The 63,837-nt window shown below is 49.5% G+C and overlaps 2 protein-coding genes, 1 long non-coding RNA gene and 1 pseudogene across 8 annotated transcripts in view; 3 read left to right on the forward strand and 1 right to left on the reverse strand.

Moving 5' to 3' along the window:
- ZNF768 (zinc finger protein 768) overlaps positions 1–2,513 on the forward strand; it is a 2,686-nt gene extending 173 nt beyond the window's left edge. Inside the window, exons 1-2 of the mRNA XM_040463231.1 lie at positions 1–129; positions 421–2,513. The exon at positions 1–129 is cut by the window's left edge and continues 173 nt beyond it. Coding sequence (XP_040319165.1) covers positions 42–129; positions 421–1,997 — 1,665 coding nt within the window. The 5' untranslated portion in view covers positions 1–41 and the 3' untranslated portion in view covers positions 1,998–2,513. The remainder of the gene's footprint in view (positions 130–420) is intronic.
- A 4,582-nt stretch (positions 2,514–7,095) lies between these two features.
- ITGAL (integrin subunit alpha L) lies at positions 7,096–50,275 on the reverse strand. 6 transcript variants are annotated; one of them, XM_040463234.1, is made up of 31 exons: positions 50,026–50,275; positions 48,887–48,989; positions 48,097–48,191; positions 47,918–47,985; positions 46,412–46,529; positions 46,156–46,286; positions 44,838–44,983; positions 38,973–39,108; positions 38,668–38,818; positions 34,551–34,624; positions 34,338–34,470; positions 30,303–30,457; positions 29,843–29,980; positions 29,185–29,382; positions 28,908–29,038; positions 27,222–27,382; positions 26,983–27,134; positions 25,572–25,661; positions 22,278–22,334; positions 22,111–22,184; positions 21,630–21,771; positions 18,965–19,075; positions 18,563–18,642; positions 18,359–18,445; positions 16,752–16,827; positions 11,928–12,068; positions 11,644–11,700; positions 11,449–11,547; positions 10,939–11,034; positions 10,102–10,212; positions 7,096–8,474 (listed from the first exon to the last, which is right to left on the reverse strand). In XM_040463234.1, exons 1-31 carry the CDS (start codon positions 50,273–50,275, stop codon positions 8,301–8,303), a joined length of 3,735 nt encoding a protein of 1,244 aa, XP_040319168.1. In that variant the 3' UTR covers positions 7,096–8,300. The 6 variants fall into 6 exon arrangements, with proteins under 6 accessions (XP_040319168.1, XP_040319169.1, XP_040319171.1 ...); XM_040463235.1 differs by having other exon boundaries at positions 22,278–22,331; positions 50,026–50,196; XM_040463237.1 differs by lacking the exons at positions 47,918–47,985; positions 48,887–48,989; positions 50,026–50,275 and having other exon boundaries at positions 48,097–48,192.
- Positions 35,565–36,950, forward strand: LOC121022237 (40S ribosomal protein S27-like; annotated as a pseudogene).
- LOC121022238 (uncharacterized) lies at positions 49,029–55,393 on the forward strand. The gene is made up of 3 exons (XR_005786864.1): positions 49,029–49,302; positions 49,638–49,698; positions 55,065–55,393. It is a non-coding gene; the product is annotated as an uncharacterized LOC121022238 (long non-coding RNA).
- The last annotated feature ends 8,444 nt before the right edge of the window (positions 55,394–63,837 follow it).

The following is a 63,837-nucleotide window of genomic DNA, read 5'->3' on the forward strand; positions in this document are numbered from 1 at the left end:
GTCCGCCATCGCCGCCGCCGCAGCACTGGGAGCCGGCGGGGATGGAACGGGAGGCGTCGCCGTGGGGCCTCGAGCCCGGGGATGTGCAAAGTCCTGATGAACTGGGGAGCCCTGAAGGGTCCCTCAAAGGTGAGGGAGGGAACGCCTCTCCGGGGAGCGTGCCTGGGAGCGGGAGAGGGGGCTGTGGGCCGTGGGAGGGGTAGAGAGCCGTGGGCTTGGACACTTGGGACTTGGAGGAGGCGGGGGCGGGGACTGGATGTCCTGGGTCGGCTAAGGGGGAGGTGGGAATTTCAGCACTTGCTCAAGGGCCAGCGACCCTGCTGGAGGAGGAGGGAGAGGTTTGTGACAACTAGTGCTGGGACCAAATGACCTTCCAGGCCCCACGCAATATGGGTTTTCTGTAATTCTCTGATCCTGCAGGCAACGTGAGTGAGAATGAGGAAGAAGAAATGTCTCAACAAGAAGGCACTGGGGACTATGAGGTCGAAGAGATACCCTTTGGGCTTGAGCCCCAGAGCCCTGGGTTTGAGCCACAGAGCCCCGAGTTTGAGCCCCAAAGCCCCAGGTTTGAGCCTGAAAGCCCAGGTTTTGAGTCCCGAAGCCCTGGGTGTGTGCCCCCAAGCCCTGAATTTGCACCCAGAAGCCCTGAATCAGATTCTCAGAGCCCTGAGTTTGAGCCCCAAAGCCCTAGGTATGAGCCCCAAAGCCCTGGGTATGAACCCAAGAGCCCTGGATATGAACCCCGGAGCCCTGGGTATGAACCCAAGAGCCCTGGATATGAACCCCAGAGTCCTGGATATGCACCCCAGAGCCCAGGATATGAGCCCCAGAATCCTGAGTTCAAAACCCAAAGCCCTGAATTTGAAGCTCAAAGTTCCAAATTTCAGGAAGGTGCAGAGATGCTTCTGAATCCGGAGGAAAAGAATCCCTTGAGCATCCCCTTGGGAGTCCATCCCTTGGACTCCTTCACCCAGGGGTTTGGGGAGCAGCCCACAGGGGCCCTGCCCCTAGGGCCACCTTTTGAGATGCCCACAGGGGCCCTACTGGCTACACCCCAGTTTGAGATGCTCCAGAATCCCCTGGGCCTAACCGGGACCCTTCGGGGGCCAGGCCGGCGGGGTGGCCGGGCCAGGGGTGGGCAGGGCCCTCGGCCTAACATCTGTGGTATCTGTGGGAAGAGCTTTGGGCGGGGCTCCACCCTGATCCAGCACCAGCGCATCCATACGGGTGAGAAGCCCTATAAATGTGAGGTCTGTAGCAAGGCCTTCTCCCAGAGCTCTGACCTCATCAAACACCAGCGCACCCACACGGGCGAGCGGCCCTACAAGTGTCCCCGTTGCGGCAAGGCCTTCGCTGACAGCTCTTACCTGCTTCGCCACCAGCGCACCCACTCTGGTCAGAAGCCCTACAAGTGCCCGCACTGTGGCAAGGCCTTCGGTGACAGCTCCTACCTCCTGCGGCACCAGCGCACCCACAGCCACGAGCGGCCCTACAGCTGCCCCGAGTGCGGCAAGTGCTACAGCCAGAACTCTTCCCTGCGCAGTCACCAGAGGGTGCACACCGGGCAAAGGCCCTTCAGCTGTGGCATCTGTGGCAAGAGCTTCTCGCAGCGCTCGGCACTTATCCCCCACGCCCGCAGCCACGCTCGTGAGAAGCCCTTCAAGTGCCCTGAGTGCGGCAAGCGCTTCGGCCAGAGCTCTGTGCTGGCCATCCATGCCCGCACCCACCTTCCAGGCCGCACCTACAGCTGCCCCGACTGCGGCAAGACCTTCAACCGCTCCTCCACGCTGATTCAGCACCAGCGCTCCCACACGGGCGAGCGGCCCTACAGGTGCGCCGTGTGCGGCAAGGGCTTCTGCCGCTCTTCCACGCTGCTGCAGCATCACCGGGTCCACAGCGGGGAGCGGCCCTACAAGTGCGATGACTGTGGAAAGGCCTTCTCGCAGAGCTCCGACCTCATCCGCCACCAGCGGACCCACGCAGCTGGCCGCCGCTGACCTGGGACCCCTCCGGGGGTGGGGAGGCAGCGGGCTGAAGAGAAGGAGACGGGAAGCTAGAGAAACCTTTGGAAGGAATAGTGGAAAAGCTGGAGGAGGTTGGAGGAGTGGAGGGCCAGGGTGGAGGAAGTCACGAGCCCTGGAGACTTATGGGAAACGGGCTATGGAGAGGGGTTGGAGAGAGGCCAAGCAGGCGGTGGGAGGCTCTGGGAGAGATCCAGAAAAGAGGTCAGCAGAGATCTGGCCTCGGCAGCAGCATGCCCCTTGGTGGGTGCCTGGCTTGGCGAAGTGCTAGGCGGGGAGGGGGGAGGGGGGAGGGTTACTTAGAGCGGGGTAGCTTAGATTGGTAGCTACTGAGACCCTCGTTGAGTCAGGAAGGGGTGAGGGTAAGTGGGGTGGGGAGTGGGACCCTGGGGTGGGGCCTGGGCCTCGGTGCAAACCCCAGCCTCCCTTGTCTTCCTCAGGCTTTGGAGCCCCTGAATTTGAGTTCAATAAAAACCTTTATGTGGTAAAAGACTTGTCCTTAAAATGTGTGTATGGACAGTGCCCTGGGCAGTGGGAGACACTCGGTGGCAACTATACAGTGAAAGCCATAGGGCCTTGTTTGGGAAGTGCTTTTATGTTCCACGTGTCACGAGAATCTTATAATCCGATGCCCCAGAGACATGACCTTCCCATATCTTCCCAGGTTCATGTCTCCTGCTTTGAATCCTGCACACGGAGGGGGCTCAGTGTGGGAGGTGCGAGAAAGCCTTCAACTTTGTGGGATATCCCTCTTACCAAACAGAGGGTCTGGTCTGTCCTTGGACCAGAGAACAGACCCTGTTCTCGTATCCAGGCCTAGAGCCTGGGTTCCATCTCCATCGCTCTCTCCTCTCCCCAGCGGGAACCTCTAACCATCACTTTGGGCGGACCCTGAATCACCAGAACTGCAGGGAGTGTGTGCAGTTCCGACCCCACCTGTAGGGGGCACGTGTGGGACCAAGCGTGAGGATTGGACAAGTCTAGCCTTTAAAACCCACCCACCTGGGGCACCTGGCTGGCTCAGTTAAGTATAGGACTCTTGATTTGGCTCAGTTCGTGATCTCGCCGTTTGTGAGATAGAGTGTCGGGCTCTGAGCTGGCAGTGTGGAGCCTGCTTGTGATTCTCTCCCTCTTTCTCACTCTGCCACTCCCCTGCCCTCTCTCTCTCAAAATAAATAAACTGAAAAAAAAAAAAAAAAAAAAGACCCACTCCCCAAGCTGTGCCTGATTTGCTACAACTCTGCCTGTTTTGGGGAACCCCTAGACCGATTGGGGTCACCTTGCTCCCACCCCACCTTTAGCCTACTTTTCTTTCCTAAGCCTCAGCCCTCCTAACACTTGGCTCTTAGGAAAGGATGAGGAGTTGGTGCTGTGGGTGAGCCTGGGAGCTCCTGGGGCGTACGTAGCCTGCCTTTACCTTAGTTGAGTAGGACAGGCTCTTTCATTCTTTTTTCACGCATGAGGAAAATGAGTTTGCAGAGCTGCTCAAAGTCACTGCATGGATAAGAGGCAGTGAGACTTTCAGACCACGTCTGCCTGGCTCCATCGGTCCCCGGTGGCTCGGCCACGTAGGCAGGTGAGGAATCCTCGCTCTATGAGGGCTCTCGGGCCTCAGAATCCTCACCTCACCCCCAGCCCCACGCCCGTCTATAGGGCCTTATAACTTGTCAGAAGCAAATAACTTCTCTAAGCACATTTCAGTTCAGCGTCTCATGTTCTCCAAGGTTTAGAAGGAGACTTAGAGATTATGCGGTTCAATGCAGTTTGGTTGTATTTAGCGTTTTTTTTTAAAGTTTTAGTTTTGGAAGTGGGACATTATTTTTCAAGTAACATCTCTTGGTCTTTTAAAGACCTTTGTAAACTTTATGCACATTCTTGTACAGACATCCTACCACACAGAACTTCAAATATTAAATGAAATATTCCACCTCCCCCATTTGATAGACTTCATATATGTACCTATACGTGTTAAATAGAACTGCATTTGACCACCTGACATAATACATTTATAGACATTTGTTTTAACATTTATTCCAGTTATACAATTTAATTTTCATATTTCGGAGTTGATTTTCTTTTTCAACTCCCAAACGTGTTTGTGGGCCACTGAAAGCTGGGAGGCCCCGGGCACGGTTCATTGATAAAGTAGCCTATATGCGATTTCCAGAACTTTAATATATTAAAGCAGATCAAATGACAGGGGGAGACTCAGCTGCTCCGCCCCTACCCCTCTCTTCCCCGTGAGAGCTCCTGAGGTACCTTCAGATCCCAGGTGGGACAGGCCAAGCCCAGAAAGGGCACGCATCGTTCCCAAGGTCACGGTGGAGAACTAGGACTCCAATACTAGGTCGTTTGGCCTGCAGTCCAGTGAGCCGCTTTCACCACATCATCCTGTACAACTAAACTATATTTTAATGTTTGTTTATTTATTTTGAGAGAGAGAGCGAGCATGCATGAGCAGGGGAGGAGCACAGAGAGCGGGAGAGAGAGAGAATCCCAAGCAGGCTCAGCACTGTCAGGGCAGAGCCCAAAGCGGGGCTTGATCCAATGAACTGAATGGTGAGATCGTGACCTGGAGCTGAAATCAAGAGTCGGATGCTTAACCGACTGAGCCAGCCAGGCGCCCCTAAACCATGTTTTAAAAAGTAATCTCGGGGCGCCTGGCTGGCTCAGTCGGTTAAGCGTCCGACTTCCGCTCAGGTCATGATCTCACAGTTCGTGAGTTCAAGCCCCGCGTCGGGCTCTGGGCTGACGGCTCAGAGCCTGGAGCCTGTTTCAGATTCTGTGTCTCCCTCTCTCTCTGCCCCTCTCCCGTTCATGCTCTGTCTCTCTCTGTCTCAAAAATAAATAAACGTTAAAAAAAATTTTTTTTTAAAAGTAATCTCTACGTCCAGTATGGAGCTTGAACTCACAACTCCAAGATCAAGAGCCGCGCGCCCCACCAACGGAGCCAGCCAGGCGCCCCGCAACGAAACCATTCGTATCTACCACCTTTATCAAGCACTTAGGTGCTAGCAACAGCTTGCCAGTATTATTTCGCGTTCACAACAGCTCTGAGGTCTATGCAGCTATGATTCCCATTTTACAGATGAAGAAATGAGTCCCAGAGAGGTTAGGTACTTGCCCTGCGCGGCTTAGTTACAAAGCAGCAGCGCCTGGACTCCAACCTAGGTCTGACTAGGTTTTGACTCTTTTCCCAAGGAGACCAAGATGCTACTTTCTCACTTTGTGCCATGAGTACAGTGTTTTCTAGAGGCGGCATGACACGTGATAACATGTGTCATCATTCTGACAGCTTGCGGGGAACGTGGGCTGGGGTGTCCTTATGTTTTTACATTTTTCTCCCTTTTAATTTCTTTAAAAAAATTTTTTTTTAACATTTATTTTTGAGAGAGAGAGAGAGAGACAGAGAGACAGAGAGACAGAGCATGAGTGGGGGAGGGGCAGAGAGAGAGGGAGACACAGAGTCCGAAGCAGGCTCCAGGCTCTGAGCTGTCAGCACAGAGCCCGACGCGGGGCTCGAACTCACAGACCGTGAGATCATGACCTGAGGTCGGACGCTTAACCGACTAAGCCACCCAGACGCCCCTCTCCATTTTAACTTCTAATCGGATAAACACTGATAGATATAACCCATATAAACAAAAGCTCTTTGGGGATCTTTAATTTTTAAGAGTATAAAAGTGGGGCGCCTGGGTGGCTCAGTCGGTTGAGCATCTGACTTCGGCTCAGGTCACGATCTCGCGGTCCGTGAGTTCGAGCCCCACGTCGGGCTCTGTGCTGACAGCTCAGAGCCTGGAGCCTGCTTCGGATTCTGTGTCTCCCCCTCTCTCTCTGCCCCTCCCCTGTTCATGCTCTGTCTCTCTCTGTCTCAAAAACAAAACATTAAAAAAAAAAAGAGTATAAAAGGGTTCTGAGACCAAAACATGTGAGGACCACTGAATCAAACGCTTACTTGTGCCTGCCTTGGTGAGGGGTCAGTGTTGGTCACACATGTGAGTGAAGACTGAATCCTGCCTTTTAGAACCTCCTGGTCTTGAGAGAGGAGCCCACACAATCAGCGTTATGTGTTCCAATGAGGTATGCAAAGTGGAGATTAAATGGGTCATTTTGTCCAGGAGCTGAGGGGATGAAAAAAGCTGTGAAGTGCTTCGAAGTAGGAAGATTTTGTTTTATTTTTTACTTTTTAAAAACATTTTATTTTATTTTTAATTTTTTAAACATTTATTCATTTTTTGATAGAGACAGAGCACGAGTGGGGGAGGGGAAGAGAGAGAGAGGGAGACACAGAATCCGAAGCAGGCCCCAGGCTCCGAGCTGTCAGCTGAGAGCCCGACGCGGGGCTTGAACCCACAAACCGTGAGATCATGACCTGAGGTCAGACGCCCAACCGACTGAGCCACCCAGGCGCCCCACATTTCTACCTTATAACTGTTTTCCCAGTGGGGTGATGCTTCCTGAGGGCAGGGACTTCTCCCTGGTTTTCATCACCAGGCCCTCAGGGCACAGAACAGAGCCTGACGCAAAGCTCTCAAGAATCAGTAGAAGCGGGTAGGCTTCTCGAGACCTAGAGATAATCTCATGTCTTTTTAGCAGTTTTGCCTTCCCTGGGACACGGGCCTCACTTCTTCCTTTCTCAGGTCTTCCCTATGAGGAACCATGGGGCTGGACCAGAAGAGTGCTGACGAAGCTGAAGAGGCAGGCAGGCTTTGAAAGACTGCACTGGGCTTTGTGGGCTCAAGAATATTCGCTTACTCTCCTGCAGGCAGAAGGGAGCCATCAAAGGTCACTGCTTGGAAGGCCAAATGTTGCTTCTCAGCTCCCATTGTTGGACCCAGAGCTGGCTTCAGAATTACTCCGTATTCCGCCCCACCCCACCCCCGCGCCCCCATCCTACTGACCACAAGAGGGCAGCAGTGATGAGCCCCCATCCCTCCAAATGCTGTGGGCCTCGGGGTCAGGCTCTACCAATTGTTGCTTAAAAAAAAACAAAACAAAACCAGGGAGGGCCTATTCTCACACCTAAATGAATTGTCAGGGCCAGAATGTGCACCGGCATGAAAACATTGCACAATTGGACAGATTTTCACATTTATTGGGTACACATATGCAGGCACCGTGAGCCAGGTGGACAGCCGTGGCCTGCTCCCTTGAGCTCACAGCCTCCCAGTGGGGGACGCAGCGGGGTGGGATGGAGTCCTGGTGGGGGCTGGGAGCAAGGAGGCAGGAGCCTGGGGAAGACCTTGAAGGGTGGAGACGCCAGGGGCCCATCCGAAACGCTTTCTCGATCTTTTCACAGGCGCTAGGTTCAGTGAAATTGTGCAAGCGCCTACTGGGTCTGGCTCTGTGATGTCACCAAGGGATCCCAAGGTGAACATGACAGGTATGGTCCCTACCCTCTCGGAGTTCGATGTTTAATTTGAGAGACAAATATTAAGTAACAGTGTGATCTGTACTGTGAGGGGCAAATGTAACACGGGAACCCACCTGGGTAGGGGTTGGGGGCGGCCCTGAGGCAGTTGTACGCGAGCTGAGATCTGAAGGCTGAGAGAGTCAGCCAGGAAAAGGGCTGCGGAGGAATGTTCCAGGCAGAGGGAGCAGTCTGGGTGAAGGCGGTGAGACAGGAAGGAGCCTGGCTAGCGAGAAAGGCTGGTGTAATCGGAGCTTAGAAAGGGAGGCGGGGAGTCTCTGGAGGAGGCCAGGAAGGCAACAGGGGCCCAATTCTGCACGGGCATGTTAAGGCTATTTCGCAGATCGTGGAAGGCGTATTAAGGAACTTGGTCTGTAGCCAAAGAGCAGGGGGTTTGCAGCGGCCATGTAGTGACACAGATCGGATTTGCTCTCTGGCGGCAGACTGGAAAGCTGACTGGACTCCAGGCAGGGGAGAGTGAAGGACGAGGTTCTGGGAGTCTGAGGCCTCTGGGGACGTCCAAGGGCAGGTGGGTGTGAGGGCCGGGAGGGTCACTAGGTCCTGAGATGACAGTTTTTCCAAATTTAGATCAGACAGTCTCTTCCAGGGGAGGATACTAAGAAGGGCTGGGGGAAGCCAGGACCAGCCGAGAATTACAAGGCCTCGCCTCCGTAGCCTTCCTGGCCCATCCCTCACCATGAACCTGCAAAGCAGGCCGGCAGGAGTGAGCTCCACGTGCAAGACAGCGAAACTGGGGCCTAGGTGGGAGCAGTGATTTGCCTGAAGACACGCAGTGAAACACAGGTAGAGGCAGAGTGGTACCAGGCCTCCCGGGTCCAGTCCTGGGCCCTCTGCATCGGGCCTGGACCTCAGTCTTTGTCATTTCCATCCTGGGTCTCCTCCTCCTGGAGGGGCTCCAGGCAGCCCGGATCCCCACCCTCTTCCTTGGGCTCTGGTTGTCCAGAGTCTTCTCTAGGGATTCCATTCGAAGCTTCTACGGTAGCCTCCATCTTCTCCTTCAGGTTCCGTTTGAAGAAGCCGAGCTGTAGGAAGACAAAAATTGAGTGAGCCACGGTCCATGGAACACTCTGGATGAGTCAGCCTCGGCAAAACATGAAAGCACCCTTAATGTTAATGAGTCACACATGCCACGGACGCGTGGTATCTGCCCCAGGGACAGGACGAGGGTCTCTGCCACACCCAGCTCCTGGCAATATGTTAAAAAGCTGTACGTTTAATAGTGCGTTCTTTAGGCTCATCAAAATGTCATGGAGCAATATTTTAGGTGGGCGATTTGACCATATCCAGTGATACTATTAGCGAGAGCCTGCTCTCTGTTGAAAGGTCAAAACATATATGTTCTTTGGCTCAGCCATTCCAGCTCCAGGAATTAATTTTTTTTTTTAATGTTTGTTTATTTTGAGACAGAGAGAGAGAGAAAGCATGAGTGGGGTGGGGGAGGAGCAGAGAGAGGGGAGAGAGAGAGAATCCCAAGCAGGCTCTGTGCCATCAGTGCAAAGCCCGACGCGGGGCTCCATCATATGAATCATGAGATCACGACCTGAGCCGAAATCAAGAGTCAGACATTTGGGGCACCCAGGTGGCTCAGTCGGTTAAGCGGCTGACTTCGGCTCAGGTCATGATCTCACAGCTTGTGAGTTCGAGCCCCGCGTCGGGCTCCGTGCTGACAGCTCGGAGTCTGGAGCCTGCTTCGGATTCTGTGTGTGTGTGTGTGTCTCTCTCTCTCTCTCTGCCCCTCCCCCGCTCATGCTCTGTCTCTCTTACTCTCAAAAATAAATAAACGTTTAAAAAATTAAAAAAGTAATAATAATAAACATTAAAAAATTAAACAAAAAAAAAGGTGGGGCATCCAGACAGCAGCAAACCAGCCAAGTGAAAAAGCAAGAGGCAGATCTGATTGTGCAACACACACAGAGACATCAGTATATAATATCCAGTGGGAAATATAAGCTCCCAAGCAGTATATATGGTATTATTCCATTTGTGTTTTCTACACATACACATAGACACTGACTTCTCTCTTTTTCTCTTTCATGCTCATACATATACGTATGTTTAAACAACAAAATTAGACCCTGGAAGAATAGAAACAAAATGGTTGCTAATGACAGCCCTCTGCGGGGTGCAACAGGGAGAAATTGATTTTCTGTGTTGTTTTCTGGAGTATTTGAGGTTTTCATGTGGAACAGCTGCCCTCCGGCACTATTCACCTGCCTGCTCCTTCTTCAAATCCCAACTCAAATGCCTCCTCTCCTGGGAGGGCTTCCCGGACTCCCCCAGCCTAAGTGAAGCTCCAGCACCCAGGCCCCTGAGTGGGGCCCTTAGCAGGTGTGTTCCTGTCTGCCTCCCCCGTTAGACTGTGAGCTCCCTGAAGGCAATGTCTGTGGTACGTGCCCCTGTGTCCCACTGCTTGGCCCGTGATACGTGGGAAAACCCTCCTTCCCTAGGTACCCAGTCCTGGCTCTGCCAGTGCTTAGTGGAGGCTGGGGGAAAGTCTCACTTGCTCTTTGGGACTCAGGAGTCCTAACTACAGAAGGAGGGAGTAGGCTGAGGACGCTTTTAGCTTTAACGCTCCCTGATCTTGGTATTTTCTGCCCTTTCCCTAGCCTGGCTGTCTCAGCCATGCCCATTACTCCCAGAAGCTCCCACCTTGTAGAGTACCCCGAGAATCACCAGGAACAACAATAGTCCCCCAGTGCTGCTCAGCACGTAGATGTAGAGCATGTCCTTCTCATATACGATGTCCACCTTCATGATGACCTGGAGGAGGGGGGGAAAGGGGACCGTAGGAAGAAGGCTTTTCCACCTTTAATATTCTTGTGAAGGGCTAGGCCTTAGCAACTTCTGGTCAGCGTTGCTTCCTGACACTACCAGGCTCTGGTCCAGACACTTCCCTCCAGCGTGCACCCCCGTGCGGCCACCGGAGTGAACTGGTGAACTTGCACATGACCCACCTTCAGTCCTTAAATGGCTTCCCTTCGTCCCAGGATAAAATGCCAGAATCTCAGCTCAGCGTGCAAAGCCTCCAGAATCCGGCTTACGCTCACCTTGTTAGGCGCAGCGTCCCTTCTGCTGCTCTGAGCTTCCTGCTCTTCAACCTGTCTCACCCACCGGCTCAACTGGGTGGCCTGGGCCCCGCGCTCACCACCCACGCTGCTCGGAGAGCTTTCCCATCATGCGCAGAGTGGGTATGGGGTGGGTACCCTGGCTGAGCTGCCCGCAAGTTGACCTCCGCCCGACACATCTCAGACAGGTGACCTCAGGGGCTGCTTGGCCACCAGTGGTGGTGGGGAGCCCCGGGCATCCACCAAGGCCCTCGCCAAGGCTGACGGCTCTGATGGCCGGGAAGCTCTTCCCTGTGCCGAGCCCGGACCTCCCATGTGGCTGTCCCCCTTCTGGCTCTAGCTCTTCTAGCTCGACCCTGGGGCTCCTCAGATGCCCCTGCTGACCTCTGCTGCCGGGGCTTCTGAGGAGGCAGAGACATACCTGGGCCAGGGAGGCACTGTCGTCATACAGGTGGAAGTGCTTGCTGCTGTTGAAGGAGATGGAGAGAGAGCTACAGAGGCTGAGCATGGAGGAGGCCTGTGGGAGGGTGGGGGAGGGGTCAGGCCAGGGAGAACAAGGGCCGGGACCCACCGACGTCCGCACCCCACCTCGACTCAGTGTGGAGAAGCTGAGGAGCACGGGACCCAGTGGGGTGCGCCACGGCCACCGTGCTCTCTACCGTATTGTCCTCACGGACCGCTCCCCGCAGCTGGAAGGAAAGTTTTCCTACGGAGAACCCAGAAGAACCATCCGCAGGCCCGTGAACACAGCCCGGCGAGTTTCAAACAAATCATGGTTCTCTTTCATCCGCCACTATGTAAATATCAGGGCTTTTCATCAAGGTAGTAAAGAAAAAGGCAGGAAGACCAGGTGGTGAGGAAGCCCACCCTCGAGCCGTCGAGGTCCCCCCACACCCCCTGGACCATGGCGTCTGCGGCCAGTGGGTGCTACCTTGATCTCCTCCACCAGCTCCATTGTCCCGATCACTTGGACGAGGATCTCCTGCTTGAACGTAAGTGGGCAGCGGAACTTGGCTTCGGGCAAACAAGGCTGCCAGGAATACAGAGAGCAGCGGTCAGAGAGGCCCGTCTTCCCACCTACACTCTGCCGGCCCCGGCCCCAACCTCTGAGCCCATGCCCCTGTACCTCAGCCACAGTGGGCAGCGTCTCCGGATCCTCATGGTGGCAGGTCACAGAAGGATCCTAGGAATGGTCTTCCGTTAGTCCAGAGCAGAGAGAGGACGCTGGCCCCTTAAGAACCTGGCTCCCTCCTCCCCCCCCCTCCCTCCCCCAGCCTCCTGGGGTGTGGCATCTCCCACAGTTCAGTCCCACTGGCTCTTGGTGGATTCAGAACTCACTGAGCCCAATGGGATTCATCCACCCTCACACCCTACACATCTGTCCCCCTTTAGGAGCTCCCCGCCACAGACCTGGGTGTGTTGCCCTCCTCTGGGCAGGATCTGCACAGTCCACTCGTGTTTGATGGGCCCCTTGCTGTGTGACTCTGGTACCCCGACCAAGGCTTCCAGGGGGGGCACGTTGTGGTCATAGGCAGAAGGCTGAATCCTCACCTAGGACAGAGGACGAGGGGCTGCAGAGCCCTAAATGCCAGCCGCCCCCCAACTGCCACTCCAGATGCCATTCTCACGGGCTGAGCCCTGAGAAGCCATGCTCTGTCAGGCTTCACCCGGCCCCTGTCCTCAAAGCCTTACAGCGTGGGCTACGGGTGCCTCCGTGCTTTCTCCCGCGGGGCAGACCCTTGCACATCCAGCAACGTACTGCTCCAATATCATTTTTGAAGGTCTGGCTGATCCCCTCAGCGGCAGGGCGGCTCCCCCCTGTGTGTATCTCCACTAGACTGCGTGCTTCCTGAGGGCAGCAGCTGTGGCTTATTTCGCTTGCAATTCCCTGCTGCTTGACACCCTACCTAGCATAGCAGGCCTCCAAAAAAGTCATTTTTTGAATGAATGACATTTAACAAGGATAGATGGAAAAATTATTCGCACGATGCAGGTTGGAAAGCCTCCTTTTGCCAAGGGCCTTGGTTTAAGAAACATTTCCTGAGTACCTTTTATATGAAAGAGCCGGGGTGCCTGGGTGGTTCAGGCGGTTAAGCGTCTGACTCTTGGTTTTGGCTCAGGTCGTATTCTGTGGCTCATGGGATCGAGCCCCACGTCAGGCTCCACTGCACAGTACAGAGTCTGCTTGGGATTCTCTCCCCTCTCTCTCTGCCCCTCCCCAACTCGTGCTCTCTCTCTCTCTCTCAAAATCAATAGACAAACTTAAAAAAAAAAAAAGAAAGAGCTATCTGTGCTAAGGCTGGAAGACCCAGATATGGACAAGAAAGTGACACAGAAATAGCACCAGTGAACGTCCCAGGGAGGTCAAGCAGGGAATCAGATGTCCAGTTTGAGAGGTTCTATCATTTATTCACTCAACAAACATTTGTGGACACTTGAAAAATATCAGTCAAATTAAATTGAAAAGGCCTAATGTCAGAGGCAGCGTTTGAATTTAACTGTGAAAGGTAGAGAGGAGTCAAACGGATAAAGACAGAGAAGGGCATCCAAAGAGAGAAAATGTAGCAGTTAGGGCAGCACCAGGGGAGTATGATGCGGCTGGAGGTGCGGTGCCTGGGGACAGAGATAGGAGGTACGTCTGGAAAGGAGACTCGGGATGAGACAGTGTGCCCGGAAAGCCTAAGGGCGAGAGATCAGGGGACCCTCGGCTAGGCAATGGGGAGTCATGGCAGGCAGCCGAGGGGGGGCGGGTGGCTCCAGGGAGACTCACTCACTGCAGGCCCAGAATGGAAAGGAGTGGGAAAGGCAGGTTGAGGTCCACGCTGGGAGCCTGTGCCAACAGTCCAGTTGCAAGAAGACGAGGATCTGAGTCCGAGCAGTAGCGGGGGCAAAAGAGAGAAGAGAATACAGAACGGAAGCTGAAGAGGCAGGGGCCCCAGGCACAGAGGAGGGAGAAATTCCCCCAGGCTTGGAAGTTTTGCTTGAGGAAAAGGGTGCCTTCGAGGGATTCTCAGCAAACCGGAGGTGATGCTGGCTTAGGAGAAAATGACACATTTGGTTTAGAACATGTTAAGACAAAGCATCAAGAGGAACCACTGCTCTCCTAGGTGTATATCCAAGAGTTTATGAAACATGTGTGCATCAAAACTTGTACAGGAACGTTCAAGCAGCGTTGTCTGTAATAGCCAAAAAGTGGAAGCCACCCAGATATCCACCGGTTGATATGTGGATAAATCAAACGCGGCCTACCTTGCCATGGAATATTATCTGGCAATAAAAATGAATGAAATACTGACACACGCTCCAATGTGGATGAACCTCGAAAACACTCTGCTAACTGAAAGAAGCCAGTCACCAAAGACCACATAATGGGGGCGCCTGGGTGGCTCAATCGGTTAAGCAACTGACTTCAGCTCAGGTCATGATCTCACGGTTCGTGGGTTCGAGCCCCGTGTCGGGCTCTGTGCTGACAGCTCAGAGCATGAAGCCTGTTTCAGATTCTGTATCTCCCTCTCTCTCTGTCCCTCCCCTGCTCGTGCTCTGTCTCTCAAAAATAAACAAACGTTAAGAAAAATTAAAAAAAAAAAAAAAAAAGACCACATACTGTATGATTCCTCCTCCACATAATACCCAGAACAGGCCAATCTATGGACAGAGACTAAAGTTGTGGTTGCCGGGAGCTGGGGGAGCGTGGGGGGAAGAGTGACTGCAAAAGGGGACAGGGCATCTTTCTGGAAAAAGGAAAATCTTCTAAAATTATACAGTGGTGTTAATAGTAGAGCTGGCATTTTAGCCTAGGCTGGGACTCCAGAGGCTGGAACTGGCGCGCTCTATCGCCTTCCTTGGATGACGGTGATGACGACAATGCCGACAGCAACCACGGTTGACTGGTCCCTCGTGGGTCAAGGGCTACGCAGGACACTTAACAAGCCTTTTCTTATTTGCTCCTTATAACGACCCCATACAGTAGATGCTATTAGCGTCCCCATTTTACAGATTGAAAACCTGACACTCAGAGAGGTTAAGTAAACTGCCCAAGGCCGCACAGCTTTACATGGCAGAGCTTCAGAAAGACTTCAGGTCTGGCTGAGGCCTATGCTCCTAACCAGCCAGGGGAGAGGGAGACCATGAGGAAGAAGATCCCGTGGCCCAGCTGTCAAGCTCTCACTGGATTACCATGCCTGTCCAGTTTACTATAAACCTGAGCTGATCTCCTGGTGGCAAAAAGGGCCTAATGGGACAGCTTCAGGCAAGAGAGAATGATCCCCGGGGTGCCTGGGTGGTTCAAACGATTAAGCCTCTGACTTTGGCTCAGGTCACGATCTCATAGTTTGTGAGTTTGAGCCCACATCGGGCTCTCTGCTGTCAGTGCAGTCTGCCTGGGATTCTCTCTCTCTCCGCCCCTCTCCCACACTCTCTCCTCTCTCAAAAATAAACAAACAGTAAGAAAAAAAGAGGGAGTGATCACCAACGTCCCATGTCATGTTGGGTTGTAGTTAAAACAGAGACCGTTAGGGGCTTTGGCAAGAGTGCCAAGAGGGGCTGCGTGGTGGGTCAGGTGTCAGGGAGCCAAATGCAGAGTTTAAGATGCTGAGGGTGGTGAGGTGGACAGAGGCATCTAGCCCCGACAGAGAGATAAATGGGGTGTGTGTGTGTGTGAGGGGAGCTCAAAGGGCTTGAGATGGCTCCCTGTGGAATGGCACAAGAATGGAAGCAGGCTTCCACAGTAGCTTGGGAATGTCAAGGCCACAGCCCAACACCTGCCTCAGCTATTAACAACCTCCACTTCCTGGGCATCACGCCAAGCACTCCATGAGGAGTAAGCAACCCACTTAAACCTCACGACACCTGGAAGTTCTCGTTCCAAACGCCATTTGTCACAGCGGGGAACAGAGGAATGGATAGGCAAGCCCTTGGCCCAAGGTCACACAGAGCTCGAGTGGTAGAGTTGGGGTTTGGATCCAAGCCTGTCCAAGTCTTTCCCACTATTCTGGTGGTAAAAGGACTGGTCTGCCCACCTCCGTAGGGAACCCAGAGCCATCCCGCTGAGCAGCACTAGAAACCAACTCAATTGGCCATTCTCAATGCAAACGGGCATCTGACCTCCCTGAGGGCCACTCTCCTCCGTTGTCATATCCGGGTGACATGACTGCAGCCTCTGTTCTAAGGGGGCTACCTGCCTGGGGTCCCTTTCCTGCTGGGTTCCTGCTCCAGCCTGCCCTGATACCAGTGCGGCCTTGGGTGAGACAGTTTCTCTTTGGGGCCTCAGTTTCCTCCCCAGAAAAACAAGAATGCTCTTGGCTTGGTCAATGCCTATTCCTCCTTAGAGTCCTTGAGCTTTAGACTCAGCGGCTGGGGGCGCCTGGGTGGCGCAGTCGGTTGAGCGTCCGACTTCGGCCAGGTCCGTGAGTTCGAGCCCCGCGTCGGGCTCTGGGCTGATGGCTCAGAGCCTGGAGCCTGTTTCTGATTCTGTGTCTCCCTCCCTCTCTCTCTGCCCCTCCCCCGTTCATGCTCTGTCTCTCTCTGTCCCAAAAATAAATAAACGTTGAAAAAAAAAATTAAAAAAAAAAGACTCAGCGGCTGGCCTCCCTCTTCTTTGTTACCACAACAAAGATGTTATCACGGCACCAAGCATATGGCGTGAGAAGCGACACATCGTTAATTTAGAGGTTAAACACATGGATTTGGGCATTCAAACATGTGCTCGAATCTGACCTTTCCTCCTTATGAGCTGTGTAACCTGGCAAGTTACTTGACCTCTCTGTGCTGTGGATTTCTCATCCGTAAAATGCGAGTGGCAACGCCTCTACCTCACGGGTTGGTGGAAGATCACAGGGGGGTCGCACATATAAAGTACCAGGCCCAGAACTTGGGTTGGGTGAGCGGTCAGGGGCTCCGATTTACTTATGGCTGCCCCAGCACCTAGCAAAGTATCTAAACTAGAACAGTGGCTCATTAAACGGGGGAATGAAAAACTAGGTTCTCTCTCAGAGCGCTTCTCCCAAGTGCTGCGATCCCACAGACCATCCGTCCGGGTGGTGGCGGAAAGGAGCTGCTGAGTGTGTCGCTACCGGAAGTGTGTGAGGCTCTACCGGAAGGATCATGGGATGAGGTGGAGGGCGCTGGGTTTGCTGAGGATGGGGCCGTGTCCCGCTGGTCTCTGCAGCCTCGGTCCCCAGGGCGGGGCTGACAAATGTGTGGCCCAGAAGGGCCTTTTCACACGGGGGCTCCTACCTCGTAGATGTGTTTGGCATGGCGGATCTTGGGACCCTTGGGGGTGAAGTTGACATACAGCGTGGAGTTTTCCTGGCTGTGGAGAGAGAAGAGCAGAAGTAGAAAGTGGAGATGTCGACAGCCCCGTTTCCAGAAAAGCAGGGGCCCCGGGCCAGGGGAAGCCTCTGCGCTACCAGGCCCTGGGCTAGCGCTCTCATAGGCATGACCCCCCGTGACCCTTCCAGCATTCTGCTGTTTCCCTTGGGAAAGTAAGGCTGGTGGGAGGGGTCAGTCTGTTGCCCCGCGTCCTGAGGCAGCAGGACGGGGCCGGAACCCAGGTGGATGTGCCTTTGGAGCTGCATTCTCCCTGCTCCATGGGGTTCCCCACCCCCCTTGAGGGTCTCCACTGTCCTCTGGGTTCTTCATCTCCTGCATAACAGCACAGCCTTTGGCTTCTTCTCCACCCCATCCTTCCAGGGACCTTCTTATGTCACTGTCTGATCCTGCCACCCACCTACTCAGAATCTGCCACTGGCTCCCTGCTGCCCACGAGGGTCGGGTCCAAAGCCTCCCATGTCCAGGCCTGCCCACTTCCCAGCCTGCCTGCTCACCAGGCCCCACGCAGACCTGCCGTCCCCTGAGCCTGCACACTCCCTACTCCTCAAATCCACCCCACTGCTTGCTGCTTCCTTTGCCTGGGCTCTTCTTCCTGCTGGAGCATCCTTTCTCCTCCTTGGCCCTTATCTGATCCCCTCATTCTCCAGACTCCAGTTCAAGCCCCTACCTCCTCCACGAACCCTTCCATCTCTCCTCAACCCACATCATCTTTCCTGGCTCTAATTTCACACGACACTTCAGACAGTATCATTGTGTTTGGCATTTATGTTTTAAGCACCAGAGACGTTGGCTCGGTCGCTGTCCCTGTCCTTCTCACTGAGCCAACCTGAGAAAGTTCCTCTGCTTTTCTGGCTTCGTCCTCTTTTCTGTAAATGAGAAAATCCAACTAGTGATCCCCATGGGTCACTCCTGTTATATATAACCTCCTGAGACTCACTGACTCTGTGTGCATACGAGCTTGGCCTCTCCTACTGGACTAGGAGTTCTCTGTGGGCAAGAGCCACTGTGAACACCTTGTCCTAATCTCTTCCAGCATGTCTGACCCCCCAGGATGGGAGGGCATCCAGCACAGGGTTTTGGAGTTGGACAGGCCCAAGTTCAGAGGGTTCATCAGTGCTTCCTAGCTGTACGCCTCTGGATGAGCTCCTCCCTTCTCTGATGATCCTGTTTGTTCATCAGTAAAGTGGAGAGAGGCGTGGCTGCCTCATGACACGTTGAAAGTGTTGAAAGCTTGGTGGGGGGGGAGCCCCAGCTACACAGCGCAGCCGGCACAGCATCTGACATAAGGTCAGCACTCGCTGTGCCTTTTCTCCCATCAGTAAACTGCTGATCTGACTCAGAACTCTTAAAGGGCCTCCACTCTTGTGGGTGTTGAAAACCGTCAGGGTTGTGGCTGGAATCAGTTCTAATTACTCCTGGTGGGGGGGCCCTAGAGAAGGAGGGGGCTTTGAGGGAGGGCCCTGGGAGGCTGAGGCGGGGAGGACAGAGCTGGCCGGCTGCTCAGGACTTACTCCTTGGTGAGGATGTTGATGGGGTACAGGACTGGGATGCTGGTGGTGGCAGAGTTGTCCTCCAAGAGGTCTGAGTCCTCATTGTCACTGTGTTGGGGCGAGGCAGAGGGCAGTGTTAGGAAAGGGGCTTGGCCAGGGCCAGGCGGCAGTCTGAGAGCGAGCGGGGCAGGTACGCTGGCGGGGGTCCGGCGGGGGCCTGCTCACCAGTTCACACTGGCGTGCAGCTCGACAAAGTCCCCCCAGGAGCTGTTCAGCAGCTTGTGGAACATCACCTGGATGGCAACCTGGCAGGGGAGGAGAGGGGAATGAAGCACCTCACGGCCCCCACGCCTAACTGCTGTAATAATAGAGACCACTGTTACCCCTGAAAATGGTGCTTTATCCCCATTGCACAGATGAGGATACAAAGTTCCAAATGGTTAAATCACGTGTGTAAGGTCATTCGTAACCCAACCCCAGGTTTGTCTGATTCCAAAGTCCAGGCTGTTATTCCCGTTGGGGTCGGACCTGGGGTGAGTCCGTCTTTACCATCACCTGCACCCTTCCCTCCCCACATGAGCTCACAGCCCCTTGGTGGCTTGGTTCCTGGGGGCCTGAAGCACTCACCAAGGTGCCCGCTTTAAAGATCGGAGAGCTCACGTTGCAAGAGAGGGTCCTGGTCAGAAGCTTGGATTCCTGAGGAAGCTCCTCGCAGCTCACAGGTATCTGGCTGTGGGGCTGCATGTGAGAAAAGAAAGAACAAACTGAGTAGGCCAGGCCACCAACCCTTAGTGGGCCACCAACCCTCTGGGGCCACGGTCCCCAGCGGGGTCCCTACCAGGGCACATTCTCAGAGAGGTGGGGCCAAAGTTTAGTTCAAAGATGTTCACTGCACCAGTATTTATAATCATGAAAATCGAGAAGTGATCAAATAGTTCAAAGAGATAGGAATGGTTCCGTGTGTTGCACAATCACAGGAGAGGATACAGTGAGATTGTTAAAACGCTACTACATCCACACAGTCAGCAACCATTTTTATTTATTTATTTTTTAAATGTTTATTTATTTTGAGAGAGAGAGAGAGAGAGAGAGAGATAGAGAGAAAGGAAGGGGCAGAGAGAGAGGCAGAGAGAATCTTCACACTGGCGGCACAGAGTCCGACACGGGGCTCCAACTCACGAACTGTGGGATCACGACCCGAGCGGAAATCGAGAGTCAGACACTTAACCAACCGAGCCCCCCAGATGCCCTGTCGGCAACCTTTTTAAAAATGAGCTTGTTGGGGCGCCTGGGTGGCGCAGTTGGTTAAGCGTCCGACTTCAGCCAGGTCACGATCTCGCGGTCCGTGAGTTCGAGCCCCGCATCAGGCTCTGGGCTGATGGCTCAGAGCCTGGAGCCTGTTTCCGATTCTGTGTCTCCCTCTCTCTCTGCCCCTCCCCCATTCATGCTCTGTCTCTCTCTGTCCCAAAAATAAATAAACGTTTAAAAAAAAAATGAGCTTGATCCTGGGCTAAGCAGCGTAAAACCAGTCATCTTCATCATCTGTGAGGACAGATTTCAGCCTCAGATTGGGAATGGAATTAGACAGGGAAATAGAGACTTGGGGAAGTTCAGTGACTTCCCCAAGTCCCACCACAGGGCAGAGATCTAGAAGAAATCTGAACACAGGTCTGTCTGACTCCAGATCTCAAGTTCTTAATCACTCTACTAGATGACCCTTCCAGAAGCATTTAATGTGTCTATATAAAGAATAATTCAAATGTCCAACAGATGACCGGATAAACAAAATATGGTCTATCCATACAATGGAATATTGTTCAGTCTTAAAAAGAAAGGAAATTCACCCATGTTTTCACATGGATGAAACTCACAAGCACTATGCTAAGCGAAGAAGACAGACACAAAAGGACAACACCATATGATTCCACTTCCGTGAAAAATGAGAACAGGCAAATTCATAGAAACGGAAAGTAGATTAAAGGTTACCAGGGACAGGGAGTGGGAAGGGGGAATTATTGCTTAACAGGTCTACAGCTTCTGTTTGAGATGATAGAAAGGTTCTGCAAACAAATGATGGTTGCACAACATTGTGAATGTGCCTAATGCCACTGACTCGTATGCTTAAAAAGGCTTAAGATGGTACATTTTCTATTACATATATTTTACCACAGTAATTTTTTTTAAACATGGAGGAAAAATAACCATATGGAAAACAAAATGCCAATTAGTTAAAACAAATATAGAGTGAATAAATATACAATGTAATTTGTACGTACGTGTATAGATACATGGAAGAATAAACATCGAAATATTAAAAGTAGTAAGTGCTGAGTTATAGGAGAATAGGTGATTGTTTTCTCTAAACTGCTGTGTGGTTTCCAACCTTCTGTGGTGATCATGTATTATTTCTATGATAATAATTTAAAAAATAAAATTGTGCTTAAAACAAGTTAAAAAAATTTTTAAGTTTATTTATTTATTTTGAGAGAGACAGAGACAGTGCGAGTGGGGGAGGGGCAGAGAAAAAGGGAGAGAGAGAATCCCAAGCAGGCTCCAAGCTGCCAGCACAGAGTGTGTCACGGGGTTTGAACTCACGAACCTGTGAGGTCATGCCCTGAGCCAAAACCAAGAGTCAGGTGCTTAACCACTGAGCCACCCAGATGCCCCTAAAACAACTTTTAAATACAGGCCAAGAGGTGCCTGGGTGGCTCAGTCGGTTAAGTTCCTGACTCTTGGTTTCAGCTGAGGTCATGACATCATGGTTCATAAGATCGAGCCCCGCGTCAGGCTCTGTGCTGACAGTGTGGAACCTGCTTGGGATTCCCTCTCTCCCTCTCTCTGCCACTCCCCCGCTGTGTTTTCTCTCTTAAAATAAATAATAAACATTAAAATAAAATAAAATAAAATAAAATAAAATAAAAATAAAATGATCCAGGCCATCCTGCAAAAACACTTCGGTCACCTTTAGGAGGGAAGGACTTTGAGTTTACTGTATCTATGCACACCTTCTTGGTCACCAGATCCACAAGCCTGTGTCACAGTCTCCATTCCATGTGACCCCCTCACTAACCCTGCGGATGCCCCAGCCTCACTGATGGTGGAATCTGAGGCCCACAGAGGGTGAACCTTGTGTCACAGGCACACAGCTGGAGGGTGGTCATCAGGCTGAAAAGTTGGATGTGTCCCTAAACCTTCTGCAGGCCAGCTTTGGCCTCTCTTTAGGCTGTCTTGTCTGCCCGCCTGAGGCTCCTTGAGGGGAGCAGAAGCTGCAGGGACCAGTGTGGGTGCTCACCTCGAGTATCTCTACTTTGCGGAAGGAGAGTCCCTGGGGGAAGCTCAGGTTGAGCTGGACCCAGTAGGCATCTTCTCTCAAGTTACTCAGCATCAGCTCTACGGAGAGGCTGGCAGAGGGCGTCAGACGTAGGGCTCTGGATCTTGGGGCAAGACCAGAGAAAAGTTACAGGGGCCAAGGTGAAGGAAGCAGGGTCACAGGCAGGGGCTTTCAGAACGCAGGGATCTGCTAGGCTAGAAAAAACAAATACACAAAAACCAGCTCTTGTGCACAAGCTTTAAGTGGTGTGACCTTGTCTAATCCTGCCAGGAGTGCACAAGGCACGTGAATTTCTCAGACAGGGGGCTAAGCCCCAGAGGACAGATCTAGTGAGTACAGATGGGGGTCTTCTGACTCGGAGCCCCCTATCCTTTCTGGCACACGAGCTGCCTCAGGAAAACACCAGGTGGAACAGGAGGGTCCAAGGGGTTGGAAGCCTCACCTCGCAGGGGAGAAGGACAGCTTCAGGTTCGCCTCACACTCCTTGTCCTCCCCGCAGTTCTTCTCAAAAGGGATCTGAAAGGCCAAGAAGAAAGACTAGGAGGCTCAGGCCCCAGACCCATTGGGGAGGGACCCTGGCCTCTCCGGCTGCCCCTTGTCCCTGCTTACCTCCTTGGTCTCTGCATGCGGTAAGGGTCTCAGGATGGGCTGAATGTCCTGGCCCTGCTGAGCATGGAGTGGTGGGAGGGCCGGGAGATAAGACAGGTTAGTTGAGGCAGCAGAACTCTTGGAGGAGGGCTGGAAGGAGGGCTCAGGGCTTGGGGCTCAGCTGGGTTGGCTTGGCTGGCCCCTCCTAGGAGCCAACGCCTGCCCAGGGGGACCTCACCCTTCTGACTCGGCCCAAGGCCACCCTGTGCAGCCCTCGGGCAGCAGCTCCTCGAGGAAAGCTGAGGCTCAGGGTGTCCGTTCTCCTGAACAGGAGATCTTGGCCTTGACACAGCAGCTCCAAAGCTCCTCCCAGCCCATCTCCTTCCCTGGGCTCGCCTGCCTATGACTAACTCTTACTGTGCTTCTCCTCTGCGAACCCCATCTCCCTGCTGAAAAGGTCCATCTCTTCTCAGATCAAGGCCAGTTTTCCCCAACATTTCCAGGGCTTCTGCTCTGGGCCAGGCCCTGTTATGGGCACCAGGTATACACCAGAGGACAAAACAGACACACTGCACTGCTGTGCCCCCAGTCTGGTGGGAGAAATGACGTGGTATCTTCAAGTGTTTGATGGGACAGATACAGGTATATTCAGAGCATGTAGAAGCGAATCCTACCCCCGACATGGGGATTGGGGAAGTTTCCTGAAGAAACAGATCTCAACTGAAATCTAAAGGATGGGCAGGAGAGAGCCAGATGAAGAGAATGGAGAGGGGCAAGAATGGACGGCCCCACACAAAGGCACAAGGCAGGAGGTTGAGCCTGCGCACGTGACAAGAAGATGCTCAGACGAGCCGCTGTGCTGTGTGTCGGGGGCAGGAGATGGAAGCAGGGTCTAGGTTCCCCTGGGCCTTGCAAGCCACGATTGAAAGTTGGGACTTTATCCTGAGGGTAATGGGGTCATAGAAGTGTTTATGAGTTATAAGCTGAATGCTCTAGAAGGACTCCAGCCTCCACTTGCAGGCCACCCGCCAAATAACCACCAGACTCCTGAGTCCCGGCAGCCTCTGCTGACTGCTCCCACCCACGCTCAACACAGATTCCTGCTACCCACTAGACTGCAGCCAGTCCCCAAATGGGCATTCTGGGTCTCTGTCTTGCTCAGTTGTCCTTCTACCAGAAGATAAGCCCACCTCCGCATTTCCCTTGAACGTACCACTGCACCTTTCCTTATGCTGTTCCTTTTGCCTCTCCTCAATCCACCTACCCAAAAAGCTACTCATTCTGAAAGATCCAGAAACAATGACGCTCCCCCCAGGAAGCCTTTCTTGTCAACTCTGGGCTCAGGTCTCTTTTTTACCCTGAGTTCCTACTCCACACAGCTTGGCTTAAAAAAAAAAATTGGGGCGCCTGGGTGGTGCAGTTGGTTAAGCGTCAGGCTCTTGATCTCGGCTCGGGTCATGATCTCATAGTTCATGAGTTCAAGCCCCGCATCAACTCTGGGCTGATGGTGTGAAATCTGCTCGGCATTCTGTCTCTCCTTCTCTCTGCTTGTGCTCGAGTTCTCGCGCTTGCTCTCTCAAAATATATAACTTAAAAAAAATTAGTGTCAACGGCAGAGATTGCTGGCTGTCTCCTTACATCCTTCCTCACTATCTGCCCTTAAAATAGAGCCTCCACTTTTTATCTGGTCATATGGCCACCTGGACAGGAGACTCTGTTTCTCCGTCTCCCTTGCAGTTAGGTGTGGCCATATGACCAATTTCTGACCAATGAGATGTAAATGAAAGAATCATGTGGATTTCCAGGAACTGGTCTTTTTTTGTTTATTTATTTTTGAGGGAGAGAGAGAGAGAGAGAGAGCGAGCATGAGTGGGGGAGGAACAGAGAGAGAGAGGGAGACAAAGAATCTGAAATAGGCTCCAGGCTCCGAGCTGTCAGCACAGAGCCTGATGTGGGGCTCGAACCCACGAACCACGAGGTTATGAACTGAGTTGAAGTCAGACACTTAACCAACTGAGCCACCCAGGCGCCCCTCAGGAACTAGACTTAAAGGGAAGGGGTGTGCTCTTCTACCCTTTCTAGTGAGCCGTGCTCCCAAAACCCACAAGCTCAGGCATCTTTACTGCCTGTGCTCACACTACACCATCTTGCTGAATGCCCACCCCCCTTCTCTAGCTGGGGACGTTAAGGATCCCGTCTTGTGGGAAGACTTTCCTTATCCCCCAAACATGTGGCGTGAGATTGTACCGCCACCCTGTATCTAACTTTACCACAGCCTTATCACAGCATGTTGTAACTGTCTGTTGACTCGTCTGGCCTCCAGAGCAGACTGTGAACCCCTTCCGGGGAGGGACCATGTTTTGTCTACTCCAGTGGAGCTAGTGCCCCGAATAGGGCTTAGCACAGGCAGGTGCTCAAGCAACTTCCCTTAAGTGCATGATGAGCGTCTGGGGGGGGTGAGCACGTCACCGTCCTCATCAGATCTCAGGAGAGTGAGCGCGCGTGGGGGAGCGCTCGGTGCATGCTGCCAAAAGCCACGAGAAAGAGTGCACTTAGCAGCCACCGCGCTCCAGCTCTGAAGAGGCCTCATGAGGTCGGAACTTCTTTTACAGATGGGGACACAGTCCCAGAGAGGGATGGAACCTGCTCATATGTGCTCATGCCAGGAAAAACCAATCCACATCTTCAGGCTGGGGCGCCCAGGCTCTTTCCACCAGACCCTGCTGCCTTCAGACAGAAGCTAAACCACTGAGTGTCAAGGATTTGAGGACATGAGATCTGGCTTTGGCCCCGGGTAGGGAGTATGCGGTCCGGCAGATGAGGGTAGATACTGTTTTCCTCTTCTTTGACACCATGACGAACACCCCAATTTGGCTTTGAGGGAACTACCTGCTCTCAACTGGATATGCTTGGGTGGGAAGGCGGATCAGGGCGCCCTGTCTTCCCACGAGTAAGGCTAGGCAGGGTGCCGTGTCCCCCCTCGAGTGTACACTTTGAGCAGCGCTAGGGGCCTGGTGAGGTGGAAAGCTGACGCTTGGCAGGGACCTGGAGCAGGTTCACCGAAGGGGCCGTGCCCTGAAGAGTCCATCCATTATCCCTTCCCCTCAAGAGCCCCTGGCGCCTCCACCCTGGCTCCCTTTCTTCCCAGTCTTGAATGGCCAAATACAAGCTCCCATACGTTCCCTTCCTGCTGAAGTGAGCTGTATTTGGTTTCTATTACTCAAAACCAAAGACTCCTCTATGATACAGTCTTGCTAAACTGAAATTCTCCTCTCCTCAGTTTCCTATCAATTCCCCTAGGTGATCTCTTCTTACCAGCCATTGGTCCCTTGGTGTCCCTTCTTCTTCCCGGAGAGAGAAATTTAGGGAGACGTTGATGGGAGAGATGAGGTCTTGAATGCACACCTGAGGGTGATGAGAATACCACCTGTGTTGTGAGTTTAACCTTCCAGTTAAATGCTCACCTTGCCTATACTTTACAAATGATGAGATTCTAGTATCTGGTGTTTATAATGTCCGGGGTCACTTCTCAGCACGAGTGTCACCCTCAGCCCCAATTCCCATGGCAGACACCACTAACCAACCACCCCACTTTTCCCACTGAGTCCTGACCAAAGCCCCTGAATCTCTGCCAGGCCGCTCTAGGCAGCCATTATCGAAGTATGCACTAGAAAAGAATATTCTAGAATAACTAGAATATCCTAGTTCCTCAAGAACAGAGCTGGGGATTGGCCTTTTATGTTATTACTGGTCCCTCACAGTGGCACTTTGTAGGCACTCAAATCATCTTCACCTGAATTCCTACCAACCCGAAGATGTAGGCATTATTATTCCCACATTAGAGATGAGGAGAATGAGTTCAAAAGAGATGACCCAAGTTTCCTAAGGACTAGCACTAGGAAGTGAGCCCCAGTCCATCCAATTCCCAAGCCTAAGGTCTTCCCATCATAACATACTACTTCTTCTCTGGAAGATTTATGTTGAAAATTTCCAAATCTTTGGGTGGGTGGGGGGTGCAAGGAAGCAGAAGAGAACTGAGTGGAGCTATGAACGAGCTGAGAAAGTGAGCTCAGAATTGTTGACACTGGGCGATGGGTATTTGGGGGTTCATTAAGCTATTTTTTTCCTGCTTTTATAGATTTGAAACTTCCCACAACAAAAAATTGAAAACAAATTTCAAAATCTTATACACCAATCCCACACTCTGTCTCTTATGAAATATTTAAAAGACTGGAAGAATTTACCACCATCCCTACTTCACACAGGACTGTTAGAAGCAAACAGAATTTGGGTATTATGGCAGTTGTTCAAATGGTATTAAAAAAAACCAAACTTTTTCTGTGATGGATGTTAGCAATAAATGACCATGTACCTGGGAAATAAGGATGCACACGTGACTGAATATTCTGCAGCTATTAAAATAATTATGAAAAGCCAGGTAGCAGCATTGATATATGATGGGTGGAAAAAGGGGAAAAAATGGGAAGTATTTTACAATGGTAATTATGTTGAAAACACTGACGTACATAGATTAAGGACTAGAGAAAATATGCAACGGTATTATTACCACTATTACACAGTAGAGGAAATGATAGTATAGAGAGATCCAAGAGACCTGCGACCCCATGGGACGTGACCGAGCTGTGCCTTGCACCCAGTGTCTCCTGTCACTGCAGTCAGTTCTGCCGCCCCCTCACTTCGCATAGCAGCTCTATGGCTCCCTTACCGGGAAGTGGAACCAGAACTTGATGCAGGACTCGTCTTGGGTGACCTCTGTGTTCCTGCTGAGTTCACGTCTACCTCCTGGGAACAGCCCCCGGCTTCTGGTCCGATGGCCATCCAGCTGCAGAGTGTAAGTGAGGGTGGCAACCAGGTGCCCTGGGCAGGGTGAAAAGGCAGGAGTTGGATGGTGGCAGATCCTGGGGCCATAAGCCTGCATCTGGGGAGCAGGAGAATGGCACTGACCTTGAAATTGGGGGGTAATAGGCTTAACCTGGAAACAGACTGTGATGTTAACTCCTTCTTTCTTCTTGTTACTGGCTGAATAGGAGCATTCCACTTCATGCACTGGGATCTCAGCCGGGGAGAAGGACATCAGAGTGAGGACATCTACTACAGGCCGGGAGCTGCAGGGCAGAAAACCACCAGCTCTCTCACTCTCGGCCTCAACTGCAGTCCCCAGTCAGACCTGGGACTCCAACCACCAGAGTCCAGAGGACTCTCCTTCCTGAAAGCAGCCCTCAACGTCCCTGTCTCCTTGAAATGGTAATAATAATTATAATTCACTAGGGCTTCCCGGTTTCTTCTAGCAACCTTCTGATCTGCTTTCCACACGGAAGGATGAGCTTTCAGAAAGAGAAAACACAGGCAGCTACTTCCATGCTTATAACCCTTCACTGATGCTACATGATATTCAGAATAAAATCCAAACTTGTTACTATCCATGCCACACTGGCTGCCTCTCCACTCTTATTTCCTCCCACCCTCTCCCTTGGTTGACGTTCCCGCCAAGTCAAACGTTTGCCTGCCTTATGGCCTCAGCACATCCTGCGCTTTCTACCTAGAAAGCTCTCATCCCAGATTTCTGCAAGCCTGGCTCCTTCTCATCTTTCAAGTCCCAGCTCAAATATCACCTCCTCAGAGAAGCCTTTCTTGGCCACCCGATCTAGAATAAGTCTCCCCTAGTCTTCTGTCTCACAGAACGCTGTTCACTTCCCCCATGGCACTTACCACAATTTGCAATCACCTACTTGTGTGTTTAATCTTGTATTATATATTTCCCCACCTACAAGGTCTGTACCCAATGGCTGGTTCAGTATTAAGACACAGCAGGTGCTAGGGTGCCTAGGCAGCTCAGTCGGTTGAGTGTCCGACCTCAGCTCAGCTCATGATCTAGTGGCTAGTGGGTTAGGGCCCCACATCGGGCTCGTTGCTGTCAGCCTGTCAGCACAGAGCTCACTTTGGATCTCTGTCCCCCTCTCTCTGCACCTCTCCCGCTTGCGCTCTCCCGGCCCTCCACAGCAGGTGCTCAGTAAATGTCTATTCACTATATGATGTTACATGATGCCTCCAGTAACTCTAAGATATGGTCAAGACAGGAAATGTCTTCACCAGTTCAAAGATGAGGAAATTGAGGTCCTGAGAAGCTAAGTGACTGGGGTGCGATCATCCAAGAAGTAAATGGCAGAGCTTCAGCCTGAATCCAGGTGACCAGGTTCTAAAGCCATCACAGGATCTTTAATGTCAGACAGGCCTGGGTTCAAATCCCAGTCTGTCACTGAATTGTAGCTGTTTAAACTGGAGTAAGACAGGGGCGCCTGGGTGGCTCGGTGGGCTAAGCGTCTGACTTCGGCTCAGGTCGTGATCTCACGGTTTGTGAGTTTGAGCCCCACGTCGGGCTCTGTGCCGACAGCTCGGAGCTTGGGTCCTGCTTCAGATTCTGTGTCTCCCTCTCTCTCTGCCCCTCCTAGCTTGTGCTCTGTGTCTCTCTCTCTCAAAAATAAATAAACATTAAAAATAAATAAATAAATAAACTGGAGTAAGACATGAAGCCTGTATAGGAAGGGTACCTATGTGACAGGGTTGGGGGAGGACCAAAAGAGTCCTGCTACATAGTAACTGCTCCAAGGATGATTAGCAGTCCCGTCTTACCTGAGTATGATCACCTGCCCTTCCGCTCCCACAGCCACATCTGTCAGGCCATCTCCTCCAAGGTCTTTCACCCCATGAATGGAGCGTCCAAACCACCGAATTCCTGAGAACACCTGGGCCCCTTCTATCCGCTGAGACCAAGAGAAAAATTCATGCTAAGCTAGGGAGAGGACAGGCCAGGGTGGGAGGAAGAGTTGGGCTGGGGAGTGGGGTCTGGGCTTGGAGGCTTCTGGGTGCCTGGGAAGAGATTTTGGTTGGCGGGCAGGGTGCCTCTCACCTGGCTTGGCTGGGGGCTCAGCCCACCATGCTGCCCGTTGAAGATGTACACAGCCCCCTGCCCCTCCAGAGGGGCCCCCACAGCCACGTCCGCCAGCTCATCCCCATTGATGTCGGTCAGGGCTGTGATCGCTGCTCCAAATCTCCCGAGAGGGTAGCCAGGATCCCCCTGCAGTTCTGAGACCACTTCGAACCCCAGCTGGGAAGGAGCAAAGTGACAGGTCACTCAGTCACTCTGCAAGCATTCGCAGGGTGGGGCACCGCGAACAGGAAGAACGCTGAAGAAAGGTCAGACATGGTCCCTCAAAGAATCGGTATGGTGCTGGCAGACTCATCCGGGCTCAGGGCCCAGCTCCACCCCTTGCTGTCTGTGTGACCTTGGGGCTTTGGAAAGTGACCCAGCAGCGCTCCCGTTTATGAAAGAAAGCTCAGAGCTACTCAAAAGGTGACTTGGAGGACCAAATGAGGTCTCTTATAAATAGAAGGTTTGACACTTGCACACAGCCCACCCACCCAAGGATCAGCGATTATCTGTCGGTTGTTCTAAAGATCTGATTCACCATGATCAGACAGAGAAAGCCTTTCAGAATAGCTGGGACCTGGATCAGCCGGGGGGATCTGTTTCTCCCACCCCTTCAGGTCAGGGTCCTGGTCCCCACCTGTTTTCTCTGGTAGACAAACACCCTGCCTCCCCTCTGCTCCCCATAGAACAGGGGGGCTCCAATCAGCAGCAACTCTGTCTCCCCGTCTTGGTCCATGTCAACGCCACACAGCTCGCCACCGAAATAAGAGCCAATCTGCAGGGAGAGGAAGACGTTTGAGGAAGCACCTGCAAGCTGGACACCTGCCTCCCCTCAGCTGGACCATGTCTGTCTTACTCCAATCCCGCAAATGAAAGTTGAAGTCCTGGACTCCCCCCACCTAGCACCTGTATGAATTAGGACAAGGTGGGTTCTCTGAGGTTCAGTTTCTTCAACTGGGAAGTAGAGGTGACAAAGCTTACCTCAGAGGGCTTTGTGAGGACCGAACCTAACAGTGCTTGGCACAGGGCCTGCTAGCAGACGGTGGGGAGCATGACCAGTGCCCCATGCGTCCCTGATCCCCTACGGCCATGCTCACCTGGATCCCGTCTATTTTCTGGACCTGGATCCAGTGTCCTCTGCCCTTCAGCTCCTGGAACAGCAGCACCCGCCCCACATGCTGGTATCGGGGGGCTCCAACCGCCAGCAGGGATGTGAGGGTTTTGTCGGAGGGCAGCCAGGTCACGGTGTAACCTGTGGGGTGGGGGGAGAGAATGAGAGAATGGGAGGGGGCTGGTGCTTGGAATTAGGAACACAATGGCTGCACACAAAGGAACACAAAGGTAAAACCCAGGGGCAAACAGGGCAGAGACTGGAAAACCGGGTTAGTAGCAAAGCTACATTGAAACAGCTAGAGAACCTTCTCCTGAGAAGAGCAGCCACATGCTTCTCGTGGCACAAATCCCGCCATCCTGGTCGAAGGTTGCATTTGTCAAACTGGACAACATGCAAGGAAAGAGCAGCCATGCAGAACAGGGTAACCACGGCACATCTTCCCGAGGCTCAGCTGACCTGAAGGTTGGTAAGGGAGACTACACATTTGACTTGTTGTTGTTTTTACTTTATGGTTTTGAGAGAGAGAGAGATTGGGAGCAGAGGAGGGGCAGAGGGAGAGAGAGAGAAAGAAAGAGAGAGAATCCCAACCAGCGCAGAGCCTGACACAGGGCTCCATCTCATGAACTGTGAGATCATGACCTGCGCTGAGATCAAGAGTCAGAAGCTTAACCAACTGAGCCACCCAGGCGCCCCTACACTTCTTAAAAATCAAAAAATACAATGAGATATATTAGCAAGAAGAGTGCAAAATCTGCGCGGACATTAAAAATAGAGCAGGAGACCTGAAAAAAATTTGTTTGAAGTTATCACTCCAGGCTATCTTCCTACTTCATTGCTAGTGTGTGCGGCAAGGTTTTTTCGTTGCTGGAACGTCTGAGGAAATGCTGCAGGAAACCGGACCAGGGATTGGGCTTGAGCCAAGATCCACCTAGTAGGAATACTCTGATTCAAGAGATGACTGACTCAATTTCATCTTCTCTGCTTAGAGTAGTTGCAAGTGAGTGAGAAAACAGAGACAACTGAGATGATATGGCACAGACAGGAAGGGCGAAGAGGCTGAACCACTTTCCCATTCATTTGTGAACATTCCTGAAGCACAGGGGTTAGGAACTTGTCCTTTGAAATCAGAGACGAGGTTATTATTCCTTGTGCTGATACTTCCTAGCTGTGTGATCTTGAATCGATTATGCCTCGCTACTGAGGCTCAGTTTTCTCGTCTCCCATCCAAGTACTAACCAGGCCCGACCCTGCTTAGCTTCCGAGATCAGACGAGATCGGGCGCGTTCAGGGTGGTATAGCTGTAGACTCAGTTTTCTCATCTAAATAATGGGATAATAGGAACCTCATAAGGTGGTTTTGAGGATTAAAGAAGACCACGGATATAAAATGCTTAGTGCTATGCTAGTGATATCTAAACTAAGATCTGAAGGATAGTGGCATCACAGGCACCCAAGATTATATTTATTTTTTATTTTTATTTTTTTAGCAGGAGTTGAAAGTTTTCTTTTTGAAGTATAGTTGGCACAAAGTTATATATACGCAATCATATACCTATATATACATATAAAATACACATACATATATACATCTATAATCACATCCCTCTGTCCCTCCCTCCCTCTCTCCATATATATATTATGTATATATGCAGTGTGTGTGTGTGTGTGTATGTGTGTGTGTCTAATGTGACAGGTGCTTAACTAGAGATTAAACTTCGGGTTATTTCTTCTTCAGTGAGTGAAACCGCCAGCTAGCTTGCAGTATACTGGGGGACACAAAAGCACCCTGAAGGCACTAGGGTAGAAGCTATAACGGTAAGTGTGGTGGTTACCAGCACAGACTTTGGGGCTACACTACCTGGGTTCCACCTACTAGTTTTGTGACCCTGGGCAAGTTATTTAAACTCTCCTGGGCTCAGCTCCTTCATCTATAAAATAAAGGTAATAAAAATACTCGCAGGGTTGTTATAAGAATAAAATGAGATAAACTAAGATAAAATATGTCAATACATCCCATGCACTTAGAACAGTGCCTGGCAGGGGCACCCGCGTGATGCCTGATGCCCCTGATGCAGATGGCTCAGTTGGTTGAGTGTCCAACTTAAAAAAAATTTTTTTTTTTACGGTTTATTTATTTTTGAGAGAGAGAGACCAACAGAGTGTGAGCAGGGGAGGGACTGAAAGAGAGGGAGACATAGAATCCAAAGCAGGCTCCAGGCTCTGAGCTGTTAGCACAGGGTCTGACGTGGGGCTCGAATTCATGAACGATGAGATCATGACCTGAGCAGAAGTTGGATGCTTAACCGAGTGAGCCACCCAGGTGCCCCAAGCGCCCAACTCTTGATTTTGGCTCAGATCACGATTCCAGGGTCGGGGGATCGAGCCCTGCATCAGGTGCCGCACTGAGCATGGAACCTGCTTAAGATTCTCTTTCTCTCCCTCTGCCCCTCTCCCTGACTCACATGCTCACTAGCTCTCTCTCTCTCTAAAATAAAAAAAGGAAAAAACAAGAAAACAGTGCCTGACACATAATACTCAGTAAAGAATATCGAAAGAAAAAAGAAAAAATTGTGGAGAGCAGTCTCCCTCAGAAGGGTATATGAAAGGGGCACCTGGGTGGCTCAGTCGGTTAAGCGTCTGACTCCAGCTCAGGCCATGATATCATGGTTTGTGGGTTCGAGCCGCGCATCGGACTCTGTGCTGACAACTCAGAGCCTGGAGCCTGCTTCGGATTCTGTGTTTCCCCCTCTCTCTGCCCCTCCAATGCTCATGCTCTGTCTGTCTCTATCTCTCAATAAGAAGTAAATGTTAGAAAAAAAAAAACGTATCTGGGATTCAATTTATGGGTAAGACACAAAGATGACACAGAGAGGTTCGCTGCCATTGAAAGAAGTTTATTATGCACAGCTCTCCATAGCAGGAGGCATGGGCACGACAGGCCATGCAGGGCCACGTGGCAGAAGCACCAGGGTCAGTGAGGAAGCAGAAGGAGAGACGAGAAAATGGCCCAGAGCCCTTATTGTGCTTTTGGTAGGAAGGAATGTGAGGTAGCATAGGCCAGCTTGAGCAAGCTTAGGATGGGATGGTTTGAACAATGTTGGCCGGCTCTGGTCTATAGAGCTGGTCCTTGGCTGACTAGAGATTTAGGTCAGGGAGAATATGGGCTTGGTGTGTGAAAGGTATGGTAAAGGACGTGGTTGGGAATACAGGCTCAGGGCTGGCTGGTTGGCATGTGGAAGGCCTGCTCACAGGTCACTTGTTTACTCTCTGTGGGAACTAGCTAGCCCTGGCAGGGGCAGTCTCTCCAGGATTCATAAGGCCTCAAGATATCCAAGCATCACGGTCACCTGGGTAGCTCAGTCAGTTAAGCGTCTGACTTTGGCTCAGGTCATGATCTCACGGTTTCTGAGCTTGAGCCCTGTGTCTGGCTCTGTGCTGACAGCTCAGAGCCTGGAGCCTGCTTTGGATTCTGTGTCTCTCTTTCCCCCTCCCCCTTTTGCACATTCTCACTCTCTCTTGCAAAAATAAATAAACATTAAAAAAAATTTTAAAAAACCCGCTGTCTAACCATCATAAAATACACAAAATAAAAACATGATTACTACACAGCAGAGGAGCTACTAGGGGAAAAATTAAGAATGTTACGGCTATATATTTTTTTTTTTTAATTTTTTTTTTTTTCAACGTTTATTTATTTTCGGGACAGAGAGAGACAGAGCATGAACGGGCGAGGGGCAGAGAGAGAGGGAGACACAGAATCGGAAACAGGCTCCAGGCTCCGAGCCATCAGCCCAGAGCCCGACGCGGGGCTCGAACTCACGGACCGCGAGATCGTGACCTGGTTGAAGTTGGACGCTTAACCGACTGCGCCACCCAGGCGCCCCATGTTACGGCTATATTTAAACTCTGAGTTTGTTCATGCTGGTTGCTTAATTGCTTTCATTATTATTTTGAAAGTTGGTCTCAGTGACTCTGGCCCCTAAGATCAAAAGAACCCAGCAGAAAAGAAAAGTACTTACCTAAATATCCTGCTCTTGCTTCTGGTGTCAGCGGTTCATTCCCAACAAATCTATCATCCTGCAGTTTGGCATCCATGTCTAGAAAGCCCCCAGCCCAATCCTTGGCTCCGACTGCCCCCACGACACCATGACCCTGCCCAGGGAAGGAGACGAGCGGGCTCAGCCACATTCCCATAACGTCCGCCAGCCCCCTGCTTCAGGCCCGCCACTCACCTGGCTGAGGTCAGCGCTGATCCCACTGGAGGACAGCTCCATGTTGAAAGATGTCAGGTCCTGTTTGCTCGTGCCTGGGGGACAAGGTAAAGAGCATGGGTGGACCCCCAGGGAGCAGCAGGGACAGTGATACTGGAGAAAAGACTGAGAAAGAAGCATGGGACCGACCTTCGGACACAGAAGGAAGAGCCCATATCACAGTCAGACTGGGCAGTGACTTAGGCACAAGTGCACAAGCCCCAGACTCGGCACGGCCAAGATGGAGCCCTGGAGTTCTGTTCCCGCTCAGGCTTCCCCGCTGCAAGGGCTGGAGCCCCCACCCCTCCTGGCGAACCAGACTGATTCTCCCCTTCCTGTTCTTCCTCCAACACATCACCAAGTCAGGATGGTTCTACCTTCAATGCGTCTGCCCCCTTCTCTGAAGGGTCAGTATTGCTGCCACAAGGGTCCAAGCCACTCTGCTCCCTCGCCTGGCTACTGCAGCTTACTTACTTGGTCTCTGACTTCTTTCTTCTTGTCATGTCTATTTTCCACAGAGCAAGCTGGAGTAATCTTTCTTTTTAAAATTTTTTTTTTATTTTTAACATTTAGTTAGTTATTTTGAGAGAGAGAGAGAGAGAGAGAGAGAGAGAGACAACAAGCGGGGGAGGGCCAGGGAGAGAGGGAGAGAGAATCCCAAGAGGGCTCTGCACTGACAGCAAGGAGCCCGATGTGGGGCTTGAACTCACGAACTGTGAGATCATGACCCGAGTGGAAACCAAGAGTTAGACGCTTAACCCACCGAGCCACCCAGGCGCCCCTGGAGTAATCTTTTTAAAAAATGTATATCAGACCACACATTTCCCTTTCTTAAAAAGCTCTTCATTACTTGCCATTGCTCTTTGTTGTTTATTTAAAAAACATATTTTTAAATGTTTATTTATTTTTGAGAGGGGGGAGGGGCAGAGAGACAGAAGGAGAAAGAATTTCAAGCAGGCTCTGCACTCTCAGCACGGAGCCCAACTCAGGGCTCAAACCCACAAACCATGAGATCATGACCTGAGCTGAAATCAAGAGTTGGATGCTTAACCGACTGAGCCACCCAGGCACCCCTGCCATCGCTCTTTAGATTAAAACCCAAGCTACTGATGAGGAAATGGAAGGCCCTTGCCTCTCTCTCCAACCTTCTCTCATTTACTCACCACACTGCTATCACCATGACCTTTTTATGTTCCTCCAGCTTGCCTGCCCATCCCCCACCTCCGGGCCCCTGAGCTGATGATAAGGCTCTTTGCCCACATTCCTCACATGGCTGTTTGATTCTCATCTTTCGTGTCTTGGCTCAAATGTCATCTCAGAGTGAATTTCACCTCCATTAAAGAAAACAAAAAGGCATCTAGAAAGGCCTTCCTTGAAAAACCTATCTATAGTGGCTTCCCCCACTCCCCCATAAACCTTTCTATCCAACTTATTCATTTTCTTTATAGCACTTATCATAATCTCTAATTATCCTGTTTGGTTTTTTTTTTTTTTCTTTATCCAACCCGAATACGAGCTCCATGTTGACACTACCCCTGAGTGCCTTGTTCATGGCCCCCGGTACCTGGTTGGTGCAAGCATGAATTAATACAATGAAAATCATCCCACCAGCCTTGCAAGGCTCCTGAGAGCAATGAATTAAATGATACAGATAAACTGTCTATTACCTGTAAGCTTTCAAGAAACGCACTGATTACTGTGAAGATTTGTTCATTCACTCTTAAAAAAAGTTTAGAACAACTAAATATTTGGTGCCATGGATACAACGGTCAAAAGGCAGACACAATGCTTGCCATGACAGACCTCACAGTGTGGCGTGGGAGGCAGACACGGAGCGGATGATTCAATACAACGGAAGTCTCAGGGGCCAGGATAGGGAACACACAGCCGTTACCACGACACCCAACCTAGACTCAAGTTCAGTGAGAGCTTGTCAGAGGCAGGGACATCTGAAATACGATCTGGAGACTTTCTGGCAGTGCTGACCTGCCCAAGACAACATGCCTCTCGCGAAGGACCTCCTACTCCCGTCCCCGGAAGAGGAGGAGAGGAAGCCCAAGAAGAAGTGCCTGGTGCAGAGCCCCAACTCCTACTTCACGGGCGTGAAGTGCCCAGGATGCTACAAAATCACGACCATGTTCAGCCACGTGCAGACGGTGGTGCTGTCTGGGGCTGCTCCACCGTCCTGTGCCAGCCGACAGAAGGACAAGCAAGGCTCACGGAAGGATGCTCCTTTAGATGGAAGCAGCACTAAAAGCCCCGAGTCAACATGAGTGGGGAACTATCCCAACAAACAGATTTAGGATTAAAAAAAATAATAATAAAATAAGATAGAATAGAATAGAATAGAATAGAATAGAATAAAATAAATAAAATAAAATATGATCTGGAGCATGAGGAAAGGCAGGCCAGGATAGGGGATCAGAGCTCGATTTGTACACAGCCTACGAGGTACCAAGCACTTTGCTAAGCAGTGGTTAGGGCCTGAACTGTGTTCTGTAAAAAAAGATATTTTCACGTTCTAACCCCTAGTACTTCAGAATGTGGCCTTGTCTGGAAATAGGGTCTTTGCAGTGTAATTAAACTAAAATGAAGTCATCAGGGTAGGCCTTGATCCAATATGACTGGTGTCCTTATAAAAAAGGGAAATTTGGACACAGAGAGACAGACACACACAGAGAGAAGATGGCCAGGTGGCAGGAGGGATGCAGCTACAAGCCAAGGGATGCTAGGGACTGTGGGCGAACACTGGAAGTTAGGAGAGGCAAGGAAGCACTCTCTCCTAGAACCATCAGAAAGAGCACGCCCCTGCTGAACACTTCATTTCTGACTTCTGGCCTCCAGAACTGCAAGATGGTAAATTTCTGTTGCGTTAAGCCACTCAGTTTTTGGTACTCTGTTACAGCAGCCCTAGGAAACTAAAACAACAGTTAAACCTTCCAGTGCTGTGAGATTGGTATTATCCCCATTCAGCAGAGAAAGAGCCTCAGGGAGAGAAACTGACCTGGCTGAGGTCACACAGCACAGGCAGAACGGATTCTTTTTTTTTTTTTTTTTTTTAAGTTTATTTATTTATTTTGAGAGAGAGAGAAAGAGTAGGGAGGGGCAGAGAGAGAGAGAGAGAGAGGAAGAGAGAGAATCCGAAGCAGGCTCCACACTGTTAGCCTGGAGCCTGATGAGGGGCTCAAACTCATGATCGTGACCTGAGTCAAAATCCAGAGTCAGACACTTAACTAACTGAGCCACCCAGGCCCCCCGACAGAGTGGATTCTTGAGTGGTCTACCCAATCCCGTTATATATACATAGCTTCGGGGAGCCTGGGTGGCTCAGTCGGTTGAGCGCCCGACTTCGGCTCAGGTCATGATCTCACGGTTTGTGGGTTCAAGCCTCGTGTCAGGCTCTGGGCTGACGCCTTACTCAGAGCCTGGAGGCTGCTTCAGATTCTGTGTCTCCTTCTCTCTCTGCCCCTCCCCTGCTCGTGCTCTGTCTCACTCTGTCTCTCAAAAATAAATAAATATTTTAAAAATCGATATATACATTGCTTCTTCAACTGAACTGAACACCAAGCCTGTGTCCTAGCAAAGGGGCCTTCCCAGAAAGAATCATGTACCTTTCAGCAGACTAGGATTCCTGGGGAATTACCCTTCCAAGGCAAGTGTTCTATCCAGAGGCTACAGTCATAACCTTTTATTCTGGGCCAATAGGGCCCATGGGCTCCCTGCGCTCAGCCGCTGTCCACTTGCCCGTCTTAAGTAATTTGAAGATAAGTAAAAATGAGGGAGCTGGCAGAGGAGGGGGCGGAATTATAGTCTTTTCAGAGCCCTCGGTTGACACCAGCAAAATAGGGGTCAATTCTGGCTCCACCCCAGACCAAGCTGAGCTTTCCAAAGAAGATGGAATTTCAGAGGGAAACAGAGGCTGGTCCTTAAAGCATCCTCTCCTAAATTTCCTCCTGAGGTCCTATTCCAGGAGAGCTCTTGACACAGCATTAGATACTCCATAAGCGCGCGTTATTATTACTGTGTCTCTAGTCTGATGTCCCAGAAGTGTTTCTGTAAACAACTTCCCAGACTCTCTCTCCCCGGGTCAGCCACTCACCCTCAATGGCATAGATCTTCTTTTGCAGCTCAGTGAACAGATCTTTAAGCTTCTCGAACGTGGCCAGAATCTTTACAAACTCCTTTGCAGGTTTTGAGGCAAACTTGTGGAGCGTTTCCTGACTTTCCTTGGTTTCAAAATGCTTTCCGATCTGTGAGGGAGTAAAGAGTGGAGAGCTGGCATTCCCAGAATCACAGACCAATTTTCTAATATTTTCACAAAGCGCTGGCCCCAAGGAGAAAGGGGAGTGGGGGTTCAGGAACAGGAGAGGAAAGAGGGGACAAGCCAGGGGCCAGGGCCCGTACCCCAATGATGTAGCGGATGATGTCTTTGGCTGAGTCAATGTTCTGATCTGAGTCAGTGGCTTCCCCGTCAGTGATGATGATAAGCACTTTGGTGGCATCTGGCCGGGCCCCCCGGTCTTGCCGGAACACCTTTTCCCTGTGTCCAGGAAGGCGGGCGATGTGAAAGACTCCTCCAGATCATGGTCTCCCTGACTCATCCCGCTCATTAAGTCACTGTCCTGCTGATTATGCAAAAGCCCTTCTCCCATCCCCCAGGCAGGTATTCCCAGCCTTCAAAGTTCTCTTCTGAACCGCCTACCTAACCCTACCTCGCCCTTGCTGCCACACCTCTCCTCCTGACCCTGCTCTTCCACAGAATTCTGGGCGGCCAGGGGGCTGTCCCCACAGCCCATGGGCAGCGACAGGGAGGTTTTCTGAGGAGCTATCTGGGCTTCCTACGCTCCAGTTCAACCACATGCAACTACTCTTTCACCAGTTAGACATGCTGGGGATCCAGGTGAGATTTCAGTGCGGAAAACGGGCTCCACGGCTGGAGAAAACTGGGAAGTCACTTTTCCAGAGCAAGCTAATCTAGCACCCCCTATCCACCCTGCCTCCCCCACCATCGCCAGGCCACCTGTAGACCTCTGCTACAGCAAGTCTCCCAGGGGACTGAAGTGACTTGTTTCCATGTCAGTTTTCCCCAAACCGCGAGTTCCTCCAGGAAGGACCACGTCTGATTTGCTTCTGTATCCCTGGCTCCTGACAGAGTAGGAACTCAGTGCATGTGACATAAAAGGAGGACGGGAGTACTGAATGTCGGACAGGCCAAGGCTCCAAAGTCCCACCTGTCCACAGCCTCCTTCTGAAGCAAGAGAGGGTGCCCACGGCTTCTGTTGGGACAGCAGCTCTATGTGTACCATCTGATCCTTCCCTCCCCACCCCACAGCCAACAGAGATGGACAATTAACCCAAGAGTAGCAGGTCTACAACCCCTGACTTATGACATGACCTGCTTTGGGAGCAGAGGCTCAAAGTCACACAGAGGGGCTGCGGCGGCAGGTGGAGGAGAGACGCAGAGAGAAGGGCAGGAAAGCCCCCTGGAAGCTTTAGAATGGAGGAGCTCTGACAGGCAGGGCTGAGACCCCTGTTCTATCTTGGATGCAAACTGTTTCCCCAAACTCTGTCCACACGGACATGGCTTCTCATGGCTGTTCATGGATTTCCACCCAGGTTTCAAATTTTTTAAAATGTTTATTTATTTTTGAGAGAGAGAGAGAGAGAGAGAGCAAGCAAGCACACGTGTGAGTAAGTGAGCAGGGGAGGGGAAGAGAGAGAGGGAGACACAGAATCCAAAGCAGGCTCCAGGCTCTAAGCTGTCAGCACAGAGCCCGACGTGGGGCTCAAACTCACGAACCATGAGATCATGACCTAAGCCGAGGTCAGACACTTAACCGACTGGGCCACCCAGGTGCCCTGATTTCCACCCTGGTTTAAACCACCATCACCTCTCATCTGGATTTTGCGGTAGCCTCCTACCTGGCCCCCCTGCTCCCATCCTTGCCCCCTCCACAGGCTAATAGCAGCCAGAGGGATCCTTTTAAAAACATAAATCAGATGATCACCCCTCTGCTCAAAACCTCCAATGGACTTGTCTTCTCACTTTGAGGGAAAGCCAAAGTCCTCACTATGGCCTCCAAGTCCCTAAGTACTTGGATTCCCAGGTTCTCTCTGACCTCACCTCCTACTACTTCCACCCCTATTTACTTCTCTCCAGCCACACTGGTGTCCGGGTTGTTCTTGGAGCCTCCCAAGCACATTCCCATCTCATGGCCTTTGCTATTCCCTCTGCCTGGGACAGTTTCCTCACCTTCAACGAGTCTTTGCTCACAGGTAACCTTCCCTCATCTTCCTACTGAATATTGCTTGCTTTTTCTTTTTTCTTTTTTAATCTTTATTTTTGACAGAAAGAGAGAGAGAGAGAGACAAAGTGAGAGCAGGGGAAGGAACAGAGAGAGAGGGAGACACAGAATCCAAAGCAGGCTCCAGGCTCCGAGCTGTTAGCACAGAGCCTGCCGCGGGGCTCGAACCCACGAACCGCGAGATCATGACCTGAGCCAAAGTCAGACGCTTAACTGACTGAGCCACCCAGGCGCCCCTGCTTTATTTTTCTTTATAAAACTTACATCTTCTACTATATTATCAAATTTACTTCTTTATCCTATCTGTTGCATTTCTCTCCCCTAATACAATGTTGGACCTCGAGAGGGTAGAAATTTTTGTTTCAATTACTGCTCTATTCCCAGAACCTAGACCTCGGCATACGTGGCCAAAACCAGCCCACAGCTTGTTTCTGTATGGTCCATGTGTAAAAAATGGCTTTTACATGCATATTTTTTAAAAGTTACAAAAACAAACAAAGAAGAATATGCAAGAGATACTAGATGTGGCCAGAAAGCCTAAAATATACTACCCAACTCTTTTCAGAAAAAATTAGCCAAGTCCTGGCCTTGAATACTGCCTGGCACACAGTCAGGTAGTCAAAAAATATTTATAAAATATATTTCTATGGCTGCTCCTTTTTGCTTCTACAGTTGACACCTTTTGGGGTACCCTTCCATCCTATCATGACCTCTTTCTCTAAGAAACTGCCCCCTTCCCACAGAAGTGGGACCCCAGAATCCACATCTGTGCTATGTGACTTTATGCCACAGAGCAGAGCTGGATGGACCTGTGGACACCTAACCCAGGCTCGGCCAATCAGATTTTCTCTCCTGGAAGCTGGAATTTGGGTTGCTCATCCGAACTGAGGAACTGAGGCTGCTATTTTTTCCATGGACATGGCTTGCCACGGACCCACCAAAGCTGTCCATAGACAGGGAAGAATGAAGCAGACAGGACAGGTCAAGTGAGCCCCAGAAGAAAAGAGGTGGAAACACATCTGTAGAGTCTTAAGGACCTGCATCACTTGCATGTGTAACTAATGCAAATTCAACTATACCTGCCCAGCAAAGGAATGAAAATGTGAAAAACAAGCATCATAGCACAGGAGGCCCATGCGGCTCTTTCAATGGATTTGAGTGTGTGCCCAGGGGAGCATGAGATGGAAGATATAATTCTCTTATTCCTCAAATTGCTTCCATGTTTCCACGTTTCCAGTTTTCATAGCCACTTTAATGTTGAAAGATGGGCATTTCTGGCTCAGTCGGTTAAGCGTCGGACTCTTGGTTTTGGCTCAGGTCGTGATCTCATGGTTTCGTGGGTTTGAGCCCCGTGTCAGGCTCTGTGCTGGCAGTGTGGAGCATGTTTGGGATTCTATCTCTTCCTCTCTCTGCCCCTCCCCCATTCTTGCCGTCTCTTTCTCTCAAAATAAATAACTATAGGTCTTAAAAAATTTTTTAATGTTTCTTCATTTTTGAGAGAGAGACAGAACGTGAGAGTGGGTAGGGGGAGAGAGAGGGGGACACAAAGTCTGAAGCAGGTTCCAGGCTCCGAGCTGTCAGCACAGAGCCGGATGCGGGGCACGAACTCACAATCTGCAAGATCATGACCTGAGCCAAAGTGGGACGTTTAACTGACTGAGCCACCCAGGTGCCCCAGGAAAGGTATTTTTTTTTTAATGTTTATTATTTCAGAGAGAGAGAGAGAGAGACAGAGCATGAGCAGGGGAGGGGCAGAAAGAAAGGAAGACACAGAATGCGAAGCAGGCTCCAGGCTCTGAGTGTCAGCACAGAAGCCCGATACGGGACTCAAACCCACGAACCATGAGCTCATGACCTGAGCCGAAGTCAGACGCTTAACTGGCTGAGCCACCCAGGCACCCCCAAGATAAGTATTTTTTTAAATATACAATATGGGGGAGCGTGGCTGGCTCAGTTAGTAGAGCATGCAACTCTCAACTGAATTCTCAGGGTTGCTAGTTCAAGCCCCACGATGGGTATGGAGCCTACTTAAAAAAAAAATAAATGAAATGAATGAACGAATGAATGAATGAATGAATAAATAAATACATAAAATAAACAAACAAACGGGCTCCTGGGAGTTGTAGTTTGGTCCGCTTGTGCTGGCACTGCTATTGGCTCGTGCTAGCCTCTGTCTGTCTGTGGGCAAGCGTCACTGTGGTGTTCAAGAACAGCCCGTGGAAGAATCATTTGAAGAGGTGGTGATGAAGGTCATACAACAGGCGTGGACATGTTTGGATTTCCAACAGCTACCCTGCTGGATTGCCGTGGCAGATATGCCCCAAATGTAGCATTTTTCAGTGCACGTGAGGACAGAAGCCCAACACAAACATGTTCACTCCGAGGCCGCAGGATTCTGAAAGGGATTTCCAGAACGCTTTCAGAAGAGAGAAGCTGGAACAAAAATCCCCAGAGTCAAAGACACTACAGGAAGATTCACCTGGAGTGAGGCAGAGGGTCTGTGAGTGTCAGGGCTGTGGAAAATCCTTCAGGCAAATAGGCAGTCTAACCTTGCGTGAGAGAATCCACACTGGTCAAAAGCCCTTTGAGTGGACCCACTGTGGATAAAGCTTCAGGGGCAAAGGCAATCTTGTCACATATCAGCAAAAACACACAGGAGAGAAGCCCTATCAGTGCAAGGAGTGTGGGACAGACTTTAGTCAACGAGGTAGTCTGGCCGTTCATGAAAAACTCCACACTGGACCGAAACCCTATGAGTGTGCTATTTGTCAGAGAAACTTCAGGAATCAAAGTAACCTTGCTGTTCAAAGAAGAGTTCACAGCAGTGAAAACCCCTATAGATGTGATCAGTGTAGAAAAGCCTTCAGTCAGAAAGGAAGCTGAATTGTTCACATCAGAGTCCACACGGGCCTGAAACCCTATGCTGCATACAATGCAGGAAGGGTTTCTACACCAGGAGGAATCGTATCTTGCAAGGCAAAACACACACAGGAGAGATACCCTATCTGTGTGGCCAGTGTGGGAAAAGCTTCACTCAGAGAGGGAGTCTGGCTGTGCACCAGCAAAGCCATCCACAAAGACTCACCCTTTGATCACTCTCGTCACAGGAAGTTCTCTTCATGAATTAAAAGTACAAAAACCTTCAGATCAAGCAACTTATCCAATTCTATGGGATGAACGGTGACTCCTTCAGAAAGACCATCATGGGGTAGGGCAAACTGATTTTTCTCCTTTCCCCCAAATGAGTATGAAAAGTAAATGTCTTGTTTATTGCCCTTAACAATAACAACAAAATAAATAAAATACATAATATGGCCCTTCAACACACTCCAGCTACATTCATCTAGGCCTCACTTTAAACACAGCCATCTGGCATCTCTTTCTGTCCGTGCGTCCTGTCCCTGTGCTTTAATAAAACCACCTTTTTTGCACCAAAAACAACAACAACAACAACAACAATAAAGCCATCTGGTCCAACTCTGGGGGAAAAAACTTCTATAGTAGATTTAGGAAATCAGGATATGCTAGTTTCCAACGTGGACTTGAATATGTCGAATTTTAGAACAGTTCAAGGAATTCTTCAAGGACAATTTTGACTATCAGAGATTTTTGTTCACACACTGACTCCAGAAGCCGATCACCATCTATGATGGGACTCTACCATGGCTTCCATGTTCACAATCACTTTCCAAGTCTTAATTCTAGTCCCTCATAAGGTCTGGCCATACTCCCTGCCCCAAAGGTTTATGAGCTATCCCTGCATCCTCCCAAGAACTGCCCTGGGGGATTTAGTTAGTATAAAGTAGGTTTCTGTTACTTACAATTAGAAGAAACTGTACTAAAATAGCTCCACTTGAATTCTTCCAATAACCCGCCCCTTGCTGAGCCCACCTGTTGAGTTCCTACACCCTGAAACCTGAAGAAGCCAACAAGAGTGGGCTCTCTCCTGCACAAGGGGACTCACGTGACATAGTTGATGGCGTGAAAGGTATTGGTCAACAGCCGCATATGTTTTACTTTGCCCAGCAGAGCATCAGGGTTCTTCACCCTAACATAATCCAAGAAATCAAATTCTGTTTTGCATTCCGTGGAAAACTGAACAGCAGCAAACTAGAAAAAGAAGAAATGAAATGGCATTACATATCCCTTCCCACTTGTCTGTTCCAATCTATTTCTTTTATTTAATTAATTAACTAATTAATTTTAATTTACATCCAAGTTAGCATCTAGTGCAACAATGATTTCAGGAGTAGATTCCTTAGTGCCGCTTACCCATTTAGCCCATCCCCCCTCCCACAACCCCTCCAGCAACCCTCAGTTTGTTCTCCATATTTAAGAGTCTCTTAAGTTTTGTCCCCCTCCCTGTTTTTATATTATTTTTGCTTCCCTTCCCTTATGCTCATCTGTTTTGTATCTTAAATTCCTCATGTGAGTGAAGTCATATGATATTGGTCTTTCTCTAATTTTGCTTAGCATAATATCCTCTAGTTCCATCCACGTCGTTGCAAATGGCAAGATTTCATTCTTTTTGATTGCCAAGGAATACTCCAATCTATTTCTTATCCGAGACCTGGGGAACCCAACTCCACATCCCTGCCTCAAAGCATTCTTTTGAAAATGAGGTAATATATACACAAACACAGAAATAAAATTAAATAAGCCTCTGATCCCTTACGTCGTGCTGTCTGCTGAACTCCGTCGTGCTGTCTGCTGAACTCCTATCCTCTGGGTCAGCCTGCCTCACCAGTGGGGATGGCTTCTAGTAGCCATATTTGTGCTGAATGACCCTGGTAAACTGACTACAGCTGGTTGGGCCACAGAGAGAGAGCCACTTGACTGAGGCTAGGCCAGTCAGAATCTATTCTCTGGGAATTTGGAATTTGCAGAGGGAGGGGTTGGTTGAGAGGCAAAAAAACAAAAAAAACAAAAAAAAACAAAAAAAAAACAAAAAACAAAAACAAAAAAAACCCCAAAAAAACCCATCCTCCTGAAACCTTCACATGTGAACTTGGGAGCTTTCCACAGTCTCATGTGATCCAAAGAAGCTGAGGGAGCTAGTCTGCAAGAGAGAAGAGGGAAGCAAAAGCCAAAAAGAAACAGAAATGAGAACTAAGGAAAATCCTACAAGCTTTTTACTTCCTGGTTCTTGACTCTTCCAGAGGTCCAGTTACACCGTGGCTTTAGATTCTGGAGACACCTCATGCCAAATTTTTTTTATGCCTTAAGCTAGCTCAAGTAGGCACGTATTGCCTACAAACAGAAAAGCTAATTAATATATTTACCTGGTAGGAAGAGTTGCTGAGTTTCCTCATCACATCCTTCATGAAGTCCAGAATTTTCTGAAATTCATCTTGCTGCAGGCTCATTGAACCATCAAACAGAAATACCAAGTCTACGTTGCCCTTTATACATTCTACAGAGGCCAGACACAAAGGGACTTAATGAAGTGTCTCCATGGGTTGGCCTGCCCATGCTGGTTCCCTCGTATGAGCAACCACTTGGGAGAGATTTTTACCCATTAGATCCCCAGCTCCTTACCCTGATAACCAGGATGACTTTGCAGCACAGGACCCTTCAGATTCTGGTCGAAAAGGTAACACAGGCCACTCAGATAAACATTCTGGTCACATGTCCGAGACAGTCCAGGGTCACAGGCCTGAAGGAAGCAAAGGTTAAAAAAAGAAGGGTTAGGGCTTCCTTTTCCTGTGTGTCTTTTGGGCATCATCAGTAAAGAACAAGAACCTTCAGAGTCATCATCCCCTATCCTCACTCCCCACATCCAACTGGTTATGCCTAGAGGACAGAGTCTAAACTCTTGAGTTTGGCATTCATATCGTTTACATTTGAGCACTACCCCACATTTCCAGGCCCTTCTTCTTCCATTCCCAATCACACATTCTGTGTTTAAGCCAAATCACTCACTATTCCCGGAATATACAGTGTTGTTTCTTTCATTTATGACTATCTCTCCTGTCAAGCTGCAATTTTTCTTGAAAGTCAGAGCTCATGTCATCTTTGTATCTCACTCCTCTGACCCCATCAGAACCCAGCACATTGGCTGGCATGTTAATAACAGCTAAGTAAACAAGCTCAAATTAAATACTGGGTAAATATTTCACTCAGCTAGCCTTCTATCTCTCACATACCTGTGTCAGAAGATGCTGCTGGGATGAACTGTAAAGACCAAATCGCTTACAATCAAATGGGAATTTGACTCCAATCCTGGCTCTACCTCTTTAAAACCATGTGACCTTGGGGCACCTGGGTGGCTCAGTTGGTTGAGCATCTGACTTTTGATTTCAGCTCAGGTCATGATCTCGTGGTTTGTGAGTTCGAGCCCCACGTTGGGCTCTGTGTTGACAGTGTGGAGTCTGCTTGGGATTCTCCCTCTCTCCCTGCCTCTCTCTCTCTCTCTCTCTCTCTCTTGATAAATAAACTTGATAAAAAATAAAATAAAACCATGTGACCTTGGCCAAGTCTCTTAACCTCTTTGGTTTTGCTTCTTCATGTGTAAAATGTGTATACTGATCCCTATCTACCCGAATGTCTCAAGGGTTAAAAAAGATAAAGCAGTGATTCCCAAACGGCAGCCATTTGTGAACCATGGGACAATTTCTGCCATGTGGGTGTCTCAGGCATATTATTATTTATTTGATATTTTATTTACTTTAAATTTACTTTCTTAAAACTTTAGCCTCATCCCAAGCAATTCAATCCAAGAAATCATGAATTTGATGTGTTGTATATTTTTCCTAAAAAACCATTAAATAAAAATGCAACTAAAACATTAAACGCTTGCATACCACCAAAAATCATCTCTGTACATCAGTGGTCACAGATATTTCATATTTGGAAAAAAACTGATATTGGGTCTCAAAAATAACTGGCTCATATTCAATTCTTAATAAACACTGATTGAATCAGAATCTCTCTGATGCTTTTAATCTTCTACAGGATCTTTATTCCATTTTCCTTTCTTCTTCTCAATCTCTCCTTAGCGTCAAGCTTCACTGGCTCTCATATCACACTGTACAAAATTCTTACCAAAAGGCTTCCCTTTGTGGCGTCTGTCGCCAGGGTCATTCCCAAGTACTTGGAGGTATAGTTGGAACCTGTAGACACCAGGAGATTGGGCTGGAGGAATTTAGGCAACCCAGGTGTGGTGGGCCAGCCTCAATTTCCCTGGGACACCATTCCTCCCAGTTTTCTCACCAGTTACTCACCATGCAGGCTGACTGGGATGCAGTGGCCAGCGCCTGCCTGGCACTGATAGAGGTTTCCTGTGCTGTTCCCCTCACCTGGAGCTCCTACGACAACCCTGATGAGAAATCTTGCCTGTGAGATTGAGTTGTCCCGTTTTTTACCCACCCACTCCCACCCACTGAGGGTTCAGATCCACAAGAATCTCAAAGTAATGCAGCCACTCCCTTTCAGGGAGGCTCCTCAGCTCCTACCCCTTCCCTGTGGAATCCCAGATAAGATAAGCCAATACGTCAAAATTCTGGAAAGTTAAGGATCTTTTTCCATTTATTGCCTAGAAAAACTGAGGTCCAGAGAATGATGTGGGACAATGTCACATTATGAGTTCGTTCAATCAGTCATCAATTCAAATTCAATTCAGTTCATCAGTAGCATCAATTCAGTAGCGTATCTACGACGTGCTAGGCTGGGACATACGCTAGGGATGAGGTGGGGGAAAGAGAAGCGAAATCCCTGCTGTCAGGGAGCTCACTGCCTAGTCGGAGCGCCAGTGGGAAATCTAGGAAGCGTTGCATAGCCTTTTAGGGGCTGTGATATTTACTCTTCCGTCAGACACTTATGTGGCGCTTTAAAGATGGGCTGTCCTCGTCCTATCTGACGGCCTCGCTTCTGTTTCCGAGAAATCCCACCCCGACTCCGTGAGACGGCAAGACCCTGGGGACCCGCTGGTTCCCCATCTGGCCCACCCGGGGCTGGGGTCCTGGCCGCCTGTCCTGACTCCGCAGGGCAGGGAGGGCCTGGGAGGCAGCTCACCAGTCTCCAACCTGCAGAACGCGGTACCCAAAATGTCTCCCGGCGTGTGGGAACGAGAAGTTTTGCACGTGGCGGACTTCCAGGTTGTAGCTGTAGACCTGGGCTGAGGGAGACGGTGGGGGGGAGGTGCGGTCAGCCACTTCCCCTGGCCAGCGACCCCGCACGCGCCCCCAGAGCCACGGGCGCCCATTGGCCGGCGCCCACGTGCCCTAAGTGGGTGGGTCCACCCACAAAACCCTGGCGCTGTCCTCCGCAGCCTCCGCAGCCAGCTGCCTACGCCCCAGAAGGAGCCGGACCTTTCCCCTTGGGCTTCCCCTTTGACTGCCTTGACCCCGGGGAAATTTGGAAGGAGCGACTCCCTACTACCCAGAGCCCATTTGGCCTCCCTGCGAAGAAGGAAGGATGAGAAGGCGGAGGTCCGTGAGATAGTGGCAGATGGAAGGCGCCCCCCAGGCCGTGCGGTTGCCCCATAGCAGGGTGCATCTCCCTACACACCCACTTCTCCCTTGGGCCGCCGGCCCAAGATAATCAGCCTCCGGCCTCCTTCCACAGACTCAGAGTTTCAGGATCCCCTGATTTCTGTGAAGCTGCCTCTCATCTCATGCTCCCTTACTGCCTACGCCACCATGCACCAGTCTCTTCCTTAGCTCTCAGATTCCCCCATGCCACCCCCCCACCCCCCACCCCCCAAGCAGCCTGGGCATCCTCTGCAAGCCCCTAACTGTCCATTCTGGCCCTGCTTTCCTTCCAGGCACCAGGCTTATTTCCATAGCATCCTGGGATAGCAGAGATGCTGCCCGCCATTTGTTCAGGTGAATGGACTGACCCCCAGAGAGGGCAGGCCCAGACCCCAGCCCAGCTCCAGGTACCCATTAGCCATCTGCCTTTTTCTGAGACCTCACTCCATATCTCTACTGCCGCCTGTGTCTCCCTTCTCTGTCTTTTCCTCCATCTCTTGCCTCTACTTCGGACTCTCTTTCCTTTCCCCCTTTTCCCTTCAAGATTCCTGATCCTCACATCAGCTAAGGCCATTCCCACCCTTAAAGCCGCTGCTCGGTACTCTAGTTCCACAAAGCCCTGCCCTTCCCCTGGCCACAGACACATGTCCCCTCCCCGACCCTCCCTGTTCCCTTGCCTACCAAAGAAAAGAGGCCCAGACAGCAGCAGCCTCACTACGATGGTGCAGGAATTCATCCTTCCAGCGGCCACAGGGACCTGACCAAGGAAGGCTCCAGGTTCAGAGAGCCCTGGGGATTCGCTGACAACCCAGACAGGGTGAAAGAGGAAAATGACAATGCCCCAGGGCCTCTTGCAGTAGGACTTTCTCACAGAGGCGCCAGCCTGGTGACACTGGGTGGGGGTGAGCCTGTAGGGGTTGTGAAACCGCATGAGTTGAGAGGAAGTGTAACCAGGTTAGAGACATTTCCTGTGCCTGCTTGCATTTTCACATCATCCAGGAGCAGACAACACGGTAGGTAGATGACCACCTCTTCTGCCCAAGGCCTGCTGATCCATTGTCTTTCACCAACACAAACGGAAGACTCTGTAAAGCTCAGTAAAGGACTGGTCAAATAAACTGTGGTACAAACATAATGGGATGCCACCAAAAAAAAAAAAAAAAAAAAAAAAAAAAAAGAGTAAGGAAAGAAATAAGGTAAGAAAAAGAAAAAGAATGAGATAGCTTTCTCTTCACATTGAAAAATGCCCATAATACACTGTTGAAGAAAAAGAGCAAGTTACAGACAGTATAGTTAGTGACTTATTTTTCTTCTAAAAAACAAAAAAGCAAAAAAAAAAAAAATCCACAGAAAGGGAGAAAATATTTGCAAATCACATATCTAACACAGGACTTGTATCCAGAATATACAAAGAACTCTTGTAACTCAACAGTAAAAAGACAAATAACCCAGCTTTTCAAATGGGCAGAGAGTTTAAATACACATTTCTGAGGATGACATGTAAATAGCCACTAACATAGAAAAGATGCTCAGTATCATCAGTCGTTAGGGAAATGCAAATCAAAACCAAAATAAGGGGCACCTGGGTGGCTTCGTTGGTAAGCGTCCGGCTTTGGCTCAGGTCATGATCTCACGATTCCTGAGTTTGAGTTCCGCATCAGGTTGACAGCTGACAGCTCAGATCCTGGAGCCTGCTTCAGATTCTGTGTCTCCCTCTCTCTCTGCCCCTCCCTGCTCACCCTCTGTCTCTCTCTCTCTCTCAAAAATAAATAAACATTAAGAAAATAAATAAATAAATAAATAATAAAATGGTGAGGTTCACAGTATGTGAATTCCAACTTTAAAAAATGAAAAATATGGGAACGCAAGCTGGTGCAGCCACTCTGGGAAACAACACGGAGGTTCCTCAAAAAACTAAAAATAGAACAACCCTAGACCCAGCAATGGTACTACTAGGCATCTATCCAAGGGATACAGGTGTGCTGTTTCGAAGGGACACATGCACCCCTATGTTTATAGCAGCACTATCGACAATAGCCAAAGTATGGAAAGAGCCCAAATGTCCATCGATGGATGAATGGATAAAGAAGATGTGGCATATATATACAATGGAGTATTACTCGGCAGTCAAAAAGAATGAAATCTTGCCATTTGCAACTACGTGGATGGCACTGGAGGGCATTATGCTAAGTGAAATTAGTCAGAGAAAGACAAAAATCATATGACTTCACTCATATGAGGACTTAAAGAGACAAAACAGATCAACATAAGGGAAGGGAAACAATATGAAAACAGGGAGGGGGACAAAACAGAAGAGACTCATAAATATGGAGAGCAAACTGAGGGTTACTGGAGGGGTTGTGGGAGGGGAGATGGGCTAAATGGGTAAGGGGCAGTAAGGAATCTACTCCTGAAATTATTGTTTCACTACATGCTAACTAATTTGGATATAAATTTTAAAAAATTAAAAATTAAAAAAAAAAAGGAAAGCTGAATTCAATCTATAATATTTGGCAATTTATAGAGAGCACCCATAAAAGTGAATCACTGTGTCATGAAAGAAATCAGATGGAAAAATAAAAAAATAGAAGTTGAAATTGTTTGCGCGCGTGTGTGTGTATAAAAAATCTGAAAAGACACACAACCAAACTCCCAAACAGTGGCTACCTCTGAAGAATAACGTTGACACATTTCTGTATTGTCAGATCTTTTTTTACAATGAGGATGTGTAAGTTATGTAACTAAAAAAAATACAAATAGTTAAAAGCACAACAGAATTGAGGAACTTGTCTTCGCTTATGGGAAAGTGGGAAGGACCTTCAGATTCTCCCTCTGTTGTGAAGAAATCTGTTCAGTTTGCAAAGCCACTTTCAGTAGCTGTCCCTGGGGAAGGCTTTTGCAGACAGATTATAATCTGCTGCTAGGCAGCTACAATGTGACAAGTTGCCTCCTAGTACTTAGATAATATCAGGTAGTCTTTTTCAAATTCAGTTAAAATCAGATTATTCAGACTGATTCCTTTGGTCCTCTGTGCAGTGGTTATGATTTACATCTGACCAAATTCTTTTCTATTGTTCTGAGATGACAAAAAAGAACACACACTTAAAAATTCAAACATTACAGGGGCGCCTGGGTGGCTCAGTCGGTGAAGCGTCCCACTTCAGCTCAGGTCATGATCTCACGGTTTGTGAGTTGGAGCCCCACGTTGGGCTCTGTGCTGACAGCTGAGAACCTGGAGTCTACTTCAGATTCTGTGTCTCCCTCTCTCTCTGCCCCTCCCCCCCACTCTCTCAAAAATAAACATTTTTTTAAAGTATAAAATTTAAAAAAATTCAAACATTACAGAAGCATGTAAAGTAAAAGGAAGAAAACTCTCTTTTAACATCCACCCCAACTCCTAAATCTCAAAAATAACCACTGGTAATAATTTAGAGCCATAGATTCTTTGTGACAAAAAAAAAAAATGTCAGTTCTAATAATTAACCATACAGGTTGGACGTGTTTGGAAAAACTAATTATCTTCCCACAGAGCATCTAACCCAGAATTAATTGTCAAATCAGCCCTCACCAGAGTAAAGGTTTTCTTCTAGGCCATCTTCAAAATTTAGATTCTTGAATCAGGGCTTATGTTTATAGAAACTTCAAGTGTATCTGTAACAACCCCTGGGATGGAAGGAATTCAGGAAATGATCTCAAAGTCTCTACTGCTTGGATTATAGTCTATGTGTATGCTTCAGCAGGTAAGTATACTCATTTACGTATTTATCAGATTTTGTTTTTCAGTTTGTTAATCCATTTAATTTATTTATTAAGAGACAGCAAGAATGAGTGGGGGGAGAGGGGCAGGGGGAGAGAGAGAGAGAGAGAGGGAGAGAGAGAGAGGATCTTAGCATGGAGCCTGATGCAGGAGTCGATTCCACAACCCTGGGATCATGATCGGAGCCAAAATCAAGAATCGGATACTCAACTAACTGAGACACCCAGGTGCCCCTGGTTTTCAGTTTAAAAGAGCAGAAGAACATTTTTTTCCCCCTTCTGTTTGAGGGCTATAAATCTGAGGAAGCCTCAAAAGTACAAGGAAGCCCCAAGGATTCTAGGGAATCAGAGGTTCCATGTTGGAGAGAGCAGATGACTCCCTGAAGAGTTGGGTTGCAGACATCTGAGGCTGGGACCACGTGGGGAAGTCCTGAGACAGGATGTTCCTTGCACGCTTGTGGGCGCGCGCGCGCACACACACACACACACACACACACACACACACAGTTCTTCCTTAGTCACAGGCCTTTATCATATCTCAAATAGTCTGTTCTCTGAGGGCTCAGATGGGTCTCTCAGTTCCATTCCATTTGCCCAAACGCCCATCAATTCTCACGGGAACAATTTACTGCCACTGCAGCTCTTCCTTTCTTCACTCTCCTGCCTCTAGAGAAGGTTCCACCTCCTGGGGAAGGTCCATATTAACCTTGAGAAACCTGAGCTGGTCTCTCTTAGGCTTTAAAACCTCTGATGATTCTCCTTTTGCATACACACGATCATCTCCAAGCTTGTTGGCATGGCTTGCAAGGGCCTTGTTGCCTCTCTAGACTCTGTGCTCCAATTTAGTAAATGACTCATCAGTGTTCAAACAGATGAAGCATCTAGAGAGGACTTTATGAAACTCAAAGCATTGGCCTTACTGTCACCCACTTCTGAGGAAAGCAGCTGCAGTAGGTGCCTTCTGCTTGATGTTATCTTGGCTGCCTCAAATGAGCAGTATGAAACTGACAGGCCAGGGGCGCCTGGCTGGCTCAGTCAGGGGAGCATGTGACTCTTGATCTCAGGGTTGTGAGCTTGAGACCCATGTTGGCTGTAGAGATTACTTAAAAATAAAATCTTAAAAAAGAATAGGAAAGAGGGATGCCTGGGTGGCTCAGTCGGTTAAGCATCCGACTTCGGCTCAGGTCACGATCTCAGGGTTCGGGAGCTTGAGCCCCGCATCAGGTACGCATCAGATGAGCTGCTTCTGTGAATATGAGCCCTGCTTTGGGTGAGCCCCACTTCTTTCTGTCTCTGTCTCTCTCAATCTGCTCCTCGCTCACTTGCGCCTTCTCTCTCTAAGGAAGAAGGAGGAGGGGCACCTGGGTGGCTCAGTTGGTTAGGTGACTGACTTTGGCTCAAGTCATGATCTCACAGTTTGTGGGTTCGAGCCCCACGTCGGGCTCTGTGCTGACAGCTCAGAGCCTGGAGCCTGTTTCGGATTCTGTGTCTTCCCCTCTCTCTGCCCCTCCCCTACTCACTCTCTGTGTCTCTCTGTCTCTCAATAATAAGTAAACATTAAAAAAAAAAACTAAAAGAAAAAGAAGGAGGAAGAGAAAGAGGAGAAGAAAGAAAGAAAGAAAGAGAGAAAAGAGAAGAGAAGAGAAAAGAAAAGAAAAGAAAAGGAAACTGATCGTGTTGGCAGGGAGACAGCTAACCAAGGGCAAGGTAGCCTCAGACAGACTGAACCCAAAAGATGCCAGCTTTCTTCAGGATGGCTTAGTTGCTCCACTTACCAACTGTTCCATGAAAATGGACTCAAGCATATCATGTCACAGAGGAGTGACAAATGAGACCCTATGCTGGGAAGTTCTGGGGTACCCAGGATCTGTGCATCTAAGATGAAGCCAGCGGCCTGGATGCCTCAGCCCTTCTGTGTCCATGGTAAGGTAAAATGATTTCAAATATGTCTTATTTTTCTATAGGTCCATCTGTAAACGATGAGAGAGAATCTTCTCTTGCTCCGCGCAGGAGAGTAAACAAGATTTTGTGTGCAGCCATTTCTCATCTTCATCACTGCTCATTCCCTGGCCCGAGCCACCATCACCTAGTGCCAGGATTTTGTGGCAGTCCCCTAACTGGTCCCCTGCTTCCAGTCTTGCCCCTGCTATAGTCTGTTCTCCATACAGCAGCCGGGAGGATCCTTTAAATGTACAAGTCATGGGGCTGAGCCTGGATGGCTCCGTCGGTCAAGCGTCTGACTCCTGGTTTCATCTCAGGCCATGATCTCATGGTTCATGGGATGGAGCCCCATGTGGGGCTCTGTGCTGACAGCAAGGAGCCTGCTTGGGATTCTCTCTCTCCTCTCTCTGCCCCTCCCCTGCTCTTTCTTTCTCTCTCTCAAGATAAATAAATAAACATTAAAAAAATAAAATAAAAATATGTGTCAGATCATGCTGCTTTCTTGCTCAAAACCCTTCGGTGGTTCTCCATTTCACTCAAAATACAAGCCAAAGTTCTCATTGTGGCCTAGAGGGACTTAAGTTGTCAGACACATCTCACTATCTTTCTGAAATCTAGTCCCCATCTTGCTCACTCCTTTTCAACTACACTGCTGTCCCTGGCTCTTCGTTCAGTCCAACACACCTTTGCCCCAGGGCCTTTGCTCTTCTCTTGCTTGGGTTTCCCAAGAAAGCCTCATGGCTCATTCCTGGATCATCTCCTCTGAACTTTTTTTTTCTCCTTAGCAGTTATAGGGCTTCGGCTTATAGTATTTAATTTACTTATCCATCTGGTTTACCGTCCACCTGTTAGAATATGAACTCCACCAGGGCAGAAATACTGTTTCTTGTTGCCATTCACTGCTGTATCCCCAGTACCTAAAACAGTGCCTGGAGCATAGCAGGTAAATATTTAGTCAGCAAATATTCACCGAGGAGTGAATGCTTGGGGCTTCCCTTGCCCTTAAGGCTAATTAAGCTTTCCAGGGTCTAGACTCTTAGGACCAAAAAGCTGTATTGTCCGAAAAGAAGAGGTTGAAGGAGTTGAAAGAAGAGGCCTGAATTCCCAGAGTCAGGAATTTATTTAATATAGGGGCCCCTGGGTGGCTCAGTCGGTTGGGCATCTGACTTCAGATCAGGTCATGATCTCAGAGTCTGTGAGTTCGAGCCCCACATCAGGCTCTGTGCTGACAGCTCAGAGCCTGGAGCCTGCTTCGGATTCTGTGCCTCCCTCTCTCTCTGCGCCCAACCCACTCGCATTCTGTCTCTGTCTCTCTCAAAAATAAATAAACATTAAAAAAATTTAATATATAAAATTAAATGATACTCTGGTGGCAGGTTAGAAAGAAGTTGGGTCCCTCCAGAACAGAAACTTGGAGGACACAGAGGGGATAGTCATAAGTGAGGGGAGAACAGGGCAGAAATGCAGAGAAATAGATGTCATGAGAGAGAATTCACGAGGTCTACAAACAGGGAACGGTGACAACTGAAAGGCTACCTCCATTCCCGATGGCCTCTCTCGTTCCAGTCACAGTAGGGCCACACTGAACCCTTTCTCCTGTGCTTAAATGAATAACATGTTGAATAAGCAAGGGTGTGGCAGCAGGGAGCCTCGGGGCATGCCTGGCTGATGTAGAGGGCAGCTGGAAAAGCAGGCTGGTGCCTCCCTCTCCCCTTTACCCCCCAATCCACCAGGCCTGACTGCCTACAAACCCAGGATGAATCGGGGCAAAGTTCTCTTTTCTGATTCACACAGAAGATTTGCTGGTGCAAATGGTGTGCTTGCCCAGCTGCTACCTCCCAGCCCAGGCTCGCCACCCACCACTTCCTCCTGGGTACAGTGACATGGGCCCCTTTGGTCAGGATGGTTCTGACAGAAATATCTGGGTCACCACAGGGCTCCTTCCCCTTCTTCCCACCTGCCAGGAGAGGGAGAAACTGCCCTACCCCCGGAAGGGGGCCTCAGGGGAGGGGAGGATATGGAGGCCCAGAGGGGCTCAGAGGCCCCCACCCTATTGCAAGGCCCTTATGATCTCATGGCTAGGCACACCAGAGCCTAAAGTTCTAGAAACTCTACCTGGATTTTCTGAGGAAGGGCTGACCTGAACATACCACAGGTAGGGATTTCCTACAGATGGCACTCTTGAGTATTCACGTGCAGTTCACGGGGCCCTGATGTCACTGGGTGACCTCACTCCAGGGCCTCTGTTTCCAGCCCCTCAGCGTATGGTTGATTGTAGCCGAAAGAGCCCATCATTCAGGACCAGAAACCTGGGAACCAGCTCCGAGCAGTACTGTCTTGCCGTGTTGTGCCAATGACCCTCTTCACCTCTCTGGGCCTTTGTTGCTTCCTCCATACCCAGATCCCAGGCTTCTGCAGGACTCACCAGTCTATGAGTCCAAACAAGATCATATTAATGTTACCACCGCCATGTTGTTGCCGTATTACCCCCACCTGCTAGTACAAGGTCTCCGGCTTCCTGCAGAGTCTCTGCTATTTCAGAAAGTCTTTAGAGGTATTTCACCTGTGCTCTACTCCCTGGTATGTGAGCTGCTCAAGGCTTCACATCTTGGCTGTCGTTCTATAACCAAAACTGGAGCTAGAACATTTCTTGGCTATTAGCCCAAGCCCTTGAAATACCAAGACTGGGGTAGAGTCGGGAAGAATTTCTCTCCCTGCTTTGAGTTACACCAAGCTCCAACTGTTTGGGCTCCAGGGTGTGCAGGCTAGTAAGGCAGCTCTTTCAAGTTTTACTTATGTCTCTCTCACTCTCTCTCTCTCTCTCTCTCTGTCTCACTCAAACATGGGATTTATGTTCAGGGGTCTGAGCCAGACTTATACTTGCATAATAGCTACTATGTACAGGAAGGATCACTACTCCCATCTAATGGCTAAACGTTCATTCCTGGGTCAAGGTCATTCTGGTCTGAGCCTCCCCACTCAGGGCACTCCTACGCTCCCTCTTGAATAGGAACCGCATTAGTTCTCCAGACATGGCCCACTTGTTCTTGAGCTTCCAAAATGACCAAAACCCACATTTGGCCTACAATGGGGATCTTGGTAACCTCAAGCTGTCTTCTTTGTTACATCAAGGAAAGCAAACTCCCTGCCATCGCTCTACCCCAGTGGGAAACAGGAAAACATTTCCTGTCTTCTGACCAGGTCTCTTGAGTCCATCTAGAAAACAAGCCAAACAGAAGCTGGAGGACTTGTCATTGTATGATGTGTTTGCTCTGTACAACAAGGTGGAGGGTTTGGGGGAAGCAGAAGCTCTCTTGATTATCTAAATGATTAGGAAGGCTTCCTCCCTTGTCTCACCACCTTTTTAACCCTTTCCGCCACTTCTCCTCCAGCTGAATGTTCCTGAAGCTCGTTCAGGGGGTATGGATGAGTCCCTATTAATTTAGAGGGTCCGGGCCAGATGTCATACTGTGGCAAGTCACGGGCACCCATGTGGGCTTACTGAATGCAAACAAATGTATTTGTCTCAAGGATATCACAAGACCCTTAGAAGAACCCAAATACGATCAGGTCTTGCAGGCGGCTGGAAGAGGGCATCACATGCTCCCCATCCTTCTCTCTTTCTGTAAGCCACCTTTCCCCACTTCTTCAACGAAGTTTGGAGAAGGCTGCCCTCCAGGGCCAACCGCAGCTCCACTTCACACATCCTCTGAATTCCCACACTCTTAAGAAGGAGAATTTGAAACGGCCAACCTCTTTGTGTCATCCTTCATGACACCTTCGATTAGAAGTGTAGTAATAAAGTTTCAGATCTGAAAGGACTCTTGAATGTCACCTAATTCAACTTTGGCCTGCTGCGCAAAAGTCCCTTATATAATACCTCCTATTAAATCTTCAATCAAATTCTCCTTACACGCCTACAGAGACAGGATGCTCATGACTTTGTCCCAAGGAGATCCGCTGCATCTCCGGCAGCTCTTCTTGTAGGAGAATTCTTTTTTTTTTTTTTTAAGTTTATATATTTATTGAGAGAGAGAGAGCACACAGGGGAGGGGCAGAGAGAGAGAGAGAGAGAAGGAGAGAGGGAATCTCAAGCAGGCTCAGAGCCAGACATGGGGCTCCACGTGGGGCTCGATCCCACCAACTGTGAGATCACGCCCTAAGCTGAGATGAAGAGCTGGACACTTAACCGACTGAGCCACACAGGTGCCCCGGAAAATGCTTTCTTGTATTACGACGCGCAAGTTTGCCTTTTTGTGACATCCATAACTTAGACCTGGTTCTGTCCCGCAGACATGCCTGGGGACAAATCTGTTCTCTTTCCCATCTGGAAGCCCCTTCAGAAATACAGACAAGGCTTACATGTCTCTCTTCCAGGCTGAACACCCTCAGTTATACCTAATAGTCCCCATGAGGCAAAGTCTCAAGTCCTCCGACTGCCCCAGGATGAACACCTGTTTCAACTATCCTCCTAAAATTCTGGTGCCCCAAGAAATAAACGCAACAAGGATCTTCAAGGAAATCCTTTCATTAAAAAAAAAAAAAAAAAAAAAGGGCGTGGGGGAATATCTAACAATAATAGGAAGTTGGCTATACCAATTACATAAATCCATTTTATGCAATAGTATTCAGTCTTTAACAAAATATGGTAGATTTACAAGTACTAGCATAGAAAGGTTGTCATGATGATCCAAGTAGAAGAAAAGCAAATTACAAAATAGCGTGTGTTACACCTCACTTGCCTGCTAGGAAGGAGGTCTGCCTTTCTCATCCTGTCTCTCTCCCACATCTCTACCTCTTAAACACTTCATTGTTTGGTGTAGACATTTAAAAAATTGGGGGGAGGAGGGGCGCCTGCCTGGCTCAGTCAGAAGAGCATGTGACTCTGAATCTCCAGGTTGGGAGTTCAAGGCCTGCGTTGGGTGTAGAGATTACTTAAGTAAATAAACTTTTTAGAAAATTGGGGGGAGGATATTTAATGAACTCTACATAGTTATTCCTAGATTCTAGAGATGTCCTGAGTTATTTCTAGAGTGTAGAGGATGAGGTTTTAGAGATCTTTTATTATTATGTCGTGTTTGGCTTTTTAATAAAAGGCACCGATAACTGTTTTAACCAGAAAACAACAATAATAAGGGATTTAAAAAATGCTTTAGTGAGCCCCAAATAGCAGGGTGCTGATCTCTTACCTCATTCACATTCTTTGCATTTATTCATTCAACAAATGCTCTCTCTAAGGGCTTCTCTGTGTCAGAGCTCATGCTGGGCCCTGAGCAGATGGAACCCAGTGAGGTGTGGTCCAAGCTGTAAGGAGCTCACAGAAGTCAGAGAAAATCTAGATGATAACTGTTAGAACAAGGAAGTTCTGGGGTCATGGGATCCCAGGGGAGGAACTTCCTGAAGTCTTGAAGACAGCAGTGGTCCTCTGCTGCACCCTTCCTCTCCAGTGTGTTCTTTCACTCCCCACAGAGTGATCTTTCAAAATCACAAATGCAGCCATGTCATCTCCCTGCTTAAAACCAATCCTGTGACTTCCTTTTTCTCTGAGGACAGAAAGTCCAAAATTCTTTCACATGGCCCATCAGATCTTGTATCTAATCCATCAGGAAGTCTGTTGGCTCCACCTTCAAAAAATATCCAGACTGCGACCACCTGTCACCATCTCCAGTGTAACCAAGTCACCGTCGTCTCTCCCCTGGGTTTTTGCCAGAGCCTTTGCACTGTCTCTCCGCATCCACTTTCCCAACCCTGTCTACCCTCACTTCAGCCAGAGTGGCCATGTCACTCCTCTGGTCTAAACTGCCCCATGGCCCCCATCTTACCCAGAGCCAAATCCAAAGGCCGTGCCAAAGCCCAAAGCCCATCAGCCCCACACATCTGGCCCTTCCTTGCCTCTCTGGCATCACTTCCTCCTGCTCCCTCCCTCACCAGCCACAATGGCCTCCTTACTGTGCCTCCAACACATGGAGCTTGCTCGTTTTGGGCCCTTTGCCACGAGTGTTTTTCTGCCGGAATGCTGTTCCCCCAAGTTATCCTGTGACTCCCTCCCTCAGCACCTCCTAAGCCACCTTCTCACTCTTTATCTCTGTCTCCTGACCCTCCATTCTGAGTTCTTCCATCACTCTGAGTCTCTCTTTCTGTGCTGTGTCTCTCTTTCTCATTCTTATGGCAAGCGATGACTCATTAGGGCTTCTCACCTTTACCTCAGATACAAAGATGAAACTTCCCGCCATACAGGCTGTTGTTAGGTGGTTAAGAGTGTGAGGGGCTACGGGCATAGGTCTCGTTTCTAGAGCCTATTGCTGGAAGCCTCAGGGGGCAAACCCGGGAGAGGTTGTGTCTTGCCTGGGTCAGGCTCAGGTTCAGGGACTAGCAATGGGGATGCTGACCTGGATGTCGGGGCCAGAGTGGGGGGGGCTCAGACCAATGGAGAATGTTTTGGACCTGTGGGGTTTGAATGCAGATTCAAAGCTATAGCAAAGTCAGATTACATCAGTCCTGTGATGCCCTAAGTCCTGTGTCGTCTTCACCAACACTGTGACGCATCTGTCTGACCTCATTTCTTATGGGTCTTTCCACTCACTACGTACCAGTCATCGTGGCTGTCTTTTGCTCCTAGAACACCCCAGGTACATTCCTGACGCAGAGCCTTTGCACTTGGGCCATTCCCTCCCTGAAACACTCTTTTCCAGATATCTGCACACTATTCTTCTCTTTATTCAGGCTTTTACTTCAAAGTCACCTTTTCAGCAAGGCCTTCCCTGGTGACAGTTACATAAAACACATATCAGACTTCCTATCCCCCCTCTCTCTAGACTTCATTCCTCCCTCCTCAACATCTATCCCTAATTAACAAATGATTGATCTTACCTATCGCTATCTCTTCCCATTAGTACGTCAGCTCCACGAGGACAGGGATTTTTGTCTGGCATTCATTGCCATAGCTTTAGTGTCCAGTGCACAGAAGTTTTCAACAAATATTGATGAAGGAACCCAGCAGGAGTGCTGAGTGCCTATCACATGCCGGATTATTTCCATCCATTATGTTATTTCTTACTAGAAACACTCGGAATGATCCATTTTTTGTTTTAAAAAATTAAAAATATATGCAAATACACAGAACACACAGCACACTGGTCCATGTGGCCTGGAGGAAGTGACAGGGCGCCGCCTGGAGGTCAGTGTGAGGTGATGGCCCTCCTTATGCGTAGAGCAAATTGTCTAAAATTCACTCTGTGAAGCTATGACTAGTACTTCCCTCTGGGAAGAGGGATTTCAAGTTCTTTTAACTTTCTTCCTTTTCACTAAGCTGCATTTTGTGATTTTCCTCCAGGGACAACAGAATAATTTTGTAATGAGTTTACTGGCTCAGTCAGTAGAGCATGCAACTCTTGACCTGGGGGTTGTGAGCTCAAGCCCCACATTGGGTGTAGAGATTACTTAAAAATAAAATCTTTATTAAAAAATAAAATAAAATAAAATAAAAAATAAAAAAATAAAATCTTTATTTATTTTTAATGTTTATTTATTTTTGAGAGAGAGAGAGAGAGAGAGAGAGAGAGAGGAGACAGAGCATGAGCAGGGGCAGAGAGAGAGACACACAGAATCTGAAGTAGGCTTCAAGCTGTCAGCACAAAGCCCCATGTGGGGCTCGAACTCATGAACCGCGAGTTCATGACCTAAGCCAAGGTCGGATGCTTAACCAACTGAGCCACCCAGGTGCCCCAAAATAAAATCTTTAAAAAAAAAACAAAACAACAAATGTATTAAGGGCACCTGGGTGGCTCAGTCGGTTAACCTTCTGACTTTGCTCAGGTCATGATCTTGCAGTTCGTGAGTTCGAGCCCCGCGTCAGGCTCTGTGCTGACAGCTGGGAGCCTGGAGCCTGCTTCCGATTCTGTGTGCCTTTTTCTCTCTGCTTCTCCCCTGCTCGTGCTCTGTCTCTCTCAAAAAGAAACCCAAAAAAACTTTTTTTTTAAAGGGTGCTAAACTTACTGAAATATTCTCAGTATACTAGAAATATACTGAGTGTATATTTACCACAATTAAAAAGACTTCTTTAAAATGTGCTGAACCTGGGGCCCCTGGCTGGCTCTGTCGGTGGAACTGCAACTCTTGATCTTGGGGTTATGGGTGTGAGCCCCACGTTGGGTGTGGAGATTACTTAAAATCAAATATTAAAAAATTTTTTTAATTAAAAAATAAAGTGTCCTAAACCTTTAAGTGTAGTGTTATAACTCTACATTATCATAATGTGAAAAACTAGCACCAGCCTCAGTGTTTTTGTTGTATGTGAAAAGCAAATGAGGGGCTGGTATTCAGGCCTTCTTCTTCTTCTTCTTTTTCTCCTTTTCTTCTTCTTTATGTTTACTTATTTTTGAGAATGAGAGAGAGAGAGGGAGAGAGAGAATGAGCAGGGGAAGGGCAGAGAGAGAGACACACACACACAAAGAATCCAAAGCAGGCTCCAGGCTCTGAGCTGTCAGCACAGAGCCCGATGTGAGGCCTGAAGTCACCAACAGAGAAACCATCATCTGAGCTGAAGTCGGACACTCAACCCACTGAGCCACCCAGGTGCCCCCAGCTTTGGTCTTGATCTCAGAGTCACGAGTTCAAACCCCATGGTAGGTTTTGAAGCCTACTTAAAACACAAACATGGGGCGCCTGGGTGGCTCAGTCAGTTGGGCGGCCGACAACAGCTCAGGTCATGATCTCGAGGTCTGTGACAACAGCTCAGGTCATGATCTCGAGGTCTGTGACAACAGCTCAGGTCATGATCTCGAGGTCTGTGACAAC

This window comes from Herpailurus yagouaroundi, unplaced genomic scaffold (assembly GCF_014898765.1).
Source record: "Herpailurus yagouaroundi ecotype Mexico unplaced genomic scaffold, PumYag 379, whole genome shotgun sequence".
In the NCBI taxonomy this organism is placed as follows: Eukaryota; Metazoa; Chordata; class Mammalia; order Carnivora; family Felidae; genus Herpailurus; species Herpailurus yagouaroundi.

What these genes read in the sequence shown, in the direction of transcription:
- ITGAL (XM_040463234.1), bottom strand. Translation starts at nt 50,275, where the DNA reads ATGCGGTTTCACAACCCCTACAGGCTCACCCCCACCCAGTGTCACCAG. An exon ending in GCAAAGTAGAGATACTCGAG is followed by an intron (nt 19,076 to 21,629) that starts GTGAGCACCCAC and finishes TCTCACATGCAG; the next exon opens with CCCCACAGCCAGATACCTGT. An exon ending in GAGGAGGGCAACACACCCAG is followed by an intron (nt 11,701 to 11,927) that starts GTCTGTGGCGGG and finishes GACCATTCCTAG; the next exon opens with GATCCTTCTGTGACCTGCCA.